This window comes from Neomonachus schauinslandi, chromosome 14, assembly GCF_002201575.2.
Source record: "Neomonachus schauinslandi chromosome 14, ASM220157v2, whole genome shotgun sequence".
Classification (NCBI taxonomy): Eukaryota; Metazoa; Chordata; class Mammalia; order Carnivora; family Phocidae; genus Neomonachus; species Neomonachus schauinslandi.
In genome coordinates, this window is record NC_058416.1 from 27419158 (window position 1) to 27490287 (window position 71130).

Genomic DNA, 71130 nt, shown 5'->3' on the forward strand with positions numbered 1-71130 from the left:
TGTGGGGCTCTGATAAAACACATCAGACAAGCAAAAAGCAAAACAAAACAAAACAAGCTGGAAATAGATCATCACTCTAGGCTAGGAAAGAGAAGGACTGCGGTTTCTGGAAGCACCACCTTCACTGGCAGCACCCCAAGGGTCAGGGCTGCATGCTGCATCTGGAGAAGTTATTGTCTTGGGTGGTCTCCTGTGCACTTCCCCTGAAACGACGCTCTTTGCCTTGGGGCTGTCCTTACTGCTTTCTCGTAATGTTGTGTAAGTGAGGCCTCTCTCTGTAACCAGAACAAGTCTGTTTTACCCCTGCCCATACAGGGCTGGTTGTTGCGAAGATACTGCTCAATAAATGCTCACTGACTGACTCTCCTCAGTGAGGACTTGAAAGGCGGTGGGTACGTGGGTACCCTAGGCCCCTCCCTGTGGAGGTTCCTATGTAGTTAACTTCTTCTAAACTGTTTAGTTTGGGAGACCCTCTGATCGACTTCATTATGGTCCATGTCAGTTTCCATGACGTCATCCTCCACTCAAGGGAACAGAGCCTTGTGATAATTGGTGGGATCCCCAGGCCCGAAGTGGGAGAGTGGTTTGGGTGCTGGGCTATGTCTCCGTTGGAGAGAATCCCACCATGGGGATTGACTCTGGCCCCGGAACCCTGGGAATAGCCTTTCAAGAATTGGGTTTGTCCTCTTTCTTCCCCTATGAAAGTGTTTTTTGTTTTTGTTTTTTAATAGTATTTTTCTTTTTTAAAGATTTTATTTATTTATTTATTTATTTATTTATTTATTTATTTATTTGACAGAGAGGCACAGCGAGAGAGAGAGAGCACAAGCAGGGGGAGTGGGAGAGGGAGAAGCAGGCCTCTCGCTGAGCAGGAAACCCGATGCGGGGCTCGATCCCAGGACCCTGGGATCATGACCTGGGCCAAAGGCAGCCGCTTAACGACTGAGCCACCCAGGCGCCCTATGAAAGTGTTTTTTAACTATGACTGCCCTCTGGTGGCTAAAATTATACATGTAAATGCCCCATGTCTTCAAACAATTGAGACCAGTGATTGGATGGCACAGAAATGAGCGAGTCTGAAGGACCAAGTTACTGAGTTTGTTTGGAATTTGGGTGGGAGGGTGGGAAGTAACTCCCCTTCCTGCATTTGTTGGCACAAAAGCCAGATTTCAGACACTGAATTGGATCTGGATCATTTTGGCTACAAGCTTCCTGAGGGCTGGAACCAACTTCTGTTTTGGCTCAGTGTTCTGTCTGAGTGCCTAGCAGAGTGTCTGGCACACAGTAAGTGCTCAGAAATACTCACTGAATGAAGGGATCAGCTGCAGACGCAGCTCAAAGAGAGCAAACACAACCTCATTCATTTTTATCTTATTTTGATGCCTCTTCAATAGATGCCTCATAAATGCTGAAAAGACCTTTGAGAAAACTCACCATCTATTATTTACTTATTTATTTTAATTTTACCTCTAAATTAAAAAAAATTTTTTAAGTAGGCTCCATGCCCAGCGCGGGGTTTGGACTCACAACCCTGAGGCCAAGAGTCGGACACTCGACTGACTGAGCCACCCAGGCGCCCCTATTTATTTATTTTTAAAAAACTTAATAAAATCAGAATAGGGGACTTCTTTGATATGATAAATAAATAAGTTGGAACTGAGGCTTAAAGTTTTAGTGGAAGAATTTCTATTCAACTCAGGAACACAATAAGGCCATTCCTTTTGGTAGATTTTATGTTCCAAAGCTGGCCTCAAGGTTATCTTCTATCCCACGTGCTTTTCTTAGAATGTAATACTGACAATCCAACCACTGGGTGGGGAGTCTGTGTTTCTCCCTTGCCCTTGGTCTTTTGCAAATCTGCTTGGATAGATATAGTACGGTTAAGTGATGCTTTGTGATTTTTAAGGTTAGATCATAACAATGCAATACACTTCTGCCTTGCTCTGTTGAGATGTTCACTCTTAAGAGCCAGCTACCAGGTTGGGAAGGAGCCCAAACTAGCCATCATGGAGAGATCACTTAGAGAGGTCATGTGTAAATGTGTCGGCCAGAGCCCGACTGAGACCAGCAAAACTCTCAGCCATGTTGATTGAAGACATCAATGATCCCACTCCGCAGCTAGTGAATCATCCCTAGCCTTTAAATCTTCCCAACTTGGGACACCAGATAGTAAGGAGCAAGGGTAAGTCATGCCCACTGTGCCCTGTCCAGATTCCCCATCTACAGAATCCATGGTTGTTTTATGTCAGGGTGGGGGTAGTTTGTTACATAGCAATAATGACTAAAACACTAACTGTTACCACCATCACCACTTTGGTATTAATATGAGAGTACCCCCTAGAAAAAAAAAGAGAAGAATCAAAGTTGATAAGGAGGAAGTTAATTTATCATTATTTGCTGTGAAATAATTACATAACTGGAAACCAAGAAAACCAACTGAAAAAGTATTAGAACGATAAGATAATTCAGTAAGGGGCTGGGTTCAAAACGAAATTTATTTCCATGTTTTACTTGCATTAATGACCAATGAAAGTTATAACTCCCATTGTTAAGATTTCCGTAACATTAGAATCAATTCTCTTTTAGAAAGACCATCAGGGGAGAATACACACTGGTGGCCAGTTTAGCAAATAAAAATACAAGATGCCCAGTTAAGTTAAAATTTCAGATAAATACCAAAGAAAGCCCCTGCCATACCTGGCTTCACACATTTTTTCTGAGAAATCCATTTTATTCCAAACAGATATTGTTGCTCAGAGAGCAAGCTTAGACACCTTCCCTCTGGAATTTCTTCCTTGGGCAATGACTTTATTAGATGCACCGAGGGCTTAGAGCTTTTCCCACATTTGCATCTACCTGGTGTTGAACCGAATGAGTGTATTGGTACTTCTGTCCCATGTGAATAAATAAAAGGAGAGAAGAAAGATGAATTACGATGTTTGCATTTTAAAAAAAATTAGGGGCACCTGGGTGGCTCAGTCGTTAAGCGTCTGCCTTCAGCTCAGGTCATGATCCTAGAGTCCTGGGATCAAGCCCCGCATCAGGCTCCCTGCTCCGTGGGAAGCCTGCTTCTCCCTCTCCCGCTCCCCCTCCTTGTGTTCCCTCTCTCGCTATGTCTCTCTGTGTCAAATAAATAAAACATTTTTTAAAAAAATTATTTATTTTTTTATTTTTTTAAGTAAGCTGTACACCCAAGATGGGGCTTGAGCTCACAACCCCACGATCAAGAGTTGCATTGCTCTACGATGCTCTAGGCCAGGCGCCCCCACAATGTTTGCACTTCGTATGTCCACAGTGTTGCAGAGGTCTGTAAGCCAGTTATAAACATAAATCTGATGATACCTGGTTTGTGAGATATTTGCTTCCTATAAAAGGATGTGAACTGAAGTATAAATTTCAGACCAGATGGGGTGGTATAGAGAAATCTACATTGAAGTGTAAAAGTGGGCCTAAGTGGGTGGATTAATCCTTTTGCGGAGAACAACTGGAAAGCCGAGAAAAATGGAAAAGGAAAATTCTGTTTGAAGGCATCGGAGAGCTGCCCAGGCAGCCAGCACTCAAGGAGTCAAGATTCCAGAGAGAAGGGAAATTCTAAGAACTGAGTGTTTTAGGGGCCAAGAGCAGGCCCCCCACCAAGATGGGCCATTTTGGCATGAAAATTATTGAGTTAAAAAACAATCAAAATCAGCAAATTCAGGAAAAGCTCTTTACCTCCCCCACAACTGCCTAAAAGAATTCATAGAGGACCTGCTCCAGGAAAAGAGCTGTCACCATAACTATATTATGATATGAACTAGTTATGGTGGACAAGGAGGAACGTAGCAAGGCCTGTTTGATCAAACTCCTCTCCATGTGCCATTATTGTTTTCTAGTGGCCCAGCAAACATTTATTTACCAAACATGTACTTTTTTTCATCGTCCTGTAAATTGTATTCCTTCCCTTTGAAGTCCCAGACCCTTACCCCTTTTCCTTGGTTCAAACTGACATATATACCCCATTTTTCCTGTCTTTGGAATTTCCATGTCTGTGTGGGTTCCATGTATGCAGGAAGATTTTACTTTCTCCTGTTAATCTGTCTCATATCAATTTGAGTCTTAGTCTGGCTGATTCTTCCTTTCCCAAAGGGGACAGGAAATTCTTGCTACCTGACCCCTTTGAGAAATGTGCTGAATCATTAATGGCATGGAACAGAAATGCCGAAAAGCTGGGCAGTAATACAACAGAAGTGTCTCACAAGGTTCTCTTTTTTGCCGCATCTACTGTGAGAGTGAGGACTGTTCTCTGCAGACTGTTGACATTCCAGAATATGTTGACATCACTCTGAAGGGATGCACTGTTATTGTGAAGGGCCCCAGAGGAACCCTGTGGAGGACTTCCAAACGCATCAATGTAGATCTCAGTCTCCTTGGAAGGAAAAAGAAGAGGCTCCGAGTTGACAAATGGCAGAGAAATAGCAAGGAACTGGCTACCATTCACACTATGTGTAGTCACGTACAGAACATGATCAAGGGTGTTACACTGGGCTTCTGTTATAAGATGTGGTCTGCGTATGCTCACTTCTCATCAATGTTGTTATTCAGGAGAATGGTTCTCTTACTGAAATCCAAAAATTTCTTGGGTGAAAAATACACATGGGGTTCAGATGAGGCCTAGTATCGCTTGCTCAATATCTTGAGCCCAGAACGGGGAGTTAATTCTTGAAAGGAAATGACATTGAACTTGTACCAAATTCAGCTGCTTTGATTCAGTAAGCCACAACAGTTAAAAACAAGGATACCAGAAAATGTTTGGATGGGATCTATGTTTCTGAGAAAGGAACACAGTTCAGCAGGCTGATGAACAAGAGCTAAGTTGCCCAGCTACAGAAACAGCAAGATGCCAGATGATTCCTCTGACTTATTAGTGATATTTTAAAGATACAATAAAAGCTGTGTCTTGATTTGGGGGGGGAGGGGGAGGAAATGCCTAACAGCAGCAGATTAACAAGAAGAAGATTAGTAATCTGGAAGATAGGTTGGTACAAATATCCAGACTCAAGAGAGAAAAAAGACAGAAAAAATTGAAAGAAAAAAAGGATGGAAAATACAGAAAAGAGTGTAAGAAGCATATGAGATACAGTGAGAAAGGCTAATGTGTGGGTAATTGGGAATACCAGAAAGGAAAGAGAGAATAAAGCAGAAGCAGTATTTGAAGACATAGTGGCTGAATTTTCTCAAATAGATGAAAACTATCAAGCCACTAATACAAGAAGTTCTATGAAACTTAAGAGAAGTTTAAAGAGGGCGCCTGGGTGGCTCAGTTGGTTAAGCGACTGCCTTCAGCTCGGGTCATGATCCCAGGGTCCTGGGATCGAGTCCCGCATCGGGCTCCCTGCTCTGCGGGGAGCCTGCTTCTCCCTCTCCCACTCCCCCTGCTTGTGTTCCCTCTCTCGCTGTGTCTCTCTCTGTCAAATAAATAAATAAAATCTTTAAAAAAAAAAAAAAAAGAGAAGTTTAAAGAAAAACACACCTAGAATATCATGGGGTTGCTGAAAACCAAAGAGAAAATCTTAAAAGCAGCCACTGAAAAAATACACATTACTTTCAAATGAACAATGTTAAGATGAACAGGTGACTTCTTGGCAGAAATGATGTGTGGATAGACTCTTGTGGTGGCCCCTATGATTCTTGCCTCCCGGTGTTCGTGACCTGTGTGATCCACTCTTGAGGACAGACAAGAGTGGCTTCCTTATAATCAAGCGAATAAGGCAAAGGTGATGAGAAGTACATGATTATGTGAATACCTGAATGATGAGATTACACGATTATGCTATATAAGATCATGGTAGGGCGCCTGGGTAGCTCAGTTGGTTGAGCGTCCAGCTGTTGATTTCGGCTCAGGTCATGATCTTGTGTGGTGGGACTGAGCCCTGCGTTGGGCTCCTTGCTTGGTAGGGAGTCTGCTTGAGATTCTCTCTCCCTCTGCCCCTTCCTGTGTGCACACAGGTGCACACGCTTTTCCTCTCTCTCTCTCATATTAACAAATAAATCGTATTTATTTACTTATTTTTAAAGATTTTTTTTTTATTTATTTGACAGAGAGAGACACAGTGAGAGAGGGAACACAAGCAGGGGGAGAGGGAGAGGGAGAAACAGGCTTCCCGCCGAGCAGGGAGCCCGATGCGGGGCTTGATCCCAAGCACCCTGGGATCACGACCTGAGCCGAAGGCAGATGCTTAACGACTGAGCCACCCAGGCACCCCTAGTTTCTTTTTAAAAAACATTTATTTATTTTAGAGAGGGAGTGAGAGAGAAGGGGGGAGGGAAAGAGGGAGAGGGAGAGAGAATCCAAGCAAACTTTGTGCTGAGTATGGAGCCTGACACGGGGCTTGATCTCACGACCCTGAGATCATGACCTAAGTGGAAACCAAGTGTCGAACGCTTAACAGACTGTGCCACCCAGGCACCCCCAAAATGGTATTAATTTCTGACTTCATATTAGGTTTTAGTTACTGTATATTTTCTCAATCATTGATACTAATTTTACAATGTTAATGTAAGGCTATGTAAGGAAAATTGAAGCTCACTTCAGTTTAGTTAAAAGCAGGTGATACAGAGCAAAGATCCTTGGGCTGGGAAATAAGCGATCTGGGTTCTAATCCCAACTTGGTCAGTGACTGGGTGTGACATCTGGGCAGTTATTTTATTTCTTTGGGCCTCAGTTTCCTGGTCTATAAGACTAAAATTTGGACTGGACAATTCGTTCCAGTCTGATATTCTGTGAATTTATAAACTGCCTCTCTGAGACTGAGGGGAAATTCTTATTATCTCTGAGGCCCCACAACCTAACACACAGTATTTAATAAAGCTTGTTGCTAAATAAGTGAATGAATGGAATAAGTGATAAGGGAGGGAGGGCAGCTATTATATCCTTTGGACACCTGAGAGTTTACATGACGTCCTTAAGGTCACATTGCTAGGACGCATAAGAACGAGGTTTCGTGCTTAGCGTCTGAACATGCTGTAGAAAATCTGGATCCTGAAAAGGCAGAGAGAGCAATTCTTTTTCCCAACACGGCGGAGGCAGGCTGTCAGCCCAAGACCACTGCTGCAGAATTTAAAGAAAACTGTAAATGTGAGAGCTGGGCGCTGTGAGATAAACCTAAAAATATATTATCTGTACAACGTGAGAGGAAGCTAAGGTCAGAAGGACATGCGTGCATCATGGTACTAAATATAGCTGGCAGAGTGGCCTCTTTGGGTGGTGTCTCATCAAAGCCAGGACATGTAGGCACAGGGTCCTACCCAGGCTGTGGTGCGCCATCTGTCACGTGCTCCCGTGATCAAGCACAAGAAAAAGATCCCCTGGCAACCAGACAGGCTCCAAGGACATCCACACACGCAATCCTCAGTCCACTCCTAAAATAGCTTCAGACACATTTTGATGAGGAACATCTTTTCATTCATGCTACACTTCTTACCCGTATCGAGCTTCACAAGCCTCCCAAGCAGCAGAAGCTGTAATAGCTAATCCCACTCTGCTGGAAACTCGAGGCCCTACCTAGGTCACAACTTCTTAATTTAGTATAGGCAAAGGCAAATCTCTTGGGAATACTGCCCTTCCCACAGGGCAGAACATGGGGCAAAGCACAGTGACTCTTCAGGGCTTGGACCTCAATATGCATAGTCCCTAGGTTTGTGCCAACCTGGCTGGACTAGCTCATTTGGAGGGGAAAAGTTTCATAGACCTAGAAATGGGGGTGTAATGAAACAGTAAAAGCAAAATGGTCAAAACCAGGTATCAAAAGCTGGCTTCAGACAGAGACAACAACACACAATGTATGGCCCTGGATTGGAAAAACAATTGTTAGGAAGCCTGTTTTTTTGTTTTTTAATAAACCTTTTATCTGGGTGCCTGGGTGGCTCAGTCATTAAGCGTCTGCCTTCGGCTCAGGTCATGATCCCAGGGTCCTGGGATCGAGCCCGGCATCGGGCTCCCTGCTCCGCGGGAAGCCTGCTTCTCCCTCTCCCACTCCCTCTGCTTGTGTTCCCTCTCTCGCTATGCCTCTCTCTGTCAAATAAATAACTAAATAAAATCTTTAAAAAAAAATGTAGGATGCTCAGGTGGATAAAAGGTTTATTTATTTTTATTTTTTTATTTTTTTAAAGATTTTATTTATTTATTTGACAGAGAGAGGCACAGCGAGAGAGGGAACACAAGCAGAGGGAGTGGGAGAGGGAGAAGCAGGCTTCCCGCAGAGCAGGGAGCCCGATGTGGGACTCGATCCCAGGACCCTGGGATCATGACCTGAGCCGAAGGCAGACGCTTAACGACTGAGCCACCCAGGCGCCCGCCCCTAAAGATTTTATTTTTAAATAATCTCTATACCCAATGTGGGGCTTGAACTTAAACCCCGAGATCAAGAGTCACATAGTCCATGAACTGAGCCAGCCACATGCCCCTGAGCATCCCACATTTTTAAAAATTGAAGCATAGGGCGCCTGGGTGGCTCAGATGGTTGAGCGTCTGCCTTCGGCCCAGGTCATGGTCCCAGGGTCCTGGGATCGAGTCCCGCATCGGGCTCCCTGCTGGGTGGGGAGCCTGCTTCTCCCTCTGCCTCTGCCTCTCTCTCTCTCTCTCTCTCTCTGACTCTCATGAATAAATAAATAAAACATTAAAAAAATAAAAATTGAAGCATAATTAACATATAGTGTTCTATTAATTTCAGGTGTACAATCATTATGTAATGATTCAACAATTCTATACGTTACTCAGTACTCACCACGGTTAAGTGCAGTCAGTCATCATTTGTCACCAAACACATTTTTACAATCTTATTGACTATATTCCCTACGCTTCACTTTTCACCTCTGTGACTTATTTATTCTGTAACTGGAAGTTTGTATCTCTTACTCTCCTTTATCTATTTCACCCATCCCCCCACCCATGAAGCACATTATTCAGACAATTAGAGAAATTTGAGTAGGGACTATATATCAGATAGTAGTATTTTATCAATGTTAAATTTCCTGAATTTGACCATTTTACTATGATTATTTAAGAATGTCTCTGTACTTATGAGATCAATGCAGAAGTATTTTGGGGTAAAGCAGTGGTTCTCTATAGATAGACATGCAGTCCAGGGGCCAGAATTAGAGACAAAAAAAAGAGGCTCCTTCTCATACACTGCTCTCCAAACCCTTCCATATGGGCATATTTGATCTTTCCAGAAAATATGCAGGTTAGAGACCTAGAAATGGAATTAGAACAAAAGGTTTAATTCTGGGCTGCTTTGGATATTTGCTTGCCCACACCTCACATACCCCTTCCAGGGATGGATGCTCACGTCACTAACTTCATCTGCAAATAGAAACAGCTTTACTTTTTTAATCTGCATACCTTCCCTTCAACAGCTTTATTTACCATACAATTCACACATTGCAAGTATGTAATTTGGGGCGCCAGGATGGCTCAGTTGGTTAAGTGTCCTACTCTTGAATATCAGCTCAGGTCTTGATCTCAGGGTCATGAGTTCAAGCCCCGCACTGAATGCCCCCACACTAGGCGTGGAGCCTACTTAAAAAAAAAAAAAGTATATAATTCAATGGTTTTTGATATATTCACAGACACATGCAACCATGACCTCAAGAGGAACTCTGTACTCTTTAGCTATCACCCCATATCTCTCATCCTCTCAGCCCTAAGCAGCATCAATTTGCTTTCTGTCTGTTTCTGGACATTTCATGTGAATCGAATCTCATAACATATGGTCTTTATGACTGGCTTCTTTCACTTAGCATAATGATCTCAGGGTTCATCCATGGTGTAGCATATATCAGTAGTTCATTCCTTTTTATGGATGAATAATACTCCATTGCAGGGATATACCCTATTTTGTCTGTCCACTCATCAGATGGTGGGCATCTGGGTTCTTAGGAATAATCCTAATGTAAACATTCACATACAAGTTTTTGTGTGGACCTGTGTTTTCATTTCTCTTGGGTATATACCTAGGAGTTGAACTGCTGGGTCATATAGTAACTTTATATTTAATTATTTGAGACCTTGCCAAACTGGTTTTCGAAACAACTGTACCATTTTATTCCTACCGTTAGTGTATGAGGGTTCCAATTTGTCCACATCCTCACCAACACTTGTTACTATGTCTTTTCTATTCTAGCCATCTTAGTATGAGGTAGCACCTCATGGTGCTTTTGATTTTCATTTCCCTGATAACTGGTGATATCAAGCATCTTTTCATGTTCTTATGTGGGCATTGTACATCTTCGCTGGAGAAATGTCTATTCAAATCCCTTACTCATTTTTTAATTGGGTTGTTTGCCTTTTATTATGTTGTAAGAATTTTTACAGATTCTGGATATAAGTCCCTTATCAGATATGTGATTTGCAAGTATTTCCCCCCATTCTGCGGATTGTCTATTCATTTTGTTTTTTAAAGATTTTATTTATTTGACAGAGAGAGACACAGCGAGAGAGGGAACACAAGCAGGGGGAGTGGGAGAGGGAGAAGCAGGCTTCCCACCGAGCAAGGAGCCCGACACGGGGTGGGGCTCAATCCCAGGACTCTGGGATCATGACCTGAGCTGAAGGCAGACGCTTAACGACTGAGCCACCCAGGCGCCCCCTGATCTTGATCTTTTAACTAAAACATTTTCTCACTTACATTTAATATAATTACTGTTTTATAAAATTCTGCTGGTACCAAGTTTCTTCGGTTCTTACAGTGTATTTCTTTTGCTCTCCTTTTACTTTGAACACTATGTCACAAGCTACTTTTATCAATTAGCTAACAACCAGTCCAAAACTTAAAATAAGCTTCAAACAATCATTTTTATTATTTCTCATGATATTATGTGTTGATTTTGTGGCCTGGGCCAGCTTAGTTGATCTCTGCAGCTGCTGGGGGCGTGGCCAGGGCTGGATAATCTAAGAAGGCCTCCTTCACACCGTTGGCAGTTGGCAGCCTGTCTGGTCTTGGGTGGGGGCAAGGCTCAGCTGGAATTACTTGTTTCTGCTCCATGTAGTTTCTCATCCTCAACAGTCCAAGTTTCTTTACATAGTGGTTTCAGAATTCCAGAGCCATAAGATAGGGCAAGCTCTGAGGCACAGTTTTTAATCCTCTGCTTTTGTTATATTTGCTATTATCTCGTTGGCCAAAACAAATCATAAGGCCCAGTCAGAAAGAAGAGGTGGAGATTCGTCTCTTGACGGGACAAGTGGCAAATTCACAATATAAAGGATGAGTGCACAGGGGCAAGAGGAATTACTGTGGTCATTTCCACAATCAATCTACCAAGCTGCCTTACCAAGAACACTGGAATTAAGTCAAAAGACAAATGACAAACCTGAAGAAAATATTTACAATGCAAACCACAAAAGATTAATTTAGCTAATACACAAGGAGCCTCTATAAATTGTTAAGCTAAAGACCAAACTAATGCCTAAATGGCTAAATGATATGGACAATTTCCAAAAAAGGAAATACAAATGTCTCTCGTATTTTTATCTCCACATATTTGTGGGAAAGGAGAGGGAAATTTTTTTTTTTAAAGATTTTTTATTTTATTATTTATTTGACATAGAGAGAGAGACAGTGAGAGAGGGAACACAAGCAGGGGGAGTGGGAGAGGGAGAAGCAGGCTTCCCGCCAAGCAGGGAGCCCGATGTGGGGTTCAATCCCAGGACCATGGGATCATGACCTGAGCCGAAGGCAGACGCCTAACGACTGAGCCACCCAGGCGTCCCAGGAGAGGGAAATTTTTTTTTTTTAAGATTTTATTTATTTATTTGATAGAGAGAGACATAGCGAGAGAGGGAACACAAGCAGGGGGAGTGGGAGAGGGAGAAACAGGCTTCCCGCTGAGCAGGGAGTCTGCTTCTCCCTCTGACCCTACCCCCTCTCATGCTCTATCTCATTCTCTCTCTCAAATAAATAAATAAAATCTTAAAAAAAAAAAAAGAACTGATGGCAAACAAAACAAAACTGGTTGCTTCTTTTTTTTTTTTTTTAACTGATTGCTTCCTAATCACATGGTGCAAAATTCTTAAAAGTACAAAAAGGAACATAGTGAAAAATTTCTTTCTTTTTCCCTACACCACATTTGTGAAGTCCTTTGATTTTACTTATTAAAGATTTTACCACACAGGAATATTTAATATTTCCAAATTTTCAAATATTTCTATCATTTCATTTATGGCTCCTGGATTTGGGATGCGTGTTACTGACTGACTGTACGATTATTTAAGAGTCAAAACATTAAAGCTTCTTCATGGTTCCTCTCACTCTCTCTTTTTTTTTTTTTTTAACATTTAAATCTTTGATCTTTGGGATTATCCTGACATAAGGTGTAAAGTAAGGATCTAGCACCATGTGTTGAATTATCCATCTCTCCACTACTGATTTAAAAGGTCATCTCTTTCATAAACTAAATTCCTGCATATATTAACATTTGGAAGTAGGCAGGTGAGCTGATCAGAAGGAATGACAGCAGAGCCCTGGAGGGAGGAGTGGGAGAAACATAACCAAGTTGCAGAACTCTTCTCTTCACTTAGCTGACCTCATAAGTGACTGCATGACAAATGTCATAATGTTCACCAAAGAGACCCAGTGAGGGACACTTAACTGCCAGCAACATAGAGAACCCACAATGCTTTTTAATATGAAAACTATGTATTTGGGCACAGAAATGCAATATATAACCAGAAACCACTGTTTATCAACAGTGACATTACTATCTCATCTAAGAACACAGGAGTTAAGTTATTAAGGAAGGCCAAGAGAAAACAATTCTTTCAAGTCCTACTCAATGTACTCTGTTAGGGAAGATGAAGCTTACTTGACACTGGTCACAGTTCCATCATGTCCACTTTCTTTGTAAGTTCAGCTTCAATGGTATCCTAAAGGAAGAAAGAAACACCATAAATTCTATAAACAAGGGCATATTGTGCAAGACTGTTGAATCTCAGATCTGTACCTCTGAAACAAATAATGCAATATATGTTAAGAAAAAAAAAAAGAAGAAGAAGAAGAAGGTAGGAGGAGGGGAAGAATGAAGCGGGGGAAATCGGAGGGGTAGACGAACCATGAGAGACGATGGACTCTGAAAAACAAACTGAGGGTTCTAGAGGGGAGGGGGGTGGGAGGATGGGTTAGCCTGGTGGTGGGTATTGAGGAGGGCACATTCTGCATGGAGCACAGGGTGTTATGCACAAACAATGAATCATGGAACACTACATCTAAAACTAATGATGTAATGTATGGGGACTAACATAAGAATAAAAAAAAAAAAAGACCACCCCCCCCCCCAAAAAACAAGGACATGAAACAGGTGGTCTAACTTCTAGTGTTATTTAAAGTAAGGGAAGCAAAAAAGAAAAACATTAAAACAGAATTTCAGGGATGTTTGGGTGGTGCAGTCAGTTACGCGTCTGACTCGATTTTGGCTCAGGTCATGATCTCAGGCTTGTGGGATTGAGCCCCACAACGGGTTCCATGATCAGTGTGGAGTCTGTTTAAGACTCTCTCTCCTTCTCCCTCGGCCCCTCTCCCAACTGGTGTGCTCTCTCTCTAAAATAAATAAGTAAATCTTAAAAAAAGAAATTAAACAAATACCATTATAAATATTAAATACGTTTTTAGATATTTCTTGCTTTTATATCTCCCCCTTCTCCACACCCCAAAAGTTTTCAGACTCCTGATTCTAATAAACATCTCCAGGGGGAAAAACCCTTTAGAGAGATGAGTCGCTGTATCAGTGTAAAGATACATGAACCCATTTTTCCGACATCTACTGTTTGAGCAAAGTACTTCTGCAACTTCTCTCACGTCACCTCTTTCCCACTCTTTTTTTTTTTTTTTTAAAGATTTTATTTATTTATTTGACAGAGAAAGACACAGCAAGAGAGGGAACACAAGCAGGGGGAGTGGGAGAGGGAGAAGCAGACTCCCCGCTGAGCAGGGAGCCCGATGTGGGGCTCGATCCCAGGACCCTGGGATCATGACCTGAGCTGAAGGCAGACGCTTAACGACTGAGCCACCCAGGCGCCCCACCTCTTTCCCACTCTTATTGCCACTTTCTCATTACTTCTCCCCTGGTCAAAATAGGCCAATCAGTTTCTGCAATTTTCTTTCTTCCTCCTCCAATCCACCCTATACACTGATTCCAGAATAATCTTTCTTTCTTTTTTCCAGAATAATCTTTCTAAAGAACTGTCCTAATCAAAAAGCATAGCTTTGGGGTGCCTGGCTGGCTCAGTTGTTAAGTGTCTGCCTTCGGCTCAGGTCATGATCCCAGGGTCCTGGGATTGAGCCCCACATTGGCCTCCCTGCTCTGCGGGAAGCCTGCTTCTCCCTCTCCCACTCCCCCTGCTTGTGTTCCCTCTCTCACTGTCTCTCTCTCTCTGTCAAATAAATAAATAAATAAATCTTAAAAAAAAAAAAAAGCATAGCTTTGATCACATTTCTTTTTAGCTTAGAAAATAAAGAAACACACAGCAATGTTCAGTGGTCCCCTCTAGCCTCCAAGTTCAACCCTCTTTATATTTAAGATCCTTTATATCATAAACCAATTGATCTTCTTTAGCCCTATCATCCATTGTATACTCCTAAGCATCTGGACTACATCACTTGCCAAAGCTTAGACAAGTCCTCCATTTTTTTTAGCTCTTATACCTTTGTTAATTCTTTTGCCTATAATATTTTTTGTCTCTTGACCCCCCTTTTCCAGCCAGGAAAATCTATGCAAAAATTTAAAAGAGATAAAAAATCACTATGTATTTGTTATGGTAAGAAATATATGGGGCGCCTGGGTGGCTCAGTTGTTCATCTGCCTTCGGCTCAGGTCATGATCCCAGGGTCCTGGGATCGAGCCCCACATTGGGCTCCCTGCTCCGCGGGAAGCCTGCTTCTCCCTCTCCCACTCCCCTTGCTGTGTTCTGCTCTCGCTGTGTCTCTCTCTGTCAAATAAATTAAAAAACCTTAAAAAAATATATATATATACACATATCCAAAAAAGTATTTAAAAAATACATGGTGGAGTGCGTGGCTGGCTCAGCTGGGAGGGCATGACTCTTCTTGATCTCGGGGTCATGAGTTCAAGCCCCACATTGGGTGTAGAGCTGACTAAAAAAACAAAAAAAATTTTTTAAAAAATGCATGGTAATGACACATAGCAACTTTGGGACTGTGGTTTACCTTTGAGTAGGAAGGAAAGAAGAAAGATAAAGGGAGCTTTATCAGCAGTTTTTTTCTTTCTTTTTAAAAAATCAGAAGAAAAAAAAAATGGAACTACTTACTAATTCCCGCTTTGCTTCTTCAATTTTCACCTGAGCAAGGGACGGGTTCTTTTAAAGAAAAATAAAACAAGAAGAGGTTATATTGCATCACCCAGGACTCAAGGAGAAAAAGTGCAACAGTCTTTTTCAAAAGGCAAAAACCTTACAGAAGTGTATCCAGTGAACATACAATACTGAAATTTAGCAGACTTTAAATCCTTAAACATGGACCTAGTATTCTCATGATCATTTAGTACCCTTGGGGAAAGTTGGAGATGACTTTTTTTTTAAATTCATAAAAATAATTACCGGCATTAAATCTAAATAGGACTCCAATTTTTTCTTCAAAGGTATAGTCTGTCGTTTTAGTTCTGCCAATTTCTGGGGGTGGAAAAAACACAGGAGTCACAGAGTGATAGAGATATTCATAATGCAACTAAACACTGTTCATTTCTGAAATAAAACATAATAAAGCATTAACATTAAGATATTTTAAATAATGTATCAAATTGTATCAATAGGTCAAATGAGGTTCAAAGATATCTGAATAACAAACTTATTTCCAATGGAAATAATCCTTATAAGATGCTTACAAAAGGAAAGTTATACTCCCATTTATTAAGAATAGGATTTAAGTGGGGCGTCTGGCTGGCTCGGTCCATGCAGCATGTGACTCTTAATCTCAGGGTTGTAAATTCAAGTCCTACATGGGATGTAGAGATTACTTAAAAAATAAAATCTTTTTAAAAAGAGAATAGGGGCTCTGGGTGGCTCAAATGGTTAAGCGTACGACTCTTAGTTTTGGCTCAGGTCATGATCTCAGGGTCCTGGGATCAAGCCCCGCACCAGGCTCCACACTTAGCGCACTCTGCTTGTCCTTCTTCCTCTGCCTCCCTCTCTGTTCCTGTCCCCCGCTCATGCTCTCTCTCTTTCCTCTCTCTCCCTCAAATAAATAAATAAAATCTTTAAAAAAAGAAAGAGAAGAGGATCTTCTCTTTTAGAAGAATGCTGTCTAAGAGTACAGAATAATGTGATGAAGAGGAATCAGAATGTAAGGGAACAATTAGGATCTCAAATATGTATTGATGAATTGTCAACTTTAGATTCCAAAAATCAAAGTGTAAAAAATTTTAAGAATAAAATAATAAATAATAATAAAATAAACAAAACCCCCTCTTTCTCCCTCTTCCCACCAAAATAAATGAGACACTTATACAACCTAAAAACCTAGAATTGCATCCTATAGGAGTTTCCAGACTGCATTTTTACTGTAAGTGGAAAAAGAAGAAGAGGACCTAGATGGTTAGCACATAATCCCTCAATAAATTTATTTTATAAACAAATCAATAACATATAACCAACTCTAGCAAAGAGTTTCTAGCATATAGTAATAAATAAAGGAAACCAAACAAACGTGAGGATAGTTAAAGCTAACCAAGTAATAAAGGTATAAATACTGGTGAACATAAAGTACAGAGGTAAAGAAAAACAGGTCAATAGTGAACAAAGCTCTATACAAAGAAAAAGTAGATTGTGCACTAAGATTTTAAAGAAAGCTAAATTGGGTTAAACTGAGCTCACCTCTGAAAGTGCTACTAGGGACTGATGAGACAGAGAAGCATCCATGCCTCTGGCTGAAAGTTGCTCCTATAATTCCAAAAAACAGAGTTCGGTTAAAAACAGTATTTTGAAAGTGACCACCATTTCATATTTTCATCATATAACACAGTAACGAGAAGCTATAAATCACAGATGAAAAACTATACATGCATCTAAGCACTTTTTTTTTTTTTAAGATTTTATTTATTTGACAGAGAGACACAGCGAGAGAGAGAACACAAGCAGGGGGAGTGGGAGAGGGAGAAGCAGGCTTCCCGCGGAGCAGGGAGCCCGATGCGGGGCTCGATCCCAGGGCCTGGGATCATGACCTGAGCCGAAGGCAGATGCTTAATGACTGAGCCACCCAGACGCCCCAGCATCTAAGCACTTGTATGCAGCACGTGGATCATTTCAAACAGTCACAGATCTGCCACAAGATGGGTGCACTGCTAAGAGTCTGGGCTTCGGGGCCTGGCTGCCTGCGTTGGAATCTGGATCCACTGCTAAGCAGCTACATGACTTTGAGCAAGTTACCTATCTTCTCCATAGTTCCCTTATCTGTAAAAAGGTAGGAATAATACTGTCTAGTTGTAAGGATGAAGGTCAATAAGAAATCTGAAAAGAATTAAATAGGGGCACCTGGGTGGCTCAGTTGGTTAAGCATCTGCCTTCGGCTCCGGTCACGATCCTGGAGTCCCGGGATCGAGCCCCCCCCTGCCGCCGCCCCCCTCGGACTCCCCGCTCAGCAGGGAGTCTGCTTCTCCCTCTGACCCTCCCCACCCCCATGTTCTTTCTCTCTCTCTCAAATGAATAAATAAAATCTTTAAAAAAAAAAAAAAAAAGAACTAAATACATTCAGTCCTTCGTACAAACCTCTGCGGTTCTGATTCCAAATCTGAACTCCTCCGACTTTGCTTTCAGGAAGTCCATGTTCTGAAGACGACTGTCAACTTTGGCCCTTTCTGTAGTCAGATGCAACTCGGCCTTCTTCAGATCCCTTTAAAAAAGTAAAATTGAAAACATTTTCTTCTTCTTGGTGGAATTATTATAAAGAAGAAACTCCACTACTTTTGGGATTCAACTCTGGATTAGTCAAAAGTTGGTAATATACTTGCTGGATTTTCTAACACTTATTTTATATCCCAGACTAGCTACCATGTATTCTTCCAGGTCATCTTCCTCTCCATGTTGCCACCTGGAATTTTTCTCAAGGAATACTAAGTAATTTTAAGATTAATCTATGCCAATTATTCTTGGAGAAAGTAAACCTGCTGCTTAAAGAACTGATTTAATATATCCAAGCCTAGCGGGGCGCCTGGGTGGCTCAGTCGTTAAGCGTCTGCCTTCAGCTCAGGTCATGATCCCAGGGTCCTGGGATCGAGCCCTGCATCGGGCTCCCTGCTCAGAGGGAAGCCTGCTTCTCCTTCTCCCACTCCCCCTGCTTGTGTTCCCTCTCTCGCTGTGTCTCTCTCTGTCAAATAAATAAATAAAATCTTTAAAAAATATATATATATATATCCAAGCCTCCATGAATTATGGAGGTCCCAAAGTCCTCTTTCCTAAATGTGACATGATAGAGTGCTTGCATATACATACTCAATATTTGTTAAGTAAATTTATATACCATCAAATTAGTTGTGCATATCCATGTTCCTGATCTATAGCATCTAATCTCTAGGGCAACTGGGACCTAAAGAAGGTCCAGAGAATCAAGAGGAATACCAGAGCTCTAGGGAGCCTGGGTGGCTCAGTCGATTAAATGTCTGACTCTTGATTTCGGCTCGGGTCATGATCTCAGGGCCCTGAGATCTAGCCCTGAGTCAGGCTCTGTGCTCAGCAGGGAGTCTGCTTGAGATTCTCTCCCTATAACCCTCCCCGCCCTCCAGCCCCCGCTTTCACGCATACATACACACACGTTCTCTCTCTCTCTCTTTCTAAAATAAATAAATAAATCTTAAAAAAAAAAAAAGAGGGATACCAGAGCTCTAATAAGGACGGGCAACAAAATATGATGTGACTTTAAGTTGCACCATAACTTTTAAGTAAAAAAACAATTCACATAAAATTTTCAAAATTATAAAACCTAGGCTATTTGTTGGGACACCTGGGTGTCACAGTTGGTTAAGCATCCAACTTTTCACTTCCACTCAGGTCATGATCTCAGGGTGGAGGGATTGAGCCCTGCAAGAGGCTCTCTGCTCAGTGGGTGTCTACTTAAGATTCTCTCTCCCTCTCCCTCTGTTCCATCCTCACTCACACTTTCTCAATCTCAAATAAATAAATAAATCTTAAAGAAAAAAAAACCCTAGGCTATTTGTAAAAGAGGAAAAAAAGGTAAAAATTATATGAAGTAAAAGGCGAAAGTCTGTACCCAACCAACCCCTATCTACATCCAAGTCATGTTTTACTTAGAAAACCATTTATGGACCCCAGTTCCTAATGTGTTGTTTTAAATCATACCTACTGTCAAAACTAAATCTGACGATGTTCTGTCTTTATAATAAACATTGTCACCACTTCCAACTCGGGTACTTACTCTCGTAGACATTTTTCTAACACTAAAGTTGCAGTTAGGTTTTTTTCAAGTTTTGCCAATTCAAGCTTGATTTCTTCATTTTTGGATTTGGTACGGAAAAGATCAGAGGTCAAATCATTCACTGCAGGGATAAAACTAAAAAAAGAATCTGGTCATATAAATGGACATTAAGGACAATAATGACAGTTATTCCTCATTTCTAACAATGACTACATCTCTATGTGGGTTTTTCTATCATCACGCTGTTTCATACCTCCATGCATTTTTCCTCTATGCATTTTTTTATATGCTGTTCCCATTGCCTGAATAGCCCTTCTTCAGGCAAATTTCCTTTTGTCTTTCAAAACTCAAATAAGATTTACTCCCATTCTGGAACTCACTACTCCTTTCTCTGTGCTACTTAGCCACAGCTGGTACATTCTTTGATTGCTACAGATGCCAAACTATGCTATAGTTTTACATACCCATCTCCCTTATATGACCATGAGCAGAAACTGTCCTTGCTGACAGCTATTATCCTATTCATCTGTGCTTCCCCAGTGCCTGTGTGTGTGTGTGTATGTGTGTGTATACACACCTATTTATATCTGTCCATCTATCTATATGTATATATATATGTATGTATGTGTACGTATATGTATATAGCTATGGTTATAGGCCTAGCGTATTAACCAGCATTTGGTGTCTGCTGAGTTGCTTCAAGTTTAGATTTCTGCTGCAATATAGCCTTATGTTCTTATACCTAAAACACTACTCTCTGAGCATACATATTAATTCCAAGTCCTTATATGAGCAATTAAGTAGAATAGCTATACAGTTCTCTAATTATAAGTTACAGTGGTAGTCCTAGCTAAGACATGGCCACCAGTGGTAATCATATGGACTTTGGTGTCAGCCTGGGTTGGAATCCCAATTCTGCCATTTACCAGCTTGGAGAAGTTATTTAACACACCTCCACTGAGCTTCAATTTCCTCTTAGGGTTGTTGGAAAGAATAATATTATTATATAGGTGGGATGCCTGTCACCCTACTTACTTAACCTACTGTACCCAGAAAGGGGGGACATGACCAAAATTCACTATGCTCAATCAGATATAATTTAGCCTACTGCTTGTCTTTGTTTATAGGGAGCAATGTAAGTGATACCTAATCCCTTTCCAAATATACATGAGTACCAACCTTCACAAACCTAATCTTGGAAGAAGAAAATTTCAACAACACCAAGTTTATCTGAACTAATTACACATACTCACTGGCAATGATAAGGAGGAGTTAAGTAAATTTTGCATTTATTGTTAATTTCCTATATAGAATTACCCAGAGAAACAAAAAGTCCTTAGGTCAAGACATTAAAGTATATATGATTACAGAAATTAAAATTGTCATGAGAATTACCTAGCTAGTGAGGTATCCTTCGTTTCAAGGGCCATTGCACTGTCAACCAAAGCATTCAGGTACCTAGAACCAGTGCTTGACAGATTGGCAGGGGAAAAATTCACACTCTCCATGAGAAGGCTCTGAAGATGCTTGGCTGAAAAGATATAAGAGTTTTATGGTAACTAAGATGTTTACTTTATTTTAATTTTTAATAGCTTTATTGAAATCTTATTACAATCCACCCACCTAAAGTATACAATTTGATGGTTTTTAGAATATTCACAGAGTTGTGCACCCACCAATACGATCAATTTTAGAACACTTTCATCACCCCCCCAAAAACCCCATATTTCTTAGTCATCATATTCCAATTCCCCAACCCATGAAGCCCTAGCAACCATTAACCTACAATCTGTCTTTACTCATTTCATATTTGGATATATACCCAGGAGTAGAACTGCTAGTCATATGGTAACTATGTTTAACCATTTGAGGAATTACCAGACTGTTTTCCAAAGCAACCGTATGATTTTAAAATCCCACCAGAAATGTACAAGGAGGGGCGCCTGGGTGGCTCAGTCGTTAAGCGTCTGCCTTCGGCTCAGGTCATGGTCCCAGGGTCCTCGGATCGAGCCCTGCGTCAGGCTCCCTGCTCAACGGGAAGCCTGATTCTCCCTCTCCCACTCCCCCTGCTTGTGTTCCCTCTCTCTCTGTGTCTTTATCTGTCAAATAAATAAATAAAATCTTAAAAAAAAAAAAAAAAGAAATGTACAAGGATTTCAATTTCTCCTTATCTTCACCAACAGTTATTATGATCATTATTATTTTTGCATAGTGGTCACTCACAGAACTTAGCAATGATCAATAAAATGATAATCCAAGATCTGAATATTTTTCTTTTTGATTGTAGCCCTCCTTGTAGGTGTGAAGTGGAATTGTGGTTTTCATTTGCATTTCCCTGATGTCTAATAATGCTGGCTTAATGGCCATTTTTATATCTGCTTGGGAGAAATGTATATTCACACTCCTTACCCATTTTATTTTATTTTATTTTATTTTTTTTATTTTTATTTTATTTTTATTTTTAAAGATTTTATTTATTTATTTGAGACAGAGAGAATGAGAGACAGAGAGCATGAGAGGGAGGAGGGTCAGAGGGAGAAGCAGACTCCCCGCCGAGCAGGGAGCCCGATGCGGGACTCGATCCCGGGACTCCAGGATCATGACCTGAGCCGAAGGCAGTCGCTTAACCAACTGAGCCACCCAGGCGCCCCTTATTTTATTTTATTTTAAAGATTTTATTTATTTGACAGAGAGAGACACAGCGAGAAAGGGAACACAAGCAGGGGGAGTGGGAGAGGAAGAAGCAGACTTCCTGCAGAGCGGGGAGCCTGATGCGGGGCTTGATCCCAGGACCCTGGGATCATGACCTGAGCCGAAGGCGGACGCTCAACGACTGAGCCACCCAGGCGCCCCTCCTTACCCATTTTAAATTGGGTTATTTATCTTTTTATTATTGAGTTGTAAGAGTTCTTTATATGTTATCGATATAAGTCCCTTATCAGATATGATTTGCAAATGTTTGTCTTTGCATTTACTTGATGGTATTCTTTGAGAACAAAAGTTTTTAATTTTGATGATGTCCAATTTATTTAATTTTTCTTTTGTTGATTGTGTTTAGGGGAATCATAGCTAAGAAACCATTGCCAAATTCAAGATCTTGAAGACATACACTGATGTTGTCTTCTGAGTTTTAGGTTCAGCTCTTATGTTTAGGTTTTTAATTCATTTTGAATTAATTCTTGCATATGGTATGAAGCAGGGTCCAACTTCATTCTTATACATGTGGATATCTAGTTACCCCAGCACTAGTCATTGAAAAGGCTATTTTTTCCTCCACTGAATTGTCTTGTTACCCTTGTCAAAAATCAGTAGACCAGGAAGTTAAGACTTCTAGCCTAACAGTGCAAGGAGATCTGCATACCAGCCCCCTCAGTGAAACAGGCAAATATTGTAAAAAACAAAACAAGAAACCCAACCATGTAAAAACAACAACGAAAACCAGAACCAAAACACAATGATTTAAAGCCTCTGAAAATGGTCCTAAGGACAAACAGCAAATAAAGAAACATCTATTCTAGAAAATCTATGAAAATTCAGTGAAGAAGGTGAAAGTTTGTGGTATTTAAACCAAGACCACCCTCTCCTTCTCCCTCCCAGTTCAGTGAGGTGGAGACTCCAGTCCAGACTGTTGTAGTTAAGAACACAGGGATCTCCATGCCCCCTGCTCCCAGCCAGAGGGCTTTCTGTCCAGGAGGAATTGGACTTCAATGTTTCTCATCCTGCCACCAGCTCTCTGTTGCTGAGACTAAGCCCTAGGTGGATGTGGCTGAGAGGTGTGGGCTCTCTTCCTCCACCCAGCCACTGTTTTTGGAATGGAAGCTCTACCTTGCATGAGCTTCTACCCTACCCCAAGGCCCTTGTACCAGGCCATGAGGTAGTGATTCCATACCAGGAAAGGCAAGCCAAGAGGACCTAAGGCTGCTGAACTCCCCTGTCCACCAAGCACTCAGCATCTACACTGGCAGTGCCACTCAGAGAAAAGTTTGCTATTGTCTCTACCTCCAACTCCAGACCCCTGGTTCAGAGATTTGGGGCAGAGGAAGAAGCAAGCCATAGAAAAGATAATTCCCAGTATCTTCCCAAAGGAGCTGAATTCATTTGCAACAGAGCCTGGAGAAGTCCAAGCCTAGAGAGACTCTCAAGAACTGTGGAAGTTATAGTAAAAAGCAATTGGGAGTAGAGTCAAGACACGGGTTAAACTGTAGGGTAGTTAGTTTGCATGGGAGGAGCAGAAAATAAGACATGTAAGAGGAGTCATCCTTAGGTCACAACAAATATCAAACATTGCCCTCCGAAACTATACCTTTAAGGGTGCCAGAATTTGATTGGATTAGCTTGCAGCTTATGTCCCACAGTATTGTTGGAAACAATAATCAGCCGTCAATTAGCAGAATTGCACAGTTGGATGTGGTCCATGAAAGAGAGTCCTACCAAAACCCCTGATATCCCACAGTGACTGTGGGGATACTTAAGTACGTGCCTCCCTGAGGAGCAACATCACAGACTTAACACCATCAGGGGTAAATAGGCTTCATTAAAAACAATCAGTCGGAGGGCGCCTGGGTGGTTCAGTTGGTTAAGCGGCTGCCTTGGGCTCGGGTCATGATCCCAGGGTCCTGGGATCAAGCTCAGCATCGTCGGATTCCCTGCTCAGTGGGGAGCCTGCTTCTTCCTCTCCCTCTGCCTGCCTCTCTGCCTACTTGTGCTCTCTCTCTCTGTGTCAAATAAATAAAATCTTAAAAAAAAAAAGTCAGTCATTAAACAAATAAGAAAACAACAATGACAACAAGTTTTGGGGGGGCTGGGGTGTTGGGAGACTTATACTCCAAGTCGCTACAATACATTATCTAAAATGTCCTGTTTCCACAAAAAATACATAGGAATGCAAAACAAGAAAGCATGACCCACGGTAAAAAGCAAGCAACAGAAACTGCCTGTCAGAATGACCAGATGTTGGATTTATCAGAAAAGACTTCAAAACAGCCATGTGAAGAAGTTCACAGTACCAAAGGAAACCATGATGAAAGAAGTAACAAAAGGTATAGGACAATGTTACATCAAATAGAGAATATCAAAAGAAATAGAAATTGCTAAAAAAAAAAATTAAATGAAAATTCTAGAGTTGAAGAGTACAATAACTAAAATGAGAAGTTGACTAAAGAAAATGAACAGAGGCACCTGGGTGGCTCAGTTGTTAAGTGTCTGCCTACGGCTCAGGTCATGATCCCAGGGTCCTGGGATCGAGCCCCACATCGGGCTCCTTGCTCGGCGGGAAGCCTGCTTCTCCCTCTTCCACTCCCCCTGCTTGTGTTCCTGCTCTCCCTATCTCTCTCTTTGTCAAATAAATAAATAAAATCTTTTTTAAAAAATGAACAATAGATTTGAAGTAGCAGAATAAATAATAAGTGAACTTGAAATTAAAGCAATAGAGATTATGGAAGCTGAAGAACAGAGAGGAAAAAAGTAAAAAAAAAAAAAAAAAAGAAGAGAGCCTCAGAAAAATGAGAAACACCATTAGGCACACCAACGTATGCACAATGGGAGTCCAGAAGAAGCAGAAAAAAACAGTCAGAAATAATGAAATAATGCCTGAGAACTTACCATATTTATTGAAAAACAGTAATTTACACATCCAAGGAATAACTCAACAAAAAACTCAATAACTCAACATCCCCAAGCAGAATAAATGCAAAGAGATCCACGAACACACATATCAAAGTAAAAATGTTGAAGAAAAAGATAGGGAGACAATCTTGAGAACAGCAAAAGAAAAAGGATTTGTTATTTACAAGAAAACCCCAATAAGATTAATAGTTGACTTCTCGGCAGAAACAATGGAGGCCAGAAAGCAATGGGATAACATATTCAAAGTGCTCAAGAGAAAAACTATCAATGAAGAATTCTACATTTAGCAAAACTATCTTTCAAAAATGAATGCAAAATAAAGACTCCCAGATAGACAAAAACAGAAAATTTAACAGTCCTGACTTAGAAGAAATTCTAAAGGAAGTTCTGTGGGCTAAAAGCAAGTGACCCCAAACAATAATTTGAATGCACACACAAAAAAACAATGAGTATCAGAAAAGGTAGCTATAGAATTATAAAGAGCATACGTGCATATTTTTTCTCCTGATTTAAAAAGCAATTGCATAAAATAATATAATATTATCTACATATCGTAGAAATATAATATATATGCTGAAAGCAGTGAACCAAAACAAAAAGTCAATTTTGCTGTATGTTAATTTTTAAAAGAAAATTGGAAAAAGCCCATATATAGTAGAATTACAATATAAACTGTACTACATTCAAAACATTGCACGTAACACACGCCACACACATAATTAAATACGGGCAATTGTAAGTTTTACTTTCTTCCTCTTTTGTATATTCCAACCCATAGAAAGTTTCTGTCAATTCTTTCGTGTGTAGTTTGTATTATAAAAACAACAGGTATCTTGAATGCACTTTTTCAAGACACATATGCACAGCAGAAAATTCTAATGCAATCCCATGAATACATAGTGATAACGTGATTTGTTCAAGTCTTGCAGTTCATGGCTGCCACCTCAGATGCCCTGATGGCTCGTTAAACTAAAGCATGGAGACCGAAACAGACCAGAAAGATATGTAAGTGAAAAACCAAAGGCTTTTATGTCAGGCTAAGTTTAGACACGTTTTAGGGATTACTATATGGTATCAGAGTACCAATAAAATTTACATTATAATGCAATTTATGGCTTATTAAGTTGCTATAATAACGGAGTGGGAGGCAAATCTGGGTGAAATAAGAAGCAAAACTAACAAGCAGTCTACACTAAATTAATTTTGTATTCTTTGGTGTTATAAAATGTAGTTACCTCAAGTTATTAGCTCATTCAAAATTCTGTAATTAATCTCACCTTCTGATTCATATTCACTTGCTTTCTGTTTCAAGTCCTCTATTACCAAGTAGACATCCCTGTCCCGAACCCTGTTGCGTTCTGAAAGGTGATGTAAAATCTCCGTGGTCCGAGCATTCACCTCATATTGCGGAATGGGGTGATCTCCAAATATTTTTTTCAACCACGCAGCAACCTAACCATTAAAAGAAAAGCAAGTATTATAAGCCTTGTTTATTGTAATAGCATGAAGCAAATATGAGAAAGAACTGATCAGAAGCAAACAAAATGTTCTCTAGAAATATTCTGGCAACCTACTTACTTCACATTATAATTTGTCTTTAAGGAGATAGATACCCGATGTCAGGAAACAAGTGAGCAAGCCCAATGAACAAAATCAGAAGACAATCCACCCTTCCCTAAAGCCACAAAGCGGTATAGGCTAATAATTTGCATCACTCGAATGATTTTAAGCTCAGTATGAAGGTGCCAAAGCATATTTATACGTGCAAAGTCTGAAAAAAGAGTTGCCCTCAACACACCAAAAGCCCCGCTGTACCCAGAGGCACCTAGAGTAGGGATGCAGGATGAGGAAGGTCAGGTGTGAAAATCCTACTAGGAAGCAGCAGTGAACGGTGAGGCTTGGCTGGAAAGTGGCTTTGGATTCGGAAGTCCCACTCCAGTCGGCTGAGAGGTATCTCATACCAAGAGGCTCCTCAACCGCTCTCCAAGCCTGAGTCCAAGCAACGAGAGCCCCGAGAAGGAAGGGAAACACCCTTTCCCGGGGGTCTAAGCAGAGTGGGGCTCGCAGGTCGTGAAGGCGGGACCAAAGATGGACCAGCAGAGTAGGAGTAGGAAAAAAGTAAACATGGTGTGCCCAGACGATCCGCGGACGGGGGGAGTTTGTCAAAGATGCCGTCTCCAGGAGGCCACAAATCCCCGATCCCGCCCCATCACCTGCGCCTCTTTCTCTTCCTGTGCTTCCATAGCCGCCGCTCCCGCCACTTCTCGAGAAGTTCCTCGCGGGAGAAGTTCACAGCTAGCTCTGAAGGCCCCGCCTACACACAGTTGGTTCCGCCCCCTTCTGGGCCCGGGATTTCTGGGAGTTGGAGTTTTTACTAGGATAGGGGGCCTCCGAGTCCTTGGGCAAGGCTGGTCCAAAACTCCAGCACCACGAGCTTGCCGCCTCGGGGCTCTCTCTGCTCTCGGTGGTATCATTTCCTAGAGGAGAAGAACAGCCGTCTAGAACCAGGCTGTTTTTTTCTTTCTTATATTTTTATTTTTGACTTGAATCACTTGTCTTAAAAAAATACCTGAAACTTGTTTTTTGGATAGCAGATATTTGTTTCTTCCACAAGGAGTGCATTGACTTAAAATTTTTATTTTTACCCTAGCAATATGAGCTGCAGCAGTCTTATCCTTTAGTTTCCACTATCAAAGAGCTACATGTGCTGGAGACTGTTTTATTTATTTTATTTTTTTAATTAATTGATTTATTTTTTTTTTCTGGAGACTGTTTTAAAATAGTTGACAGTTGGGGCGCCTGGCTAGCTCAAACAGAAGAGTGGGACTTTTGATCTGGGTTGTGAGTTCAAGTCCCTCTTGGGGTGTAGAGATTACTTAAATAAATAAAACTTAAAGGGAAAAAAAAAAAACAGGGGCGCCTGGATGGCTCAGTCGTTAAGGGTCCGCCTTCGGCTCAGGTCATGATCCCAGGGTCCTGGGATGGAGCCCCGCATCAGGCTCCCCGCTCTGCAGGAAGCCTGCTTCTCCCTCTCCCACTCCCCCTGCTTGTGTTCCCTCTCTTGCTGTGTGTCTCTCTGTCAAATAAATAAATAAAATCTTTTAAAAAGAAAGAAAGAAAAAACAGTTGACAGCATCCAACTGCTGGCCCTGTCACTGCCACTCAGCCATTCTTCGTTCATTTCTTGCCTTCCCTAAAGTTCTCCCTCCATCACTGTATTTAACACTAGGAGAGGTTCTCTTTAGTTACACAGACAGCAATGTGTAGTTTTCTATGTTTTCCTATTTTAGTTTCATTCTTACAGTACCCTGTAAAAATAGATGACCATATTATTCTATGTATTTTCACATTAAAAACCACACACACACACAGAGTAAGTGACTTGACCAAGATTAGGTAGTAGAGCTAGAGTCTGACCATAATGTTCTGGCTCTGACTGTTTTATATTTGAAAGCTAGTTAGACCACACTGCTGACTGCAGCCTCCTGTGGTATACCGTGAAACATCAGGAAACGTAGACCATGTACTCAATAGTCTGATATATGTGGTTTAATATCAAACTGGGCATTACCCTTAGCACTAAATCTTTCTTCTAAGTCATATGCATATTTAAAATGATGAAATTTTTTTTTCCAAAAGAATTTTACTAACTAGCCAATACCATATTGTATGGCTTGCTTATTATTTTTGTTTTAGTCAAATGTGTCTCTGCTCAGTAACCAAATTTCAAGTAAGTTGGTACAGCCCTGAGTATGGGGGAAAAGTTATCTTTATGCCCTTTGTCCACTTTCATCACTACAAATTTCACAAAATACCCCTCCAACCTTTCCGTTTTTACAAACCATTTTTTTTTCCTGTTAGCCTGTATTTACCCATAAGGAGAAGGATGCTCACCTTGAAAATGGAATAGAATATTAGAGAAGGGATTGCTGACAATACATTTGCAAGCTATATTTTAGGACATGACCCTTTTAATCCAGATATTCATATGCTCCACCCAAATTAAGGTTTTGGGTATAAACCAGATAAGACACCCAATATCCCCCCCCCAACAATTCTGTGCATATCATAAAAATCTCAGTATCGCAAAAATTCTGTGTGTGTATGGGTGAGGGAGTTCTGCCCCAATGTTAATGTGTTGGTATAGGAAGGTGTTTTTTCTTTATCCTTTCCATTTTATTTTATTATTTTTTGAAGATTTTATTTATTGGCGGAGAGAGAGAGAGAGAGCGTGCGCAAGAGAGCACAAGCAGGGGGAGCAGCAGCGTTAAAGGGAAAAGCAGGCTCCATGACCTCAGCGGAAGGCAAATGCTTAACCAACCAGCTGAGCCACCTACGCATCTCTATCATTTCCATTTTATTCCAAATTCATTTTTTTAAAGATTTTATTTATTTGAGAGAGACAGGGTGAGAGAGAGAGAGAGAGAGAGAGAGAGAGAGAGAGATCATAAGCAGACCAGCAGGGGAATAGGGTAGAGGGAGAAGCAGACTCCCCACTGATTAGGGAGCCCGATGGGGGACTCTATCCCAGGACACCGGGATCATGACCTGAGCCCAAGGCGGAGGCTCAACCGACTGAGACACTCAGGCGCCCCCATTTTATTCCAAATGTAAAAGCATAGTCCCTGCTGTCCTGAAACTAGTTGTTGGTAGAGGAAACCTTGAATCCTGGTTCAGTCTGGGGTGAGACTTCTGATTCTGCACCATTCTCAGTAGAATTGGCAACCACTCTTCTTGAACTTGTGTTTGTTACCATTTTTAAACAATTTGTTTTAATATACAGATTTCATTTAGATAGAATCTAAAAGAACTGCGATTTTCGAACTTGAGTGCGTAACGGATCACGTAGAATGGTGTGGGCGCCTCTCAAAAATTCAGATTGCTCCGAATTTTCGGCTTTAAGAGGGTCTGGGGGTGGGGCCAGCAATCTACGGATTAACCAGTTCCGCAAGCCCCCGGTGATAACCGTTTACTTTGCTACAAGGCTTTAAAAGCTGTAGCCTCGGGGCGCCTGGGTGGCTCAGTTGGTTGGGCGACTGCCTTCGGCTCAGGTCATGATCCTGGAGTCCCTGGATCGAGTCCCGCATCGGGCTCCCTGCTCAGCGGGGAGCCTGCTTCTCCCTCTAACCCTCCCCCCTCTCATGTACTCTCTCTCTCATTCTCGCTCTCTCAAATAAATAAATAAATCTTAAAAAAAAAAAAAGCTGTAGTCTCGGACCCCACAACATCGGCCTCCCGTCACCTTCAAACAAGCTGCGTCCTAGTACAGGGTGACACCTACACGGTCCCCAGCCGGGACTGGGCCTGAGAGCCTCTTTGTTGGGGGTTCCGCTACCCACATGGTCGCCAGGGGCAACCACAAGGTCAACTCAGTAGGTCAAAATAAATCTGTAACGAAAGCCTGGGCCGATGTTGACAAAGGTCTAATTGCTCATTTTTAATTTTAAATCTAAAAACTGTACTTTAAAAGGTAACTCCTCCCCAACCCTCCCGCAAAAGGCAGATTCGCATCCGGGAGTGAACGCGAGGGGCGGTACTTCCGGGTCAGGTGGGATGCTGCCTTGACCTTCCTCGCCGCTCAGCCATTTTGTCCCAGTCAGTCCAGAGGCTGCGGCTGCAGAGAAACCACCCAAGGAGAACCTGCAAAGATGCTGTCCGTGCGCGTCGCCGCAGCCGTGGCCCGCGCCCTCCCTCGGCGGGCCGGGCTGGTGAGTGCGGGGAACCGGCGGAAGGGAGGTGGCCCGGCGGGTGGCTGGTGATGTACTGACTCGAGAGCTCTTGCTGCATGGAGGGTGAGGGGCTGGCGGGCGCCGCCATCTTGGACCGCTGGCTACTCGGCCTTGGGCTGGGCGGCGGCGCAAGGGCCCTGTTGCTTGCCATCCGTGCGGGACAGTGTTGAGCGGTGCAGGGGAGGTGGTGACCTCGATGCTGTGCAGAGATGGGGCCTCAGGGGGTGTTCACGACTTCACTTGAGAGCTGTCCGACAGGGGGCCTTGGTTGAAGGTCAGGGCTGGGGCGCTAGGTCTGCGACTCCTGCTCTGGAACGGCGAGGCTTGTCCCGGCTGGTTCTCCGGGACTGCCCCGCTGAAGGTCGGAGCACTGTTGGTAGCTCTAGTTGAAGCGACCTAGGGCAGCCTGACATTGTATGAAGGTCAGGACTCCCCGGCATTTCACCTCTGCCCAGAGGTCGGTTCGGGGGAAAGCCATAAATGAAGGTGCTTTTCTGAATACTTCAGTAGGCGATCTCAGTGCTGAACACTGAAACGATTGTGAAAGGCCGTACAGTGCAAATGTGCATTTCATGTGGCCGATACCGTGACAGCAGTGAAGCCTAAATTGTCTCAGGCAGAAAGAAGACTTTGCTTTGTGTTCTGGTACTTTGACATGTTTTAAGATTTCGTCCTTGAGGAATCGTTAGACAGTGAGTGAGAGCTCAAGATAGAACATTGGTTGGAAAATGCCTCTAAAGGTCAATTCCCTTCGTTACTTATCTCTCTTGAAGTTAAGGCTCACATTTATTTATTTTTTTTCCATCTTAAACATTGTATCAGTTTCCATCTTAAACATTGTAAACACTGGCTATTTTACTGTTCTAATACAACTAGTCGCAAAAGAACATTTTTAACGGTTTTCATCTGGTCCTATAGAAAGTAGTAGGTTCAGAATCGACAGTGACCAATCACTGAGTTACAACTTGAAGGAGATGGAGGGGGTCCAGATTGTTGTAGGCTTTGTCGACCAGGAAAAAAAGAGTCCACAGCCATACTTAATTTCTAATCAAACTTTAACATTTACTAATTTAAATTTTTTTTTTTTAAGTAAAATAGGATATGTCTTGATATTTCCCCCTTTTAGGAAGCAGTTTATTTTACTGAGAATATCCACAGTTCAACTGAAATATATCTAAAGATGAAATAATAGTACCTGATACCTTTAAAAGAAAAGATAATTTGGTAACTGTTGGTTTTTAAAATATGTGTTTTATAAAATACTTAACAGTGTTACCAGGAGCTGCTTAATAACATTTTTGCATATATCAAAAGCTACTTTGTCATGTGATTACTAGCCTTCCAGTTTTAAGCAGAATATTTTTTAATATAATTAGTATTTTCACCGATAAACTGATCAAGGATCCAGGACCCTGGGATCGTGACCTGAGCCAAAGGCAGCCACTTAACTGACTAAGCCACCCAGGCGCCCCTTTTAAATAAACTTTTTAAAACTGTTTATGCACTAGGTCTCCAAAAATGCTTTGGGATCCTCCTTCATTGCTGCAAGGAACCTCCATGCCTCTAACACTCGTCTTCAGAAGATTGGTAAGTCATTATTTCTAAGTCTACATACACCACACTTACTGCTTTGTCAATAAGGGAAAAAATAAGTTACGTAGGTTACATAACTGTTGGTTTTTTTTCCTTTTTTTAAATCCAGCACTATTTTTTTAATTAATTAATTAATTTGTAGAGTTTTAAAGATTTTATTTATTTTTTGACAGAGAGAGAGACAGTGAGAGAGGGAACACAAGCAAGGGAGTGGGAGAGGGAGAAGCAGGCTTCCCGCAGAGCAGGGAGCCCGATGCGGGGCTCGATCCCAGGACCCTGAGATCATGACCTGAGCCGAAGGCAGACGCTTAACGACTGAGCCACCCAAGCGCCCCTTATTTATTTATTTATTTTTAAAGATTTTATTTATTTATGTGACAGAGAGCACAAGCAGGGAGAATGGTAGGCAGAGGGAGAGCAGGCTCCCTGCAGAGCAAGGGAAGCCCAATGTGGGACTCAATCCCAGGACCCCAGGATCATGACCTGAGCCGAAGGCAGTCGCTTAAACAACTGAGCTACCCAGGCACCCCGTTTTTTATTTTCATTTGTTAATTTTTTTCTCTTAATTTTATTTTTTTTTAAAGATTTTATTTATTTATTTGACAGAGAGAGAGATATTGAGAGCAGGAACAGAAGCACGGGGAGTGGGAGAGGGAGAAGCAGGCTTCCCGTGGAGCAGGGAGCCCGATGTGGGACTCGATCCCAGGACCCTGGGACCATGACCTGAGCTGAAGGCAGACGCTTAACGACTGAGCCACCCAGGCGCCCTCTCTTAATTTTAGTTAATATAAATCTCAGATTCTTTGCCTGTAATGTGCCATTTAGCCCTTTTTTCTTGGTAGGTTGTCTTGTTCTAGTGAAATATTTCTTTTTTCATGATACTACAGCTTTTTTTTTTTCTGATACAATATCCCTTGGGTAGAAACAGAAAGTACACAACATATCAGGTGGTGGGCATCCTTTCTGAACTATGAAAGATTTCTTTTTCCTCTCCTAAAAAATATTAGAAAACAACTTTATGTTTTTTGAAGGTAATAGCTGCTAATCTATACGTGGCAACCTATAAATTTGCACATTGCAAATAGAGAAGTGGGGAGGTGAGCATGGGAAGATTCTGTAGGTTAGGGAATTCCTTTGAGGATGTGTGAGTGGGGCTTTGAACTAAAGATTAAACAAGTGAATACATAAATCTTGCATACGCTAAGATGAAGAATACTAAGTATTTGCATGTCTTTATAAAGGGAAAGATATTCATACTTTGTTAACAGTTGCTTTTAAAGATAGATTGCATTTTTGGGGTGCCTGGATGGCTTGAGTCGGTTAAGTGTCCCACTCTTGATTTCAGCTCTGGTCTCCATCTCAGAGTCATGAGTTTAAGCCCTGCATTGGGCTCCATGCTGGGCGTAAAGCCTACTTTAAAAAAAAAATAGATTGCATTTTTAAGCTTCCTGCAGAGTTTAGCCAAAAAGTCAGGTTTCAACTTCCTTAGATACTAATTCCTTAGATATAAATTCCTTAGAAATTAAAGCAAATGAGTAGACGATGAAAATTCTTATTATAATGGTGTTGCTTAATTTTATTAGCTTCTTACCTGACTTACATTTGTCTTGTGAAATTTTCTGTCCATCACTTGGATTTGTTTTTATAGTAGTGGTAGATATCAAGCTTGAATAGAACCATGCATTTTACATTTTAGAATAATTTAGTTATTGTGATTATAAAACTATAGTTTTTATGTTTTGGGGGAAGTGGGTTTTAAAAAGACCTTGAGACAAGGCTGTTTTTGCAATGGATTTTTTTCTCTCAATAGGCACTGCCGAAGTGTCCTCTATCCTTGAAGAGCGTATTCTTGGAGCTGATACCTCTGTTGACCTTGAAGAGACTGGGCGTGTCCTAAGCATTGGTGATGGTATTGCCCGTGTACATGGGCTGAGAAATGTTCAGGCAGAAGAAATGGTAGAGTTTTCTTCAGGTTTAAAGGTAAAATGAGATTTTGGTGTTTTAGGATTGGTTTCTGAGTTACTCATTTAGTAATTCAGAGATTGTGCTAGTGTTTTTTGTATTTTAACTTTAAATCTCAACTTCTTCAGTATTTAGTCATTATCATAGATTGTGAAAAGAATAAGCTTAAGAGTATTGGTTACCAAAGTTTTTACTCTAGGGACTGATGTATACATAAATTGTAGCCACTGGTGCCGAAATAAAAAAGTGACTAAACCTTCAGCCAAATTCTAAAAAGTCTTTTTTATAGCCATTAAAATCGTATAAAAGCATTAGATAACTTCCAAATGAAATAAATTCATTTCTGGTGGAAAGTTGAAAGTCATTGACTTTGTATTTCTTGTAAGAGTAGACCTATTACTGTTAAGCTAGTGGTATAGTCAGCAGAAGCTCTCTGATGATAGAAGTCTCCTTTCTATTAGGTTGAGCCTAGTTGGCCAGTGGGATGAAAACAAATGGTAGGAGTCATGGGTTTTCTGAGGAAAGCAGAGCATGATATCTGGGTATAACAGGGGGAGTAGGATTACCCACTTAGCACACATGGGAAAAGATAGTCTTGGTTCTCTCACTAGTGACCGGTATGGTAAAAGCCTTGATATGGAAGAATAATTATAGAGCCAAAAGTTTTCTCCATAGCTGTTAGACCTTGGCTAAAAGTTTAGCCTTTCGTATCTTCAGTGTTACAAAGCTTTGAAAGGTGAGGCTGAAATAAATGAACTCAGAGTTTCTTTTTTAATTTTTAAGATCTAAGAGTCTAGTATTGTCTAATAGGACTTCCTGCAATGATGGAAATATTTTATGTCTGTGCTGTTTAAGTATAATAACTATTTTACATGTGAGGCTATTGAGTGTGTACAGTGTGGAGTTTCTCACACAGAGAAAGAGTGGGTGGTATGTAGAGATGTGTTAATTGGAGAGAAAAGTAAGTGTCTCTGACTTCGGTAAGATGGTGTTAATTAATTCAAGTTTTAAGTAGCCACATGTGGTTAGTGACTGCTGTATTGAACATTACCTGCAGTGATATTCCATGATACTCCTCTATTTGTTCTAAGTACTTCTACAGAGCTTTAATTACTGACCAGACTCAGTTCCTAGAATAACCTTTTTCCTTAGTAATGATTAGGGACCTAAAAATCTTATATTTTGAATTAAAGTTGTAATGATGAGAGATGACCCACCACTGTTACATTATGGCATTTTGTCCTTGTTTGGGTAGCTTTTAATTTCACTTTCTACTAACCTGATGAGTTCTCATTACAATTTTTTAAGCTGTTTGTGGTGCTACTCACAGATAAAAAGATGTAAATCAACTGTGTCTTAAAATTTCCAGTTGATCACTTTATTTCATGCTGATCACCTGGTTCAAAAGCCATTGACAAAAGAAATGCAGTGGAAAAAGCTTGACCTGTTCAGTTTCTTTGTTTCTTTTAGTTCTTTGAGGATGCAATAAAGGAGCATGGTAGGCTTATCATAATGCTATCCTAAGATTATTCAAGGGAATGTGTTTTAAGTCTAAGGAACATGTTTTTGTTTTTTTTTTAAAGATTTTATTTATTTATTTGACAGAGAGAGACACAGCGAGAGAGGGAATACAAGCAGGGCGACTGGGAGAGGGAGAAGCAGGCTTCCCGCGGAGCAGGGAGCCTGATGCAGGGCTCGATCCCAGGACCCTGGGATCCTGACCTGAGCCGAAGGCAGACGCTTAACGACTGAGCCACCCAGGCGCCCCTAGGGAACATGTTTTAAGTCTTGATCAAAGAAGGTTGTTTGTCATAAAAATACTTGAGTAAATCAGATCTAAAGTACAAGTCTGCTTTTTTTTTTTTAACTAGCTGTTTTCATATCATGTAGTGTTGACATATGGGAAGAAGTACTACTCAGGCTTAATGGGGGTTCAATTGTGTGTTTTGTGTAGGGTATGTCTTTGAACTTGGAACCTGACAATGTTGGTGTTGTCGTGTTTGGAAATGATAAACTAATTAAGGAAGGAGATATTGTGAAGAGAACAGGGGCCATTGTGGATGTTCCAGTTGGCGAGGAGCTATTGGGCCGTGTTGTAGATGCCCTTGGTAATGCCATTGATGGAAAGGTACGTTTAACAGTTATTAGATGTGGTTGTAGCTTCTAAGAGACGTCAAAACTGATTGTTCTGGGGGCTCCTTTTTATTGTATAACAGGGTCCAATTGGTTCCAAGATCCGTAGGCGAGTTGGCCTGAAAGCCCCTGGGATCATTCCTCGAATCTCTGTGCGTGAACCAATGCAGACTGGTATTAAGGCTGTGGATAGCTTGGTGCCAATTGGTCGTGGTCAGCGTGAGCTGATTATTGGTGACCGACAGACTGGGTAAAGCTTGTTAAACATTCTAAGTAAAAGTTGTTTGTGGAAAGATTACTTTTATGCTTGGAATGGTAAATGCTTTGGATATAACGGAGAGAGAGGAATGTGATGAGGATTAGTAGTAGTATACTGAAATCTTAAGTTGAGAAATCCTTTGAAGTACTTACCAAGATTTATGTTTACTTTCTTTTTAAAGCAAAACATCAATTGCTATTGACACAATCATTAACCAGAAACGTTTCAATGATGGAACTGATGAAAAGAAGAAGCTATACTGTATCTACGTTGCTATTGGTCAGAAGAGATCCACTGTTGCCCAGTTGGTGAAGAGACTTACAGATGCAGGTATTAAAGAACTTTAGTCAGGAATGCCTGGCTGGCTTAGTCGATAGAGCATGCGACTCTTGGTGTTGGGAGTCATGAGTTCGAGCTCCACCTTGAGGGTAGAGTTTACTTAAAAAAAAAAAAAAGGAAGAACTTTAGTCTCATTGTTCTCTGGGAGTCCTATTATTGCTAATCTTAAGATAGCGTCTACTTAATGAAGGCTGGTTTTCATTACTCCCTAATGAACTGAAATTTCTAATGTGATTCAATAAGTAAAACAACAAAAACAAGTAAAAGTATAAAACAACAATAAATGTTAAGGTTTTTGTCACCTTCTTTAAAATAGGTGCTGTCTGGCTCTGGTTAATCTGACTTTGGTAAATTATGTAGTAAAGCACTTAATTTTTATTATAATAGTCTCTAAAATCAAAATATTGATGACCTTGTGAAACTTAAAATCTGTTTTCTTCCCAGATGCCATGAAGTACACCATTGTGGTTTCAGCTACTGCTTCTGATGCTGCTCCCCTTCAGTACCTGGCTCCTTACTCTGGCTGTTCTATGGGAGAATATTTTAGAGATAATGGCAAACATGCTTTGATCATCTATGATGACTTATCCAAACAGGTCAAAGGATACATATTTTTAGAATCTGTTTGTATGTTTGCACCACAATTGAAGGTGACAAATTTAGCTTCTAGTAACTGAACTTTATAACCCTTTCCTGTACTGTAGGCTGTTGCTTATCGTCAGATGTCTCTGCTGCTCCGTCGGCCCCCTGGTCGTGAGGCCTATCCTGGTGATGTGTTCTACCTACACTCCCGTCTGCTAGAGAGAGCAGCCAAAATGAACGATTCTTTTGGTGGTGGCTCCTTGACTGCTTTACCAGTCATAGAAACACAAGCTGGTGATGTGTCAGCTTACATTCCAACAAATGTCATTTCCATCACTGATGGACAGGTATTTTTTTATGATTAAAAATAAATGTAAAAGCTTTGGATGATTCCAAGGCATTGGTTGAAACTAGTGTTGATGAACTGATTTGTTAAATGCCTTTCACTTTAATGTTTAGAAAAGTAAAGAGAACAGTATAATGAACCCTGCATATCTCTCACCCATTTCAATTTGTTACCAAAAAACTTCATTTTTTTTTTTTAAAGACTTTATTTATTTATTTGAGAGAGAGAATGAGACAGAGAGAGAGAGCATGAGAGGAGGGAGGGTCAGAGGGAGAAGCAGACTCCCCGCTGAGCAGGGAGCCCGATGCGGGACTTGATCCCGGGACTCCAGGATCATGACCTGAGCCGAAGGCAGTCGCTTAACCGACTGAGCCACCCAGGCGCCCCAAAAAACTTCATTTTTGCTTCATTTATAGCCATTACTGTTCTCCACCCTAGATAATTTTGAAGCAAATCTCAGAGGCCAAATCACTTAACCTGCATATATTTTAATAGAAATTTATCACCTGTTTTTTCTCCCCACATCTCTTAATCGTAGCAATAGAATATGTAAGTTGTTATGTGCTGGGAAAGATTGGAGGGGCTCTTTATGATGAGAAGACACTTAACATTTTTCCTTGGAGATGTTGGGCTTCAGGTTTTTGGCTTAATTTTGAAAATAGTTTTTTTTTTTTTTTTTTTTTAAAAGTTTTTTAGCATGTGTTTTTTCTGTATGTTGTAGATCTTCTTGGAAACAGAATTGTTCTACAAAGGTATCCGCCCTGCCATTAACGTTGGTTTGTCTGTGTCTCGTGTTGGATCTGCTGCCCAAACCAGGGCCATGAAGCAGGTAATTTGCAGCACTTTGTCAAGGAGAAGAGGTATCATTAGGCTAAAATCATAATGTATTTGTATAGTGCTCTTTGTTAGTGGGTTGAGTATTTTTGTGTTTCATGAGTTGACCATTTCTGTTTTTCAGGTGGCAGGGACCATGAAGCTGGAATTGGCTCAGTATCGCGAGGTTGCTGCTTTTGCCCAGTTCGGTTCTGACCTTGATGCTGCCACTCAGCAACTCCTGAGTCGTGGCGTGCGACTGACTGAGCTGCTGAAGCAAGGACAGTATTGTGAGTTCTTTCATGTCAGCCATGTGTGTACTGTGTGTAAGCGCCTGGGAGTATCCTGCAGCTCCTTACAAGCTATCATATGTCGTGTTCTTTCATTAAGGATACAGTGTTTTGAATGTGATTAATGCCTGTTGTACTTTCAATACAGTCTGTCGTCATTTGAATAACCAGGAAAACTTACTAAATATACTTAATATTTCTCTTTTGAAAAGTAAACCTATTAGATCTCTTCCTCCCTCCCCCCCTTCCTCCTTGGCTGTGAGAGAATGGAATTGGGCAGATTTAAAAGTATGTTAGCATTTTTTAATCTTGCTGTGAAGTTTCAGCAGATTATTTATATCTCAAATAGTATAAATGGTGCCAGATGATAAACAGTGATTGTGGAATATGCCCAAAGATTACACTTTAAGGCTTGCAAATACAAGGAAAAAACTGTTGCCTAGGGAGAGAAGTGGGAAAAAGTATTAATGTGGAGTTTGTCACAGAGAAAGTGTGAGGGTGTTATGTAGAGTAGGTGATATGTAGAGACATGTTAATAATTAGAAGAAAAAGGTAAGTTTCTCTGACTTTGTTAATGTGGCATTTATTTATTTGAGCAACTTACTTGGCATTCTTTTGTTTTCAGCTCCCATGGCCATTGAAGAACAAGTAGCTGTTATTTATGCTGGTGTAAGAGGGTATCTTGATAAATTGGAGCCCAGCAAGATCACAAAGTTTGAGCATGCTTTCCTGGCTCATGTTATCAGCCAGCACCAGGCCCTGTTGGGCAATATAAGGTATGAACACAATTGATGGCCTCTTTTTTGTAAATTTTAAGATAGAAAGTCTTGTTAAAATTCTTTTGAATTTTGTAGCTAGTCATTGAATTTTTGTTTAGGTCAGAACTGATGAATTGATGAACTGCTTTTCATTTCCAAATAGGACTGATGGAAAGATCTCAGAACAGTCAGATGCTAAGCTAAAAGAGATTGTAACAAACTTCTTGGCTGGATTTGAAGCTTAAAAACTCCTGTGGATTCACATGAAATACCAGTTATGGTTTTGTCTTGAAGCTTAAAAACTCCTGTGGATTCACATGAAATACCAGTTATGGTTTTGTCGTCATTTATTCTAGTAATCATTTCCATTTGTAAAAGGATTACTCTCATAACTCCGGATGTACAGAAATTACCTTAAAAATAAAGGTTCCATATTGGTTGGTGGTTTTCTGTAGTCTGAGTGATTCTTTTAAAAGAACTGAAATTAATTTGAGGAATTAGTAAGCATGCTGAGCTCTTTGTAAGATTCTAGAGTGCTTTGTGATTGATTAAAGAAGAATTCATAAACTAGGTAACTGGCTATGTGGCAGAGTTTACATTTGGTAATGTTGAAGGGTCTCGCTGGCTTCTCTGCCAAGAAGACTGTAGGCAAGAAAAGGATAAGACAACTAAAATTCTCAAGGAAATGAAAAAAAAAATGCTAAGTGAAGTCTGAAAGATTGAGACAGGTTGAGAGTAGAATGATGAACACTTGTCAATATCTTCTTACTGTTTAGTATTCTTTAACATACCTTTTATAAGCAGCAGTTTATAATGTAATCAAGCTGTTAGTTTTTATGATTAGTATTTTCAGTCTTATTTGGGAAATCTTTACCCTACAATATACAAAGATAACTATTTTTTACTAAGAGTTTTAAAGGTTTGCTCTTTTTACCTAAGAGCTTAATCCAGGTATTAGAGTTCTTGAGAGAAATAAAACAGATAGGATGAGTACAGAGAGATTGTAGGGGCTGGCAAGGTTGAAAGGGCAGAGACCCAGGGAAGAGTTGTGTCTGGAGGCAGAATTCCTTCTTCTTGGTGGACCTCAGGTTCTCTAAAGGCCTTCAACCGAATGAGACCTACCCATGTATGGAAAGTAATCTTTTATTCATAGTATCTTAAGTGTTAGTCACGTCTAAAACATACTTTCACAGCAATTAGACTGGTGTTTGGCCAAAAACTGGATACCGTAGTTCAGCCATGTTGAAGCAGAAGATTGTCACTGGGCCGCCTGGCTGGCTCAGTCTGTAGAGATTTGATCTTGGGGTTGTGAGTTTGAGCCCCGCATTGGGTGTAGAGCTTACTTAAAACAAAAGATTGTCCCAATCCATCTGGAGTTATGTTTTGTGTAGAGGTCAGAAATCTTTTTTCCATATTCATATCCAATTTTTTAGCTCCATTTATTAAACGACTCCTCCATGTAACCTGCCATGACATCTGTGTCGTATTTAAGCTTCACGTGCCTGGGTCTTTTCTGGGCTCTTCCTTTTTAAATTGTTAAGTAGGCATATAATTTCAAGAAAGAAAAAGGCAAGACAGGACTGTATGAAAAATGGAAATCCCTTGCTTGCCTACCCCCAACCTCTTCTTCTTCCCAAAGGCAACTCATTTCTATTCAGTTATTTTGTCAGCTCCATATTGCAATTGTGCCACTTCCTTTTACGATATATGTGTAACCTGTTGATTTCACCCAACGGATAAGAACTTTGCATGTGCACACCTATAATACACATTCCACAATTCTCTATCATTACAATATGAGAAGATTATGATTTGGGATAAATTCTGCTCATATGACTTCTTTATGATCTGATGAAAGCTGAAATGCTCATTTTTACCTATCAGCCTTGAGTAGGGTCTTTGTATAGAATATTTTAAAGTAGGTCTGGTTTAATTGGTCTAATAAGAGCAGGACAAGCAATGTCTTAAGAGCAAACACACCCTAGGAGAAGAATTTTTGTGAATGGTCCTCTAGATTTTAGTTTCTACTATCTACTAGCTGGAGTAATTTAAGTCCTTTAAGTCATTTACTCATCAAGATTAAGAATTGTAGAAGGGGCGCCTGGCTGGGTGAGTCAGTGGAGCACGTAACTCTTGATCTTGGGGTCATGAGTTTGAGGCCCACATTGGGTTTAGAGATTTAAGAGGCAGTGGTTGGGGAAAGAAAAAAAATGTGCTAGAAGATGACAAGAGTTTCCCTAAATCAGTAAAGTTCCCCACCCCCCCAAAAAAATAGTTTTGCTGAGCTAGAACCCAAAATAAGTGAACCAGGAGAAATAGAGATTCAAATCTTTTTTTTTTTTTTTTTAAAGATTTTATCTATTTGACAGAGAGAGACACAGCGAGAGAGGGAACACAAGCAGGGGGAGTGGGAGAGGGAGAAGCAGGCTTCCCGCGGAGCAGGGAGCCCGATGCGGGGCTCGATCCCAGGACCCCGGGATCATGACCTGAACTGAAGGCAGACGCCCAACGACTGAGCCACCCAGGCGCCCCTCAAATCTTATTTTTTATTAGTCACTCAAAGACCAGCAAGTTGGGAGACCTTGCAGGCACCCAGCTGTTCTCACCAGATGGGCCTAAATATTCTGCCCAACGGCCCTGCTGTGGAGCAGCCAAAAGGCTGTCATAAAATGTGTTTTTGCACAGCTTATCTGAGAAATGCACTTGACCTTTGAAATTTGAGGTTTTATAGCTTTCAGATACGTATTTTAAAATCTATTTGATGATTATGAAGTCTGGTTCTGGAGAAGGCCTCTAATGTCTCAGCTCTGTAATCTATGTAAGAATATTAAGATAGGCATATCTTACATAGTGCTTAGTTTAGCTATTGCTCAACTATGAGATGAGCACTAAAGAGGATACAAAATGAGTAATAGAACCCTCTTAACTTCCCTAGGGGATAGGGAGGACAAACAATAATATATTGTAATAACTGTAAAATGCTGGGTAATTATAGAAGTACATATGAGATGCAGTAAGTGACCAGTACAAAGTGCCATTTGGATTAAAAAATGTATCCCTATTTACAGAACTGGAAAAGCGTTCAGGAAGAATTGGCTTTGGCAAGAGGTAGACTTTAATTATGAAAATACTCAGGCCTAAAGAAAAGTTGGAAGAGGAGTACAAGCAACACTCATTTACTAGTCATCAATATATGTCACTTGTTAATATTTTGATGCATTTGCTTTATTTTTCTGGAGAACTATTTGAGAGTAAGTTGCAAGCATCCTGACACTTCTGACATTTCATCTAAAAAATTTCAGCATCTGGGGGCGCCTGGGTGGCTCAGTTTGGTTAAGCATCCAACTCTTGATTTCGCTCAGGTCATGAGATCAGGGTCATGGGGTTGAGCCCTGCATCAGGTTCTGCGTTCAGCATGGAGTCTGCTTGGGATTTTCTCTCCCTGTGCACTTCCTCCCGCTCCGCCCACCCCAGTCTCTTTCTTAAAAAAAAAAAAAATTCAGCATCTGCCCTAAGAATAAAGACCTTCAACTCATCTGCATAATAGAACAGTCTTGTTTTTGCAAACATCTCCTTTCATCTTGCTAGTGAGTTTTCTCCCCTTTGTGTCCACAGGCCCCTATCCTTCCCCTTAGTTCATACAGAGCTTCCTGTTGCCTCATTGTCTTCAGAATTCCATTTCAGTGTGGATTCCTTGTACATACACCTATTACATATGATTTTCTCCCGTTTTTTTTTTTTAAAAAGGACCATCTATATAGCCACAGTAACATTATACCTAAGAAAACTGATTCAATAATATGCAGTCCAGGGGTACCTGGGTGGCTCAGTCGTTGACCTTCGGCTCAGGTCATGATCCCAGGGTCCTGGGATGGAGTCCTGTGTCGGGCTCCCTGCGCCACGGGAAGCCTGCTTCTCCCTCTCCCATTCCCCTGCTGTGTTCCCTTTCTAGCTGTGTCTCTGTCAAATAAATAAAATCTTTAAAAAATAATAATAATATGCAGTCCATATTAAAATTTCCCTATTTATCTCCCCAGCATCTTTTATAATAGTACTTTTTTAAGTCTTTATTTAAATTCCAGTTAGTTAACATACGGTGTAATATTAGTTTCAAGTGTACAATTTAGAGATACAACACATACAACACCTGGTGCTCATGACAACAGGTGCACTCCATATATATTTTTTCAAACTATGTGAATATCTTGTTCCCCAAAACTTTTCACTGAATGGCTACGATTTATTACATTGAAAGGCTACAAAGCAAAATCAGCAATGGGAAAGTGCTCATGGAGTATGTCTGGAGGAAACCAGGCCCAAACTTTCAAAGAGTCCCCGCCCAGTGGAGTCAAGTGGGATGCACTTAATTCCTCCAGCAATGAATTGTGACAATATATGTGATGAGTACCAGGGAAGCTCATTAGAAACTCAGTACCCAAGGTTTTTACTGGGATGGGTCATGTAGGCATGCTCTGCCTAACCACATACCCAAATCCCAGACTCCCAGGAGGAAGCAGGTGTTCAGCATAAAACACGTTGTACAGTTTAGGCACAGTGAGCCACTCTGAGCCTTTAGGGACAGTTTTTTGTGTTTTTTTTTAAGATTTTATTTATTTATTCATGAGAGACAGAGGCAGAGGGAGAAGCAGGCTCCCCGCAGAGCAGGGAGCCCGATGCAGGGCTCCCTCCCAGGACCCTGGGATCATGACCTGAGCCAAAGGCAGAAGCTTAACTGACCGAGCCACCCAGGTGCCCGTAGGGAACTCTTTACCAGGCAAGTTCCCGGACACCAGCCACGGGCTAACTTTGCAAGCTGGCTTCTCTCAGGACAGCAGTCCGGGGCCTGCTATATTAGTTCTGCACGGGTATGACTCTGAGGCAGAGTAAGACCAGCCAGCAGTACCCACCTCAGTCATGTTCTCCAGGAGCCCTGGAGTTAGCCGGTGAATCTTATTAGCCATGGAGGTCTGTTTTATTTTTATTTTTATTTTATTTATTTTATTTAAATTCAACTAGCCAACATATAGTACATCATTAGTTTTTGATGTAGTGGTCAGTGATTCATTAGTTGCATATAACATCCAGTGCTCATCACATCACGTGCCCTCCTTAATGCCCATCACCCAGTTACCCCATACGCCCACCCACCTCCCCTCCGTCAACCCTCAATTTGTTTCCCAGAGTCAAGAGTCTCTCGTGGTTTGTCTCCCTCTCTGATTTCTTCCCAGTTTTTCCTCCTTTCCCCTATGATCCTGTGCGCTATTCCTTATATTCTACATAGGGAGGAATATGATAATTGTCTTTGTCCAATTGACTTATTTCACTTAGCATAATACCGCATGGAGGTCTGTTTTAGAACGCTGGCATCCTCAAGTTTCTGTATGAACCTTTTTGATTTGGCCAAAGGTACCAATTCAGGCCTGGTACAACTCTGGCTAGTAAACTGAAGCTGACCTCTTGCCTTCTTGCGCTGAGGCAGTATCATGATAGGACATTAGTATGGTGTATCTGTCATAACTAGTGAACCAAGATGGATAGACTATGGATTACCGTCCTTATTTTATTGAGATTTCTTAGGTTTTGTTTTTACTTTCTATCTCCTCTACCCCACTGGATTTCCTTAACTTTTACCTATTGTCCTTTTTTTTTTCCTTAGATCTCATCCAGGATACCACATTATTCATCATGTCTCCTTAGGCTCCTCTGGGCTCTGACAATTTCTTAGACTTTCTTGGTTTGTGGTGACCTTGACAGTTTTGAGGGGTATTAATCAGGTATTTTATAAAATGTCTTTCAGTTTGAGTTTGGCATTTTCCTCATGTTTAGACTGAGGTTAAGGGTTTTGGGTGGAAGACCACAGTCATAAAGCACCATTCTCATCACATGACATCAAAGGTACTACCAATATGAATTATCATTGTTGTTGGGTTTTTTCTTTTCTCCTTTGTGAATGATCACTGTTGATGTTAACCTTGATCACTTGCCCGATGTACTGTTTGTCAGGCTTCATCACGATAAGGTTACTCTCTCCCCAGTCCCTTCCACACTGCATTCTTTGGAAGAAAGTCACTATTCCCAGTTTCCACTAAAGGGTGAACAGTTATGCTCCATCCCTGTGAAGGCAGACTGTCTGTGTAGATTATTTGGAATTCTTCTGCCCAAGAAGAATTGTATTTCTTCATTTATTTATGTATCCAAGCACCCACTTCTATCAGTATCGACTTGTGGTTAGTTGTTTCCTACTTTGGGTTATAATCTCATAATCCAATATTTCTTTTGTTGTTCAAATTGTTCCAGCTTTGGCCGTTGGAAGGTTTTTTTTCTTTTCTTTTTAATTTTATTTATTTGAGAGAGAGCAAAAGTGAGGGAGCACAAGCTGGGGCGGGGGTTGGGCGCGGAGCAGGCAGAGGGAGAGGGAGAGCAGGGAGCCCGATGCAGGGCTTGACCCCAGGGCCCTGGGATCATGACCTGAGCTGAAGGCAGACGCTTAACTGACTGAGCCACCCAGGCACCCCTCTAGAAACAGTTCTTACGACTGTTCGGCTTTTTAAAATCAAGTTGTCTGGTTTTGTTTGTTTGTTTCTTTTGAGTTTTACAAGTTCCTTATATAAATTTTGGATATGAATCCTTTCTGGACAAAGGTAGTATAAATTTGTTTTGTTCTGTGGCTTGCCTTAATGGTGACTTTTTGACAAGAAAAACAAGCCCCTGTGTGCAGGAGGTTATCTTCTGTGACAGTAGATATCCAACTTTTCCCATCTTTACACTTTGACCAGGAACAGACCCTTTGAGTCCCTTACTTCACTCACATTAATTTATGAAAATACAAATCTTTTTTTTTTTAAAGATTTTTTTTTAATTTAACAGAGAGAGATATCCAGAGAGGGAACACAAGCAGGGGGAGCAGCAGAGGGAGAGGTCAACGACTGAGCCACCCAGGCGCCCTGAAATTTCAAATCTTGATGGTATCGACCCTTAACCCTTGCTTTGATGCAGGCCAAACCTCCTCACCCACCATGCAATGAGCCCCTGGGCCCTTCAGCCTCCTCCTGGATGTTTGTCCCTTGTATTCTATTCCTGTCCTGTCCTGACCCTCTGCTCCATTCCTCCATCTACTCAGCTTCCAAACTTAGTGACAAAATCCAGCCTCTTATTTTGACACTGACTTGGCAGACCTAATGACACAGCTGACTCCCGCCCTCTGGTGCTTTCTGACCCTGGCCTCTGCTTGGCCAGGTCTTGGTCCAGGGATCCCATCTGGTTTTAGCTACTTGGCCAGTACTCCCAGCAGGTTTGCCCCTACTTTCTGGAATGGAGGGAGCAGACCCTGGGACTGAAAGAAATACTGGTAGTGCTGTTGATGATCAGAGAGAATTTACTGAATTCCTTGGCTGGATCCATCCTTGTCCAATCCATGAGAGTACACAAGAGAATGTCAGTCTTACCTTGAGGTGTTTGAAGTCTTCTTGGGGAGGTAAGAGATCCAAGAGGAGCAGAAATTAGGGAACATTAGGATGTAAGTAATACATTATTAAGGGCTAGTTTGTGTGATAGGGATGACAAGTTCTAGAGATTCGAGAAGTGAGAAGACACCCAGGGCTGGAGAAGTTGGGGAAGTGGTGACGAGGTGGAACTTCAGCAGGAGGAAGAGTGACCCAGGTAGCCTGCTAAGCATGGGCAGAACAGGAAAGAGCCCGACTGGCTCGGGGTGGGGAGAGGGGGGAGGGCAGGAAGCTGGGCAAGGAGATCGGAAAGGTCAGGGTAGAGCCAGACCCAGGAAGGTCTTGAAAGTCAGGCAGAGGTGTTTGGGACTTCATTCCGAGGGGCAACAGGGAAACTTGGTAGCTTTGTGAGGAGAGGAGAGATGAGAAGAAAGCAGTGTTTTAAGGAAGGATGGTTAGAAAGGGTTGGTGGGAGGAAAAGGAGGAAGAGGGATGTAGACATCAGATAGCAGGAAAGTGTGAAAGGAAAGCTGGTGATTACGCTGGGTATTTGTTAGTTTGGCCACTGACCATCCATTTATCCCATCCAGCTTCTGGGGAAACCTCCCCTTCCTCCTGCTGAGAGTATAAACAGTACAACTTCTCTGGAAAAGCATTTGGCACTATACTCCAATAACCTTAAAAATGTTTATATTCTTTGAACCGTAATTTGACTATGAGGAATTTTAACAAAGATTCATGTAAAATCTATTTATCACAGTAATGTTTCTAATGTTTCTAAATGCATTAGGGAAATGCTAAGGAAGCATTGCTATATCCACTTGATGGGAAATTATGCAAAAGTTAAAAATAATATTGAAGAGTTTTTAATTTTGGGGGGGGGGATCTGTAACAAACTCACATAGTACAAATTCAGAGGTCCAAAAGGGCATGAAATGAAAAGTAGTTCTCCCTCCTACGTTCGTTCCCTCAGCCCCATCCCCTCCTTAGAGGGAACATTTTAAAATATGTGTGTGAAGGGGCACCTGGGTGGCTCAGATGGTTAGGCATATGTCTTTGGCTCAGGTCATGATCTCCAGGTCCTGGAATCAAGCCCCACTCGGGCTCCCAGCTCAGTGGGCAGTCTGCTTCTCCCTCTCCCTCTGCCTCTCCCCCTGCCTGTGCTCTGTCTCTTTCTCTCTCAAATGAATAAATAAATTTTAAAAAACTGGGGCGCCTGGGTGGCTCAGTCGGTTGAGCGACTGCCTTCGGCTCAGGTCATGATCCTGGAGTCCCTGGATCAAGTCCCGCGTCGGGCTCCCTGCTCGGCGAGGAGCCTGCTTCTCCCTCTAACCCTCCCCCCTCTCATGTACTCTCTCTCTCTCTCATTCTCGCTCTCTCAAATAAATAAATAAATCTTTAAAAAATAAAAAATAAAAATAAATAAAAAATGAAATTGAGTGTGTGTGTGTGCGCGCGCACACGCGCACGGTCTTCTCTGGCTTTACTCAAATGGCAGCTTGTTTTGTATCTTTTTTTTTTCACTTAATATATCTGGTGATAGTCCTATATCAATACACAAAGAACTTCCTCATTTTTAATGCTTGACTATTATTTCATTATGAAGATATATCACAATTTATTGAGCTGATTCTCCATCAATATACATTTAGCTGTTTCTTTTTTTTTTTTTTTTTTAAGATTTTATTTATTCATTTGAGACAGAGAGAATGAGAGACAGAGAGCACGAGAGGGAGGAGGGTCAGAGGGAGAAGCAGACTCCCTGCCGAGCAGGGAGCCCGATGCGGGACTCGATCCCAGGACTCCAGGACCATGACCCGAGCCGAAGGCAGTCGCCCAACCAACTGAGCCACCCAGGCGCCCCCATTTAGCTGTTTCATATCTTTTGCTAGAATAGCCATGCTGCTATGAATAACTATACATATTTCACTTTCCACATGTGAGACTATACTTGGAATTATGTCTTCAACATGGAGTTGTTGGGTCAAAATATAAGTGCATTTTAAATTTTGGTGACACGACCAAATTTCTCTTCCCAGAGATTTTCAAGCTCTACATGCAACAGTGTGCATTTAGCCAGCACTGAGTGCTATCAAACTTTTTGTTAGGAAAAGTGCATTTAATGACTTTAGAAGATACTTATGAAATGTTGTTAAGTTAAAAAAGCAAGAATTAGGGGCGCCTGGGTGGCTCAGTCGGTTAAGCGGTTGCCTTCGGCCCGGGTCATGATCCCAGGTCCTGGGATCGAGTCCCACATCGGGCTCCTTGCTCAGCAGGGAGCCTGCTTCTCCCTCTCTCTCCCTCTGCTTGTGCTCTCTGTCAAATAAATAAAATCTTTTAAAAAAAAGAGCAAGAATTAAAATTTTATGTACAATAAATGTGTTTTATTGGAAGAGATTATGCCAAAATATTAACAGTGGTTATCTTAAAGGTATTGATCATTTAATGTCATTATTTCAAAATTGCTATAGCAGTATTATTTAACTTTGTTAGTAAAATCTCTCCAATTGGTTGTAGACCCTTAGATATAGTACACAGTTTACTTGTCTTTTTACTCACAATGCCTTGCCCAGACGATGACTTTAATAAGGTTGAGGATTGAATGCATAGTATTTTCCGTCAGTGTGGACAAGCATTTGTAATTTTCAATCCTGCCACTAGGTGGTGGAAGAGAGTTAAAAGTCAGGGATCTTTGGACCCAGAGCTGTGAAAATCAAGCATTATGCACCGTGAGCATTTGGAAGACTTCCTAAGACTTAAAAATATATATAGATTAAAAGTGAAAACTTAAGACAATTAGAATTGTGTCTAAAATATCTGCCCCCCAAATACTAAAAACTTCCAGGAAAAATCTTGGTGCTGTCTTCCTTAACTTCATCTTCTTTCATCTTCCCAGTTCATGCTATTTTTTTAAAAAGATTTTTATTTATTTATTTGAGAGAGAGAACAAGCAGATGGGAAAGGCAGAGTGAGAGGGAGAAAGCAGGCTCCCTGCTGAGCAGGGAGCCCGACACGGGACTCGATCGCAGCACCCTGAGATCATGACCTGCGCCAAAGGCAGACACTTAAACGACTGAGCTACCCAGGTGCCCGCTATTTTTTTTTTTTTAAGGTTTTATTTATTTACTTTGAGAGAGGTGAGAGAGAGAGATCATGAGCAGGGGGAAGGAGTAGAGGGAGAAGCAGACTCCCCGCTGAGCAGGGAGCCCACCAAGGCACACGATCCCAGGACCCTGGGATCACAACCTGAGCCGAAGGCAGGACCCTCAGTTCATGTTATTTCTTACCTTTCCTGCAGTTTATCCTTTCTCCTGGTGCCCACCATGGCCTCTCCTGCCTCCAGATGGTGCTGCCAGGCTTCCCTTCCTCCCAACCTCACTGCTTTCTAAAGAGATGAACAACCAGATGGCTGGATGCATGCCCTTGGAGTGATCCAGGGCTGGAGTCACTTCATCTTCTTAGTTGTGGATAACTCTGCTGGTGGGATTTCATCACAGGGGGACTGGGCGTGGTATTTCCAGGGAGGACCTTTTAGCTATCCTTCAAATCACCCAGCAATTGCCCTTTCACTGTGTCTGGACAGAGGTAGAACCTACTCAAGAGGCAAATGCTTACCTCTCCAGGCCTGTGGTTGCAGGTGGCCATGAGCACACAGTCTTGGTACTCTTGATCTTCATCTTCCCTTCCTTGAGCACCTACTCTTTGCCCAGGGTGGATTTGCCCCAGGGGTGACATCTGTCTTTGGCCCTGGCCCTGTTTAGAAGGGCAGAACTCTAACCCAGCTCTTCACCCATTTAATACCCTGGAATCTTGGGCAAGTCATTCAGCCTCTCTGGGCCACAGTTTTGGCTCAGGGCATGTAGGTCGGGGCAGTACTTTGTCCCAGAGCACCACAGTGGTACAAAGCAGGGATGGGTCTGCCTTGTCTTGGCGTTATGTATGTCCTGAGGGTGGAAGAGTGCATGGAGAGGAAAGGGGCTCTGCACTCCTACTGGAGTGGGATTGGTGGAAAATGGTCTTGGGTCTTGAGAAAGGGGAGGAGGTCGCGGAGGAGCTGAGCTCTTGGAGGCCTTGAAAGGGCCCCACTAAGGGACCTAGAGTCAAGGGCTAATAGTTTCAATGACCTTTCCTTGACTTTTTTTTTTTCTTTTAAAGATTTTATTTATTTATTAGAGAGCGAGCGAGAGAGAAACAGCATGAGAGAGGAGAGGGTCAGAGGGAGAAGCAGGCTCCCTGTCGAGCCGGGAGCCCAATGTGGGACTCGATCCCAGGATCCTGGGATCATAACCTGAGCCGAAGGCAGTCGCTTAACCAACTGAGCCACCCAGGCGCCCCCTTTCCTTGACTTTTAGACGAAAACCTGCCCAGGGGCCGATCCGTAGCGAAGGCGGCTGGGGTAGTACACAGGACCTGCTGAAGCGTCCGCTGGCATTGTCCGTCTTCAGGCTTTGAGCAGCTAACACCCGGTCCACGCGACCACCCTCTGATCGCGCGGGGCTCCATCCACCACCCCGCCGAGCCTGGATTTCTTCGCGAGGAATTGGTCGGGGGAGGAGAGCGCACGTAGGCGGGAAGGGAGTCAAATTCGGGAAGGCGGCAGGACCAGTTCCTTGCAATCCTTGAAGGCTTCCTGAACGAGGGGGCAATTCCAGGGTCACAGAGGTCGCGGGGCTGCCCGTGGGCGTGGGCGTGGCCGCTGGACTCGGGAGTGGCGGCCGGGGAGGAGCCGTGCGCCCGGGGCGGGCGCTATCGGGCGTGGTTTAGGACCCGGCGCGGCCTTGCCGCGGCCGGGCGACTCCCCAGTCGGGCTGCTGGACCGCGGGCTGCCACAGTCCGCTCACCCGGCGCCAGCCAGCCGCTCCGCTCCGCTCGGCCCCCAGCGACGCGCGCCGGCCATGACGGGCGCACTGTTCAAGGCGAACTTCTGGGTAAGTGGGCGCCGCTCGGGGCCCTGTCCCGCGTCCGTGTGCCTTCTCTGGCCGGCCCCCTGCCCCCGGGCCCCAGCGGCGCGCGGCCCCCATCTCCCCGTCCAGCATCCCGAGACCCAGGCGAGGAGCGGCCGCTCCGGGGGGAGGCGCCGGTGCCCCCGAGGCTGCGCCAGGCGCGGACCTGGGGAGCCTGGGTGAGCCTCGCGGGCTGACAGCGGCAGGCAGCCCCCACCCCCACCACCACCCGGGGACCGTGTCCTCCAGGTCCGCGGACACGGACGGTCTGTCCCAACCCCGGCCCCATCGTGGGCTGCTGGGTGGAGAAGTCTGGCGCTGAGGCCTCACCGACCCGGTTTAGATCCTGCCTTGGGAGGCCCCGTTTCCTGAAGTTTTTGAGCTTCCCTTGGGGCTCTGCCCACCTGTAGGTCCATTGCAGGCATTGTCATGGTGGGCAAAATTAGGGCAGAGAGACCCGCCTTCCCCCTGCCTCATAGTGTGACACTCGGTTTTCAGATCTCAGCTCAAATGTCACCTCTTCAGGGAAGCCTTTCCTGATTGTGCCCAAGAGGCCCTATTGCTTAGCTCACGTGTCACCCATTCTGTTCCTTCGTAGCGTTTGCCAGTTTATGGTTTTGAACTGGAGGACTGCAAGCACACAGCACCTTGGGGCAGGCACCCTGGGGCTTTCAGGGCTACTGCCCCCCAACAAGCTGGTGGAGGATGTGTGCTCAGCTAAGAGTTGTTGACTGAGTAAGTGGGTCTGTAAAGCCGAAGGGCGCGAGACAGGGTGAGAGCGGCAGCCTCCGTCCTCAGAGAGCTCCCAGCCACTGACCCCTTCTTACAGGAGTGGGTAGGGGCATGGGCAGAGAGCAGTTCTGGGTTCCAAGTTAGAGGTGAAGGTCAGGGGAGAGAGAACTTTCTGTTTATACTCTTTTTCCCCTCTGGCCTGAAAGTATAATACTTTCAGAAGGTATCTGAGATCCTGAGAGAGATTTTGCAAAGCTATCTTTCATCTCTCCGACATTACTGTGCACAGTCTGTGACTAACACCGTCCTTTTTTTTTTTTTATGATTTATTTTTTAGGGGCATCTGGGTGGCTCAATCAATTAAGCGTCTGCCTTCAGCTCAGGTCATGATCCCAGGGTCCTGGGATCAAGTCCCACATCGGGCTCCCTGCTCAGCAGGAGCCTGCTTCTCCCTCTGTCTGCCGCTCCCCCTGCTTGTACTCTCTCTCTGACAAACAAATAAAATCTTTTAAAAAAAAGATTTGAGAGAGAGAGAAAGAAAGAGAGAGTGCTCCCTTGGGGAGGGGAAGAGGGAAGGAATCTCATGCAGACTCCACGCTGCGCTGGGAGCTGAACCCCCAGTGGGGGGGGTTCAGTCTCAAGACCCTGCGATCATGACCCTGAGGTCATGACCTGAGCCAAAATCAAGAGTCAGATGCTTAATCAAGCGACTGAGCCACCCGGGTGCCCCAACTAACACTGTTCTAAATGCTTTACACGCACTACTCATTTAAACCTCACAACTACCGTATGAGGTAGCTTGCTTACTATCATTTTACAGATGAGAAAACTGTGTGGCAGAGAGGTTAAGCAACATTCCCACGCTGCTGGGGCGGTGAAATAGTGGAGCAGGACTCTGCATGGACCAAAGGCTCCGTGAATGTCTTGATGAGGCTGGTGCTCAGCGAGATTCTCCCAGCACCGCTCTCTGCATGGCTCCTTTGGTACCACCAGAGGTAGACGCTGGGTCCTCATTTGACCCATCATTTCTCCTGCAGCTCCAATCAGGAGCTCAGGGAGGGTAGGCACTGGGTGTACCCAGCGCTGCCATGGTGCCTTGCATATGAATGCTCAGGAATCAGGCAGACGGGACAGTCATCCAGGCTTGGGGGCAAAGGGGCAGAAAGGAACCTGCTGGAGACCTCAGCAGTATGTCTGATGCCTCACCCACTCAGGGGGTAGGGGAGGCAAGGCTGTGGTTAGCACAGGGGAATAGCTTTCGTGTTTCGTGTTTCAAGTTTCAAGGGCAAGAAGGTTGTGATTGGATATGGTAGAAAACTTTGGAAACACAAGTGGGTACCAGTCGACTGAATTTATTAAATAGTTATGAAGTACTTTTTCTGTATAAGGATTTCTTTCTTTTTTTTAAGATTTTATTTATTCATTTGAGAGAGAAAGAGCATGAGCAGGGGGAGGGGTAGTGGGAGAGGGAGAAGCAGACTCCCCACCCAGCGGGGAGCCCAAATCAGGGCTTGATCCCAGGACCCTGGGATCATGACCTGAGCCAAAGTCAGACGCTTAACTGACTGAGCCACCCAGGCGCCCCTCTATATGAGGATTTCTACTTGGGATGCCATTTGCAGGGTAAGGCACCGCCTTGGTTAGAAGGTATATTCCCATGCAGAAGCAAGGTAGGGAGGGCAGGCTTTGGCCTCGTTTGTGGAGGAGGAAGGGGAGTCCAGCAGAGGCCAAGGAAACTGGGCCAGGAGTAGGGGTCTGTTCCAGCATGGAGGCCATAGGGAGAGGAAAGGAGGAGAGCAGGGAGGACTGGCAGAGGGCAGAGGAGGTCAAAGCCACAGGGCAAGGCAACCAGTTGAAGGTGAACACTAGAGAGGAAAGGAGGGCTCAGAGGAGGCTCCCTGTAATGTGAACTGGGGAATGAGGTAAGGGCCCCAGAAATAAAGAAGTCAGGAGGAGGAACTGGTTTGTGGGGAGAGACGGAGGGGGAGGAGGGAGAGGAAAGAGGCAATTTTAACAGTAGTTAACCACAGGGGTAGCAATGGTGAGGACATGGCCAGCAGCATCCTGAAGCCTCCCCCCTAGCCCTTGCCCCCCCCCACACACCATGCCAGGACTGGCGGGTATGGGGAGGTTGTGGGAGGGGGTGCGTCCTGGGGAGGAGACAAGGCGCCAGGCAGCAGGATTTGAAAGTACTTTCATGGCTCAACAACCAGTGTAAACATGTCAGGGAATATTCTCTGGGGTCTAGTGGTCAACACTCTGATGAGAATGGGCATGTTCAGGGTGGTATGGTAGCAGACCAGTGCTGAGCATTCTGGCTTTGAGGGGCGGTCTGGAGCATAGGGCCCTGGCCCCTTGTGAAGGGCGTCCAGGCGAGAGAATATAGAGAACTGCATGAAGTACAGAAAGGCATCAGTTACCAGTGGAGGCTCTGAGGTGCACTGGCCAGGTTTGAATCCCGGTTGTGCCCCTTAGTAGCTACGTGACTTCGGGTGGCATGGTACTTCAACCTCCCTCCTCCCACCCCACCACCAAGCCTCAGTTGTTCTTCCTCATTTCCATAAAAATGGGACGTTAGCAGTGTCTAATGCCTCAGAGTTTAGTTCGGTGCCGGGCTCGGCCCATCGTGATCACCTGTGTTGTCAGCTATTCTTACCATCAGCACAGAGGTGACAATTAAAGGCAGTGGGTGACAGTCCCTCAAGGAGAGGGAATGAAAAGATATGAGGTCCCCAAGGAAGCCCTCCTGAAGAATACCTTTGTGAATGCAGGAGGAGAGAGGGGACAGACAAATAAAGGCAGAGATGCAGGGATACAACCAGGAAAGGACCGGCACACGCCCAAGAGAGGCATGTTCCGTGGAAGTGGAAAAGCCCATGGCCAAATTAAGTAGATACTCCAGAAAAGGTCTGAGTCAGCACAGTCTTTGTACATAATCTTATTCAAATGCCCCATGGAAATATTTATTTATATATATATATTTATTTTTTATTTTATTTATTAGAGAGAGAGAGAGAGAACGAGCGGGGGGGGGAGGGGCAGACGGAGAAGCAGGCTACCCGCAGAGCGGGGAGCCCAACGTGGGGCTCCACCCCAGGACCCTGGGATCATGACCTGAGTCGAAGGCAGACACTTAACGACTGAGCCACCCGGGCACCCCTAGTGGGATCTATTTTTAAAATAATTATCAAAATCCTTTTTTCTTGTTTTATTTTCTTACAAATTTAATGAGAGGCATGGGACCTATCTTTTTTTTTTTTTTTAAAGATTTTATTTATTTATTTGACAGAGAGAGAGACAGCGAGAGCAGGAACACAAGCAGGGGGAGTGGGAGAGCGAGAAGCAGGCTTCCCGCCGAGCAGGGAGCCCGATGCGGGACTCGATCCCAGGACCCTGGGATCATGACCTGAGCCGAAGGCAGACGCTTAACGACTGAGCCACCCAGGCGCCCCATGGGACCTATCTTTAAGGAAAATTAAAAATTCCTGCTTTTCTCAACATCATTATGCAGAAACTCATACTCTTCTGGTAGTTACCACCACTTTACAAAATAATAGGATTACACTGCCTTTTCTTGATAGAGCAGTTTTAAAATTATCTATTGACATACTGCTGTATTTGAGGATTTAGCTCTTTCATTTTTTAAACAATTTTTTAAAAAGATTTTATTTATTTAGGGGTGCCTGGGTGGCTCAGTTGGTTAAGCGTCTGCCTTCGGCTCAGGTCATGATTCCAGGGTCCTGGGATCGAATCCCACATCGGGCTCCCTGCCGAGCAGAGAGCCCGATGCAGGGCTCGATCCCAATCATGACCTGAGGGAAGGAGATGCTTAACTGACTGAGCCACCCAGGCACCCCAATACTAGGTATTTTCAGTACCAGTGTTCATATAGCTGCCGTGAATCTTACAACCTCCCAACAAAGGCTTCATCACTTGCCTCCGAGTCACGGGCTTCCTGTTTCCCGAAGAGTATGTGTGTGAGCAAAGTAAGAGAATCAGACTTCTCAAAGACCCAGTAGACTGGTGGCTTGTTTGTTTAAGACTACTTTCTGGGATTAGCTCTACCTTATATTGCATTTTAGGCTGAAGGTTAGCCAGGGGTCAATAGGAGGTTTCAACATATCTGATACAGATTTTTTCTTCGTGAGAACAGGAAAGCTTTTCCCCAGTGGGCCCTAATACCCCTGTCTTAAACTCCTTGTACTATTTGTATGTGTAAGGAAGCTCAGGACAGCACAGGGCAATCTTAAGCCCTAGTGTACAAATCCATAATATTCATCATTTTCCCATCTTTGGGAACTATTACCTAGCCTCAAAACTCACTGTTTAAGTATGGCTATTTCATTAGCATTGACCAGGTCACATGGGATTGCATTCATAGATTAGAAAGCAGTTGAGGACTTATTTTCTTTTTTTTAAAATTAATTATTTATTTTTAAAGATTTTATTTATTTATTTGACAGAGAGACACAGCGAGAGAGGGAAAACAAGCAGGGGGAATGGGAGAGGGAGAAGCAGGCTTCCCGCTGAGCAGGAGGCTCCATCCCAGGACCCTGGGATCATGACCTGAGCCAAAGGCAGACGCTTAACGACTGAGCCACCCAGGTGCCCCAAAGACTTCTTTTTTTTAAACAGAAATGATCACAGCTAACTATTTTTGGAAGTAAAACAAAAGAGTATTCTTAGATATTTAAATGCTCTATTTACCCACTAATCTTAAAAAAAAAAAAAAAAGGCTGTAATGATCTTAAATATTTTTTTTTTCACAGATGACTGTTCATTCTTTACACATATTCCTGTTTATGGGGGAGAATTACAGTTTCAAGAACTTTTATAAACCCTCAAGCATAATACCAAAGCTTCCACCTACCTCAATGACAGCACTGTTTTCACAACTGTATTTTAGCAGTGAGAGGAAAAAAAAGAACATAGAAAGTTGTAATGGTAGCAGAAGGCTGGCCCCTACCTCACACCCACAAAGTTCACAATATGAACCACAGCCACACAAAACTACTTGCTCCACCCCAAGGGGCTTGGGGAGGAGGGGGGAAGATGTTCCCTTGGCCCCACCCCCAGGACTTTGCATTGACCTCTGTTCCTGCTTCTAGGTCTTGGCTAGGAGACTTCCTGGAAGTCCGTTGCATGTTTCTAGCAGTATACTTCTCATTCTGTATTGAGTCACCTGTTTCTTTGCCTATCTTCCTTACTAGGCTATGGTCACCTTCCATCTCATTCACCTCTGTGTCCCTAGAGCTTGACACAGTTCTGAGAACAGAGTATGTGCTCAGTAAATGTTTAACATGTGAAGAAATGAACATGGACGTCTCACCTACTTGATGTAAAAAGAGGCACCCACTGCCCTTCATCCCTATACACGCTTTATATATACATAATGTTCAGGGTCCATGCAACTGAATTCCACATGGTTAGCTTGTGTGTTACCTTTTCTTTTTCTTTTTCTTTTTTTTTTACCTAATGCCATATTTTATGTACTGTGGCAAAATACATATCACTTAAAATTTGCCATCTAATCTTTTTCAAGTGTACAGTTCAGTGGTGTTAAATGCATTCGCCTTGTTGTGCAATGATCCCCACCATCCATCTTCATACCTCTTTTCACTCTGTAAACTGAAAGTCTATGCCCATCAAACAGTGACTCCCCATTCTCCCTTACCCCAGCCCCTGGCCACTATCATATTTCTGTCTCTATGATTTTGACTGCTCTAAGTACCTCATATAAGGTTTAAGATTTTATTTCTTTTCTTTTTTTTTTTTTTTAAAGATTTTTGTTTATTTATTTGAGAGAGAGAATGAGAGAGAGAGAGCATGAGAGGGGGAGGGTCAGAGGGAGAAGCAGACTCCCTGCCGAGCAGGGAGCCCGATGTGGGACTCGATCCCGGGACTCCAGGATCATGACCTGAGCCAAAGGCAGTCGCTTAACCAACTGAGCCACCCAGGTGCCCCAAGATTTTATTTCTTTATTTGAGAGAGAGAGAGAGAGAGAGATCACGAGCAGGGGAGAGGGGTAGAGGGAGGAGCAGACTCCCTGCTGATCAGGGAGCCCGAGGCGGGACTCGATCCCAGGACCCTGGGATCATGACCTGAGCTGAAGGCAGATGCTTAATGACTGAGCCATCCAGTCGCCCATAAGTACCTCATACAACACTTTGCTGCTATCTGTTTTGTTTTTTTTTAATAGTAGCCATCCTAAGGGTACCAGATGGTATTGTAGCTTCATTTTGCATTTCCCTAGTGGTTAGTGAAGAGGAGCATCTTTTCGTGGGCTTGTTGGCCATTCGTATATCTTTGGAGAAATGTCTGTTCAAGTCCTCTGACCACTTTTGAATCAGACTGTTTATTTTTTTGCTGTTAAGAGTTATCTGTATATATTCTGCATATGAACCCTTTATCAGATATATAATTTGCAAATATTTTCTTCCAGTCTGCAGTTGCCTTTTTACTCTGTTAGTGTCTTTTGAGGCACACAGTTTTTAAGTATCCATGAAGTTCAATTTGTCTGTTTTTCCTTTTGTTACCTGTGCGTTTGGTGTCGTATCCAAGAAGTCATTGCCAAATCTGGTGGTGTGAAGTTTTTGCCCTATGTTTTCTTCTAAGAGTTTTATTGTGTTAGGTCTTACATTTAGGTCCTTGGTCCATATTGAGTTAATTTTTTTTTAAAGATTTTATTTATTTATTTGACACAGAGAGATAACGAGAGCAGGAACACAAGTAGGGGGAGTGGGAGAGGGAGAAGCAGGCTTTCCGCCGAGCAGGGAGCCCGATGTGGGGCTCGATCCCAGGACCCTGGGACCATGACCTGAGCCGAAGGCAGACGCTTAATGACTGAGCCACCCTGGCGCCCCATACTGAGTTAATTTTTGTATTTGGTGTTAAGTAAGTGTCCAACTTCATTCTTTTGCATGTGGATATCCAGTTTTCCCAGCACCATTTGTTGAAAAGACTGTCCTTTTCCCGTTGAATGGTCCTGGCACACTTGTCAAAAGTCATTTGACTGTGTATGCAACTGTTTATTTCTGGGCTTTCTATTCCAATTCCCATTGGTGTGTCTTTATGCCAGTACCACACTGGGTTTTTTTGTTTTTTTTTTTAAATGTTTTATTTATTTATTCATGAGAGTCAGAGAGAGAGAGAGAGAGGCAGAGGCAGAGGGAGAAGCAGGCTCCCCACCTAGCAGGGAGCCCGATGTGGGACTCGATCCCAGGACCCCGGGATCACGACCTGAGCCGAAGGCAGACGCTTAACCATCTGAGCCACCCAGGCGCCCCAGTACCACACTGTTTTGATTACTGTGGCTCTGTAGTTAAGTTTTGAATTCAAGAAGTGTGAGTCCTCCAGTTTTGTTCTTCTTTTTCAGGATTATGTTAGCTATTCAGGGTCCTTTGAGATTCCATATGAATTTTAGGTTGAGTTTTTTTTCTATTTCTGCATATTATTCACCTCTATCAGAGACTCTTTTTAAAAAATGCTCCAGCATTCCAAGTATGTTTAAAAATCCTCTTCACGCCCATCCTCCTGTGGAAACCCCCATTTGGGAGCCCTCTATCCTCTGTTTCCATCAGGTCTTCTGCACAACTGTCACCCTGGGCTTCCCTTCAGTGCTCTCTTGGGTTGGAGCCACTGTTTTCTAGAGCCTAGGTCACTTAGAGAGCTCTCAAAAACATACGTAAGTTCGTATGTTTCCCCTGCTTGAATTCCTCCAGTGGCCTCTCGTGGCACTTGGAGTCTAAAAGTCTGACCAGGGCTTACACGGCTCTGCCCAACCCAGCCCAGTCTGCCTCTCTGCCCTGATCACTTACCTTCTCTTGCTCACCTACTCTAGTGCAGCACTCGTAGGTCAGTTACCAAATGATGATCATGGTTTCCACCTAGCCAATTTGCTTGACCCTGCTTGCCTGTTCCTATGGCATCCTGCGCCCATAAGACAATCCACAATACTGTACTTACCTCTTTAGTGTCTAATTCCCATGACTGGGAGCCCCATGAGGTGCATCTGACTTGTTCAGCACCATGTCCCCTGTACCTAGCATGGTGCCTGGCATGTGGCAGACACTCGGCAAATATCAGAGTGAGCAAATGAACAAAGGAAAGAGCAATGAGAGATACATGTGGCAGTGAACAGAGGCTACTCATCCAAGTCAGTGCTCTGTCTTCACATTTGCTTTAGGGGGAAGTGTCCTTCTGGGCTTCTAATGAGCCTGTTCTACTGTGACTGGCTGGTCATCTTGTGCTTGGGAGAATGATATCGTCAAGGATGGGCTCTGGCTCTGCTGGGACCCCTATGCCCAGGGAGGGGCACAGCACCCACATACAGAGCAGAGTCCACACTCTAAGTGCTGACCACCTGATGAGAGTCCGTGTGACCAATAGAGAAAACACAACACTGGTTAGAGAGAGGAGCGATCTTCCCTGGTCATCATGCCGTCTCAGACAGTTCAGCTCAATAACTATCTGTGAAGTCCTGAGTAGCAGCCCTGTGCCATGGGTCACAGGGAAACATGAGACAGCTCACTTTTTCGAGACTATTATCTACCCAATGAGATGAATCTCACATGCTATTTATTTATTTATTTTATTTATTTATTTTTAAGATTTTATTTATTTATTTGAGAGAGAGAATGAGATAGAGAGAGCATGAGAGGGGGGAGGGTCAGAGGGAGAAGCAGACTCCCTGCTGAGCAGGGAGCCCGATGCGGGACTCGATCCCGGGACTCCAGGATCACGACCTGAGCCGAAGGCAGTCGCTTAACCAACTGAGCCACCCAGGCGCCCCTCACATGCTATTTAAAACTAACAGTTTTTAATATTAACATAACAAAGTCAAGGAAATTAAAACTATATTGTTAGTAATTTGGTACCTTTCCCAATTCTTTCCTGCACACATAATTGTAATCATAGTGTATGTACTGTTTTGTATTCTATTTCCATATAATAAATAAAATATGAATACAATAATAAAGTATCATAAGTATATTTTACCTATTGTTGTCTACTTTTCCTAACAATCATTTAAGAAATACTATCTTCCTTCATTTAGGGCATTGAAAAATTGGCTTCTTTAAGTACCTGTTTACGGAGACTCATGAAGGAAATTGTCACTGCCCAGCTGTTTTACTATGTTTTTCTGATGAGATCACTTTCTCCTTCCACGGTGATGACATCATACCTTTTCCACGCTGCTCAGACCTCCACTTCCTTCCCATATGCTCACTCTGTTTTGATGATCTTGCTTCCTACTCCATTAAGAAGCCAGACACCACGGACACCTGGGTGGCTTGGTCAGTTAAGCGTCTGCCTTCCGCTCAGGTCATGATCCCGGGGTCCTGGGATTGAGCCCTGCATCGGGCCCCCTGCTCGGTGGGGAGCCTGCTTCTTCCTCTGCCTGCCGCTCCCCCTGCTTGTGCTCTCTCTCTCTCACTTTCTGACAAATAAATAAAATAAAATCTTAAAAAAGGAAAAAAAGAAGCCAGGCACCAGCTGGTGAAAGCTCATTTACCTTCTGTCTAAATAAGATTAGGTTCGGTCATAAGTAACAGAATACCCCAAACAACAGTGGTCTAGACAAGGATAGTGTTTATTTCTATCTTACATACATGAAGTCCCCAGCCGGTCATTCCAGAGCTGACATGGCCACCCATATGTCAGGACCCACACTCCTGCCTGCTTAGTCCAGCCGTACCTGATTCAATGCCTGGTACATAACAGATTTGATGTAGGCAGGCTGGGTCCAAGGTCACGCAGGAGCAGCCGAGAGGGTCATTGGCTTTGTGCAGGATAGAAATCGAACACGAGTGGTGCCTGGCTGGCTCAGTCGGAAGAGCATGCAACTCTTGATCTCAGGGTTGTGGCTTCAAGCCCCGTGTTGGGTGTAAAGATTACTAAAAAAAATAAACTTTAGAAAAACAAAATAAAACAAAAAGAAATCAAACATGAGCCAGGAGGAAGTGAAAGCAGAGCTTATTGGGTAGCATAAGTGATGGCGTATCACAGATGGAGTGTCTGGGAGACTCGGGAAGGGAAGGAGAGTGAGTCTCTCTGTTGCTTGGGGTTAGGGGTTTATATTGGAAAGGGATCCAGGGTATGGGTTCCTTCAGGGATCCAGGGTAGGGTCCGCTTCAAGGCGATGTCTGGTGAATAGTAGGTGTTATTTCATAGGTCACTGAAGGTGGGGTATTGATGTCAGCATCGGCCGAGGTTTGTTTGAAGCCAGTGTCCTGGGACATATTTGGGATTCAGTTCTTCTTAGATGTTATCGGGTGTTTGGGGGCTTAGGACGAGACTCAGAGAATGATTCACTTTCCTGCCTCGCTCCTGGATTGGGAACAGAGCTCCTTGGTTGATTCAGATGCAAGGTGATATGTGAGTAAACGGGACCTAGCTGGGAAACAGAGGAGATGGAGTCTTTCTAAAAAAGGAGCCCCCCAGTTTCCCTATCTCAGATTCACAGGACTGTCTGTTGAATGACTGAAAAGAGCATTCATTTACAGTAGTACATTTAAAAAATGTTGGCATATATATAAAGTGATTTCCTAGAAGGCAGACGTATTCTCAGTGTTCCCAATAATATCCGAAGGGACCAGTTTCACTACATCCAACATGGCTGGTGTGGTTTCTTCCCGGCCCATTTAATAAGCAAAAACAGGTGCCTCATTAAACTTAACATTTGCGTTCTTATCACCGGGGAGAGTGAACATTTGTTTATTTTCTGGTTCCGTTTCCTCTTTTACACATGGTTTTGTTTCTTTCCTTGTGCTACTTATGAATCCACATGAGTTTTAAAAAATTATAAGGATATTCTTTGCCATTTACTACAAATATTTGAATGCACATTCTTGTATCTACATATGTGTGTACACATACATGTGTTGTGTATGTAATTCACGTGTTCTGGCATCCAGCAAATACAGCGTGCGATAGTGAAGGGCAGTCCTCAGGTACTCGAGCTTCTGTGTTGGACATTCCTGGGTTGCAATCCCAGCTCTGCTCCCTTTAAGCTGAGGTATGTGCCCTTGTTCAAATTACTCCGCTTTCCTAGGCTTGGTGTCCTCATCTGTAAAATGATAATCATACTTAAAATGTGTATGCATTTTGCAGACGCTGTGTACAGTCCAGTGTGTTGAGCTAATCTTTTGTGATTACATCTATTACACACCAAAGTTTAAAAACTTCTCCCCACGCTGGAAGCTTGATAAACATTCCTTTACCTTTTTTTGAGCTTTTCTATGGTTAAAGTTTTACTCAATATTGAATTGTCTTTCTGAATGAGTCCCAGGTGTTCTGACATTTGCAGAAGCCGGAGATCTGGGTGGACCCCTAAAGTCAGGAGAAGAATGACCCCTGCCCTCAGTGGGCCTGTGCTCTTGTTAGGGGGCAAACACACATGTAGGACCCTGATCAGAAATAGGCTGGCCTACTCTCCTCACGCTAAAAGGCGTAGCTTAGCAGAGTAGGATTAGGGGGCAGTCCCAGTTGGGTGTGGGTGCGATGGGGCACCAGTCCCTAAAAAGTGCTAAGATAGCATTGAGCATGTGATAAGATGGGGAGATCTGTGTTTCCAGAACACCTCAAGGGAGGGTAAACCTTGGCATGGGGCTGGAAAGAATACTTGAATAAGCTGCTCAGGATAGGGGACTTAGAGTCCACACCTACCGGCAGGTCCTGTCTTGAATGAAAAGAGTTAATAGTTTGATGCCCTCCTAGGGGCCAGAGCCTGGTTTTGGGCTGAGTTGTGCTGGGTAATGGATGCAAGCCGAAACACTGGTCTTTCCACTCTTGTCTTGCAGTGCTGATTTGATTCTACTCCAATTTGAACACGAGTTTTTCTGTTTGAAGAATAGCTGCTTGAAGTGACAGGTTATAAATGGCCACAGATGTCCAAAACCCTAGAAATCAGTTCCTTCACTGCTCCAGGCCTTGGTTGCCCAGCCTCTTGGATCCTCTCTGAGGATATATTCCCTTTTATCAAACACAGACACTAAGCTTTCTCCACCCCGAGACAGTCAGGTCCTGAACAAGGGGTCCAAAACGACCTTAGCTCTCTGGAATAAAAAGTATTTCCTTAGGCCTTTGTTGGCGCTTCTGCTAACGGCCAGATCTGGAGATCTGGAAAGCTGACCAGTCCTGTGGGTTGTCCCCAGTTCAGCCTTCTTTGTCCACCTGTCCCATGTTAGCACCCTCCTGACCTGTTTCATCAGGATTCCCATGGAATTCCTGCCAGAAGAGTGGTCGGCTTTGATTCTGACCAGCCATTGCTCAGGGCCACCGTGGTCTTGGTCAGCAGGCTTCTCCCTGGCTGACCCCAGCTGGTATGGCCCTTTCCTGGGCAACGTAGGTGGAAAGTCTGTATATGAGAGACTGTGGTGTTCCTGGCAGGTATCCTTAGCTCTGAAACAAAGGGAGCAAACAAGACAAAGGGATGTCAATCAAGGCACCTGCCATTGAGCATCGTGGCCCCTTCTGCAGAAACTAAACAGCAAGGCCACAGGGCCCAAGGGCTCAGTAAGCTAGAAGTCTGTCCGCTCTCCAGGGCAAAGAAATGAGTCCTGTGGACGGGGTTTCAGATAGGGAAGCTGGAAGCCTGGGAAGACCAGGGGGCCCAAGAGAGGCTGAGAGTACAAGACTGCAGCTATTCAGATGGAATTGTGGTTGGGTTGGGTGAGAACAGGAAGTGGGGAGGGAGAGGCCACCAGCTCAGGGCAGCTGCTGTCCTCCCACCCATGGCTACATATCATTTGGGGTCTATACCCCACTCTACCTCAGATGAAGTGGGGGACTTGCCCAGAGCCACCCAGCTAACCACTCGTGGCCTAAGCTTCCTGTTTTGCAGTGAGGACAATACTATCTGCTCAGCCTAGAACTAGGACCATTCTGTGTTTCAAATGATAAAATAGAGTATAGTCATGTTAAAGAGGTACATCTGTCAGTATGCGTTCGTATGCCAATATGGTAGTGGTTTTTGTGCACTTAAGTTAATTTTTAAAATTGAGAAAATGACTGAAAACGATGAGTGGAAATAACTTTAAAAAACATAAGGAATTGTTAGAACAAGTGAAATATAGTCCCCAATCCGGAAAGGTATTTATAATATATTAAGTTAAAAAAAAGTTACTACCAGGGCACCTGGGTGGCTCAGTTGGTTAAGCGACTGCCTTCGGCTCAGGTCATGATCCTGGAGTCCCGGGATCGAGTCCCGCATCGGGCTCCCTGCTCGGCGGGGAGTCTGCTTCTCCCTCTGACCCTCCCCCCTCTCATGTGCTCTCTCTCATTCTCTCTCTCTCAAATAAATAAATAAAATCTTTAAAAAAAAAAAAGTTACTACCAATTTGTAAAATAAGACCTCCTCATTTATATTTTTAAAAATATGAAGACATAGTCACGTGTCTATAGGAAAATATCTGGGGCTTGTGCAGCAAAATGTTAACTATTGTTTTTTCTGGGATTTCATGTGATATGAAAAACGTAATTATTTCCTTTTTGCTTATCTGTACTTTTCCATTTTTCTACAATAAAATAAGTATAACTTTGAAAATAATTCAAAGGGCTTAAAAAAGTATTAAAAGAAGAACAAGTACAGCTAGCGCGGCTCAGTCGGTTCAGCATCCGACTCTTGATTTTGGCTCAGGTCTTGATCTCAGGGTCACGAGTTCAAGCCCCATGTTGGGCTCCATACTGGGCTGGAGCCTACTTAAAAAAAAAAGTTCCAAACTCAGAGGGACATGACCAGCCTGCAGGGAAGGAACCTGGACACCTGTTTGTGCCAAGGCGAGGTTTTCCCCTTAGGGCATGAGGGGCCCCTCCTAGCTGGGTGGGAATTAGAGTGCAGGAGACCCCCTCCCACTCCCACATACACCAGTGAAAGGACCAGCCTCTTCACAGTGACCTCTCCAGCTAGACCTCTCCTTACCACCTGCCCTGTAAGCAGAGAGAATCACTTGTGGGTAATGGGCCATTTATTTTTAATTTTTACTGGTACTTTTAAAAAAGTAGGAATGTAACACATGCTCATTGCAAGATAGGAAAACCATTACAGGTGCATATCAGTTGACCCTTGAACAACAAGGGTTTGAACTGTGCAGGTCCACTTATACACGGATTTTTTAAAGTGCAGTACTGTAAATGTATTCTCTCTTCCTTATGATTTTCTTTTTTTCTTATGACTTTCTTAATGACATTTTCTTTTCTCCAGCTTACTTTATTGTAAGAATACAGTCTATATAATACATATACAAAATATGTGTTAAGTGACTGTTTATGTTATTGGTAAGACTTCAGGTCAACTGTAGGCTATTAGTCATTAAAATTGGGGGGAATCAAAAGTTATACTTGGATTTTCAACTGTGTGGGTGGGGGGATGAGGCAGTTGGGGGGTGAGGGGTCTCATCACCCCCAACCCCCTTGTTGTTTAAGGCCCACTGTGTAGTAAAAAAAAAAACAACAAAAAACAAGACTATCAAAGTCCCTCCTTCAGCACCTCAGATCCCAGCTTCCAGGGGTAAATTATTGAGTTACTTTCTAGAGGATTTTCCAGGTGTATCTGTTCCTATACACAGGTACTTATATAGCTTGTCCACATTCCTGTTGAAGAAGCATGTTAATGATTATGGTAGAGAACATAAAGCTGTCCCTCCCTCCAACTCAACATTAAAAGCACATAAATGGAAGTGATCTTTGTCTTTCAAGATTATGTTTGGTTTTCTTTTTTGCTAATATGTTCATTGTAGAATAATCAGATGTTCTGTAAATCAAAAAGTTTAAGTGCCCCTTTCCAAGATAAGTCGTGGTTAAGTCATTTGCACCTTAATGTGACGAATGGAGGTCCTTGATGGAGGGAGGGAGGAAGGCAGGGCCAGGACTCCAGTAAGACGCTTGCCTTGGGCATAGAATTTGAAGGAGTGCACCCCAAAAGTCCAGAAAACCCTCAGTAATCAAGATAAATAATACTTCAAAGTAATGTGTGTGTTTGTGTATGTGTATATATATATTTTAAGATTTTATTTGTTGGGGTGCCTGGGTGGCTCAGTCAGTTAAGCATCCAACTTGTGATTTCAGTTGGCTTAGATCATGATCTCATGGGTTGTGAGATCAAGCCCTGCATTGGGTTCTGTGCTCAGCGGGAAGTCTGCTTGGGATTCTCTGCCTCTCCATCTCCCTCTGCCCCTCCCCACCACACTCTCTCTCTCTTTCTCAAATAAATAAAATCTTTTTTTTTTTTAAGATTTTATTTATTTATTTGACAGAAACAGAGACAGCGAGAGAGGGAACACAAGCAGGGGGAGAGGGAGAGGGAGAAGCAGGCTTCCTGCTGAGCAGGGAGCCCGATGCGGGGCTTGATCTCAGGACCCTGGGATCATGACCTGAGCTGAAGGCAGACGCTTAATGACTGAGCCACCCAGGCACCCCAATAAATAAAATCTTTTAAAAAATATATATATAATGTAAAAATAAAGATTTAATTAATTTATTTTTTAGAGGGGAGGAGGGGCAGAGGGAGAGAGAGAATCCCAAGCAGTTCCATGCCCAGCTTGGAGCCCAACGTGGGGCCTGATCTCATGACCCTGAGATCATGACCTGAGCTGAAATCAAGACTTGGACGCCAACTGAGCCACCCAGGTTCCCCTTAAGATTTTATTTTTAAGTAATTTCCACACCCAACATGGGGCTCAAACCCACAACCCTGAGATCAAGAGTTGCATGCTTCACTGACCGAGCCAGCCAGGTGCTCCCTTTAAAGTAATATTTTAAAAAATCACCCTCAGGGAGGGTCATTATTCTGCCTACAACATAAGGTGATTAGATGGTCACTCCATGTGTTTGGGGGGTGGGCAGAGTGATCACTCTCAAAAGATGATATTTGAGCTGAGATGGGAAGGGTAAGGTCCAGCCAGGCTTCCAGAGGGCTGGGGGAAGGGGAGAGAAAACATGAGGCTGGAAGGGCCTGGCCTGTTTGAGGAACAGAAAGATAAGTGTGGCTTCAGCAGGATCCAGGCCAGATTGCTGAGGATCATTTTGACAAAAGCCAATTTGCTGAAATGATCAAGTCACTAAAGTCCTGTTTCTAGTAATTACCTAGAAAGCTAAAGCATGCTGTGTTACTGAGGGTAGTTTCAAGAATTTTTAAAATTAATAGGTTTTATTATTTAGGGCAGTTTTAGGTTTACAGAAAAATTGAATAAAAGTACAGGGTTCCTAAATTACTCCCCCCGAGCCCCCAGTTTGCCCCATTATTAGTATCTTGCATTAGTGTGGTACATTTGTTACTCTTGCTGCCCCAATAGGGATACATTATTATTAGCTAAAGTCCATAGTTTATATTAAGGTTCACTGTGTTCTATGGGTTTTGACTAATGCATAATGTCATATATCTACCATTGTAGTATCATACAGAGTGGTTTCACTGACCTGAAAAATCCCCTATTCATTCTTGCTTCCCTCCTTCTGAACCACTGACCTCTTTATTGTCTTCAGTTTTGCTTTTTCCAGAATGTCATGTAGTTGGAATCATAGCCTTTTCAGATTGGCTTCTTTCACTTAGCAATATGTATTTAAGATGCTCCCATGTCTTTTCATGGCTGGATACCTCATTTCCTCCTATGGCTGAATAATATTGCCTAGTATGGATTTGTTTATCCATTCACCTACTGAAGGACATCTTGGTTGCTCCCAATTTGGGGCAGTTAAGCATAAAGCTGGTCTAAACATTCATGTGTAGGTTTGTATGGATACAAGTTTTCAACTCACTTGAGTTAAAATGTAGCATCAGTGAATCAGATTTATTGGTCTAGTTCAGTCAAGTGTCATTTTAACACAGGTTTCACATCTAAGATGCCTGAATATCCTCTGTGCTCAAAATTCATGCAAAATGCTCCTTGGATCAGGCTGGCTAAGAAATCAGTACGTTAGAGGAGAAAAGTCAATGGACTTAGGAGAACATATACTGGAAGAAATACTTCCTGTCTCTTCTAGAATTGTGACATTTAAGACATGAGTAAGTCTGAAATTTGAATATGTAAGACATTCTCATTCCCAAAAGTCATGGACCTAAAGTACAGAAAATCCAAAATACAGTAAACTTGGTCTGGTCTCAGTGACATAGAAGCAGTGAAGTCAAAAATAACATTAAAAAAATAATAATAAAATAAACTAACATCAAAACTTAACTAAATCTAAATAAAAACTTTGAAAAAACTCCTCAAAGACAACACAAAGTGTTGTCAGTTTTATGGAGTCACAAGAAACAAGTAGAAACAAGAGTCACATATTTCAGGGGTTGGGGAAGGCTGAACCACCGAGACATGAAGGATGATTAATTTCTGAATAAAAAAATGTATTACTTGGTCTTATTCCTCAGAACCAAAGTTAATCATCCCGAGGGGCACATTTGGAGAATATTGCATGTATTTGACTATTGTTGGTTGAGTAACACTTTTTGCATTATGTATTTCTGTTCATGTTGAGAATATAATGACTGGTCAAGTTGCAACCTAGGCCTGCATTCCTTCATTTATAAAAGGATGGAAACGAGATATATGGCTGAGCTCTAAGATGCTCTCTAATACAGTAGTGCTCCGAGGCTAGAATACTGTGGGAAAGTCAATAGACTCTTTAATTACCTCCAATATTTAGGACATGGATATTCTGCTCAATTGCACTTAAAAAAAAAAAAACATTTATTTATTTTAGTGAGAGAGAGAGAGAGCAAGCATGAGTTGGGGGAGGGGCAGAGGGAGAGAGTCCTTAAGCAGACTCCCCGCTGAGCACAGAGTCCAATTCTGGGCTCGATCCCAGGACCCTGAGATCACGACCTGAGCCCAAATCAAGAGTCAGATGCTTAACCATCTGAGCTACCCAGACGCCCCCAATTCCCTTTTCTAATCAATTGATAATTAACTCCGATTCATTTTTGGTCCAAAATGTGTTAGAAATTATAAACCCGCTTTTGCCTTGGCAAATCCAAACCCTGAGAACATAAGGGAAATTTTTTTGAGGATTCTTCCGATTTAGGCCCTGGGGTTTCAGAAATAGAGATGAAGAGGATGGAAGATATTGAAGAGGAATGGCTGCACTGAGGCCAGGTTCTACCTTAGAAAAAGTTATTCTCATGAACATTACATATTTTCTATTAATTTGCAAATTCTTGGCTTCAGCTAAATTGTCATGG

At 42.8% G+C, this 71130-nt stretch overlaps 2 protein-coding genes across 4 annotated transcripts; one reads left to right on the forward strand and one right to left on the reverse strand.

Moving 5' to 3' along the window:
• Positions 1–4369: 4369 nt before the first annotated feature.
• Positions 4370–27340, reverse strand: HAUS1 (HAUS augmin like complex subunit 1). 2 transcript variants are annotated; one of them, XM_021686333.2, is made up of 10 exons: positions 27248–27303; positions 26312–26486; positions 20805–20940; positions 19410–19544; positions 17747–17870; positions 16856–16921; positions 15584–15655; positions 15296–15343; positions 12838–12898; positions 4370–4405 (listed from the first exon to the last, which is right to left on the reverse strand). In XM_021686333.2, the coding sequence occupies exons 1-9, from the start codon at positions 27275–27277 to the stop codon at positions 12848–12850; spliced, it is 837 nt and encodes a 278-aa protein (XP_021542008.1). In that variant the 5' UTR covers positions 27278–27303; the 3' UTR covers positions 4370–4405; positions 12838–12847. The 2 variants fall into 2 exon arrangements, with proteins under 2 accessions (XP_021542008.1, XP_021542007.1); XM_021686332.1 differs by lacking the exon at positions 4370–4405 and having other exon boundaries at positions 12650–12898; positions 27248–27340.
• Positions 27341–30586: 3246 nt separating this feature from the next.
• Positions 30587–40285, forward strand: ATP5F1A (ATP synthase F1 subunit alpha). Of its 2 annotated transcripts, none has more exons than XM_021686330.2 (12): positions 30587–30742; positions 32272–32350; positions 34167–34336; positions 36273–36446; positions 36535–36701; positions 36892–37040; positions 37494–37645; positions 37754–37978; positions 38699–38806; positions 38936–39080; positions 39706–39856; positions 40002–40285. In XM_021686330.2, the coding sequence occupies exons 1-12, from the start codon at positions 30683–30685 to the stop codon at positions 40081–40083; spliced, it is 1662 nt and encodes a 553-aa protein (XP_021542005.1). In that variant the 5' UTR covers positions 30587–30682; the 3' UTR covers positions 40084–40285. The 2 variants fall into 2 exon arrangements, with proteins under 2 accessions (XP_021542005.1, XP_044776831.1); XM_044920896.1 differs by having other exon boundaries at positions 30596–30742; positions 36273–36380.
• The last annotated feature ends 30845 nt before the right edge of the window (positions 40286–71130 follow it).

Bases quoted from the DNA above. Each gene is read 5' to 3' on its own strand.
- HAUS1 (XM_021686333.2), bottom strand. From the start codon at position 27,277: ATGGAAGCACAGGAAGAGAAAGAGGCGCAG. The intron at 16,922-17,746 runs GTTTGTACGAAG...TTGGAATTATAG, and splicing joins TTGGAATCAGAACCGCAGAG to GAGCAACTTTCAGCCAGAGG. The intron at 12,899-15,295 runs GTAAGTAGTTCC...TTCTTCCTTTAG, and splicing joins AAGAAGCAAAGCGGGAATTA to GATACCATTGAAGCTGAACT.
- ATP5F1A (XM_021686330.2), top strand. From the start codon at position 30,683: ATGCTGTCCGTGCGCGTCGCCGCAGCCGTGGCCCGCGCCCTCCCTCGG. The intron at 37,041-37,493 runs GTATTAAAGAAC...TTTTCTTCCCAG, and splicing joins GAAGAGACTTACAGATGCAG to ATGCCATGAAGTACACCATT. The intron at 37,979-38,698 runs GTATTTTTTTAT...TGTATGTTGTAG, and splicing joins TTTCCATCACTGATGGACAG to ATCTTCTTGGAAACAGAATT.